Source organism: Solanum dulcamara, chromosome 11 (assembly GCF_947179165.1).
Source record: "Solanum dulcamara chromosome 11, daSolDulc1.2, whole genome shotgun sequence".
In the NCBI taxonomy this organism is placed as follows: domain Eukaryota; kingdom Viridiplantae; phylum Streptophyta; class Magnoliopsida; order Solanales; family Solanaceae; genus Solanum; species Solanum dulcamara.
The window spans coordinates 6730255-6802343 of record NC_077247.1 but is presented as its reverse complement, the minus strand read 5'-3'; positions in this window follow the sequence as shown (position 1 = coordinate 6802343).

The window sequence follows — 72089 nt, the reverse complement described above, 5'->3', positions numbered from 1 at the left end:
ATTGTATTCTATTTTTTACTCTTGTGCAGGTACACTACAGAGCTGAAACACCCAACAACAAGAGCATCCAAAATCCAGCAATAGCCTGCATAGATGTAGCAACTGAGCTACTCTTGGAGTCCAATGCAAACTTTTATTCATAGCCATATGTATATACATTGTTAATAACTTGCACGAACTTGCAATGGAGTAGATCACATCCATTGGAACCCCTTATATCTATTCACATAGATGAATAGATCACTCCTTTTGAGCTTAGCATACCTCCAACAACTACCATTAGAGACTATAGACGATTACGCTTTGGACAAACTTGGTATGACAAGTTTCAAAAGGACAAGGATAAGGAGGATCATAACCTCCAAGCATGGAGCCTAGAAGATCACTCTCAACTCATTTTGTACACTTGTTCTTCTTTAAAGTTAAGTATAACTTACTTGAATAGGGCTAGTGTAGGTCTTTTCTTATATTATTCTTATATGAGGAGAGTCTCCCCTTCTTTCGTTTTCTTAGTCACTTGTATCGAGAGGAGTCCTCTCTTCTAGGTGCATAGTTACTTGGCTTACATTTTCATAGTATTGGGGATAAATTGACTAACCATTATTTGTTAGTTGAGTAATGAACTACCATAGGATTGGAGGTAAGGTATATGCCCCCTCCTTGTACTTTTGTAGTTTATATTATGTTAAGGCTTGGAGGTATTCGGATCAACCCCTAACCACCATGATGGGTCAGATCCTTGGGTTAGGTCAGTTAAAAAAATATAATTAATTCAAAACTCAATATAATGGGATTAAAATAAACTCAAACTTATAGTTACTTACCGAAGATGTATGATATGAGGACATACTCAGTCTTATATTATGAATAACCTTACATAAATAGAAAATTAAAGATCTAAGAGAAATTCAAAAAACATGGTAAAAATGCTTGAACTCTAACTTTTCTCCTCTATCTTCTCTCAAAATATTACAGGTGTTAATGAGGGAATATAATCATTGGTTACTGATGAGGGAATTATTTTAGTCCAAATATTTTAGGGTTTTTATATGGGAAAGGTGGGAAAAGACAATTTTACTCCTAACCTAAAATTTGATCTGCACTATACAGGTTGTTCTATGGTTTGTAGAACTTTCTACGGGTCGTAGAAAGACATTCGTAGAACTGGTGTCCCAAATTTAGACTTAATAGATTTTGTCTTGATTGGTCTATGACTACTCTTTAATGGGTCATAGACACTAAAACAAATCGTGGGAGCTTTTCATAGAATTCCACTAAGGAAAATGGGCTTGGGGTCTACGGACCTCTCTACGGTTCTTAAAACACTCAACGACTCATAAGACCTTGTTGTAGGATAATTGTGCACATTCTAATAGCTACTAGAATGTGAAACTTGGTTCTATGGGTCGACCCTATAGGTCGTAGTCTATTTGACGGTTTGTAGACGTGGCTTGTTCGATCATTTTTGAGCTCTAGGCTTAGCATTCCCTTTATGGATTCTTCCTACAGTTCATAGAATCTTCTATGGAACGTAGGAGACATTCATAGGATGAATCTCTAGAACTCTAATTTTCTCTAAGTGTTTGGGGGACATACAAGTCATCCCTACAACTCGTAGAAATTTCTACGGGTCCGTAGGTAGAACTCACGGTCTACAAAATCAATAAAATGTACTACTTTCTGATGAATCTTTGGGTTCGATCTAAGTTAAAATGGTGAGTGTTACATGCTACTCCTCATTTCTTGAGTAGATCAAAATGTTTTCGATGAACACAATAAAAAAACATGTCCAAATACTATTAAAATACTATGTTCCTAAGGTTTATGTATCACCTCAAAAATCCTAAGATAGATCAAATAAAAAAACCAAGGAAAGAAATTAAGTTCTGTAGAAAATGTCTTCTATGGACATAATCTACAACTTGTATAAGTATCAACAAATCGTATATGGGCTTGTGAAGTTGAGTTCCAGAAAGTTGGAAAAATTCTCTAATTTTCATAGACCATTCTTTTGGCCTGTACAAGCTTTTACAGACCGTAGAATATCCCGTGCAACATAAACCCTCAAAATCCTTCTTCCAGTTTCTATGACCAGCCTTGGACGACCTGTAGAATTGTCTATGTATAAGTTTCCATATACCAAACTTTATAGGAACACCCTCAGTTCATCTTCCACGATTAAAGTCTACGGCCCATAAAAAGGTCCATAGACCATAGAACTTCCATAGACCCAAAGTTCAATAACCACTTTTCTAATAGGTTTTCTACGGTTGACTTCTACGGCCTATAGAAGCTTCTACAGACCATTGATGCCTTCCGTAGATGGCTTCTATCAGATTTAATAAAAGGTATTTTGGTCTTTTCCCACTCTTTGTTAGTCCAGGCCTTGATGTTTTTGTACCTACTAATTCCCTTAATAGTACCATTCCAATCTTTCCTTCTCATAATCACTCTCAAGAATTACAGCAAGGTTCCATGGGAGAAAAGCTTGGATTTCAAGAGCGTTCATCGAACTCTTCATGTTTATTCAAGAACATTGTTTTTCCAAGTATGGAAGGCTACTCATACTATTGGACTATGTTTTTCCTCACACTCGATATTTAAATTCAGTCAATAAGAGTTTAAGTTAGTGTTTTAACCAAATTTGTATTGGGTTTTTTGAATGAGTCATGCTTCTTTTCATTGAGTTTGATATATGTTTTTTGGGATTGCATTAAATCATATAAATTCTAATCCTTGAGTTGTTGTTCATGCTTATTTCATCATGAACCCTTATTAAGTTGTTACTTTGATACATATTATTCATTATTTTCAGATAAAGAAGCTATGAGTATAAGAAGAGTTTTGAGAGAACTTGAGTGATTTTAAATGCATTATTTGTATTGACAATAAACATGTGTATTTTAAAGAATGCATGAAAATTTTGAGAATAAGTTTTCGACTAGTTGAAGTAAAGTCCATTATGATTTCATAGGAGTATTTTGAGTATTCACTCACATAGATTTTATTATATGTACATTATTGCATGTTTTGGGAGTAGTATTATTATTGCATGTTTTGGGAGTAGTATTGCACACTGACTTGGGTAATAATTAAGATAAATCAAACTCCATAAACTACGTAGCCAGTGTAGGATAGGATAGTCTTGTTGGTTTGGGTAAGGAGTCACCCATATTCATTGAGGGCTTTTTAGATGGATCCATAATTCAAGTTGTTTTTCATGCCCCGAATCTACACCTTAGGAGTGATCGGCACTCAAAAAATATTACTGGTCCTTAGAGAATCCTTGGTCTGGCTAACTAGTCAGTGGAAAGCTCACCTCAGATACAATAATTTAACAAAATAGGCATACAAAGTATAAATATATTACTCCTCAAATATGAATCTAAAAACTAATTTTAAATATATGAAATGAATCAAAATTTTAAAACATCAATAATGAAATAATAGATTGACTCTCTACACTGTCTATAAATCCTGTAAGTATTATGGATAGGTACCAGGATAATCCCACGGCTACCCCAAAAGAAATACTAAAATGTAATAGATAAACAAAAAATGAGTTCCTTCGAATGACATGAGGTCTTATCAAAAGCAGAAGAAATATGATTCTAAAATATGTGTCTATTGATGATCTCTTACACTTGTATAAGCAGTATTCAAAGTATTCACGTTGAATTATATCAGTACATGTAATGTATGGGTATGTAAAATGGCTTAAGAGAAATTAATCGAACTGAATACTCATGAAAAAAATACTAAAAGTAACTACACATAAGTAAACCATGCAAGTATTGTAACAGGTCAGTGCTTTACAAAAATATAAGATAATAAATGCAACTCAAAGTAATGGTTATATTATGCTTCTCAAATTGAAAACCATCACAATGAGCCTCGTGTTAATACAACGTACTGCTCATATTGCAAGAGCCATCCATTACCTTATCAGGATAAGGGACACAATCTCAACTCATGGATCCATTTAAAAGTCCAAATCAAGGACTGAAGAGAGAGATCGCCCGAAGAAACGACATGATCCTATCCAACCTTGGCTATGTAGTTTATGGGGTTTGGGCTATCCAAATGCTTAAACAAATCAGTGCTCATTAATACTTAAAAAATATGCATTAATGCTCATATAATATCGTGAGTTACACACAAAAAATATATCACTTTAAGTCTCATTGAACTTAACTTAGTCTAACTCAACTCTTTTTTAAAACTATTATGCTTCTCTTTTAAAAACAACTTACTTTCTCAACATATGTAAATGCATTTAAAAATCACTCATATTTCTCATACTCGTTCTCAAGATAAAGTAATGCATAAATACTTTAGTTTACTCAAATGCTGAAATCCTGCATATTTTACAGCAATGCAAACTATTTTAACTTGTCAACTAATGTAGACTACATGCAAGGGATAATCATGAACTATAATCCAATAAAATGAACTACGCATGAAGATACATATAGTCAATAATAATAATAATAATACTCAACTTTAATAGAATAAATGAAAACTCAATTCAAAAACTCAAGAAACCTGGATTACATCCTTAGGTTAGCCTTTTTTTGACTGAATTTCAATTTAGGGTAGGAGGACAAACTTAGTCCAGCACTCCGAGTAGCCTTACATGCATAAAAGAACGATGTTCTTGACAAAACTCAAAAAATTGATAAAGATGCTTGAAACCAAGATTTTTCTCCTTTTGTGACCTTGTTCTAGGTTTTAGATGTGATTATGAGAGAAAAGGATTGTATGAAACTGATAAGGTACTCAATTTATTCCTGAAATATCAGGGTATTCACTTGGAAAAAGTGGGGAAAAGACTGAATTACCCTTAATTTAATTTGATAGGGGCAGTCTGCGGGTATCACCTAGGATCCATAGAAGTTTCTATGGGATATAGGAGCTATCTAATAGAAATAGGGTGAACTTATTTAGGCATACTAAAATTGCAAGATTTAGGTCTACGGGTCAAACTAAGGAATGGATCTTAGGGATTTAAACTAAGGGCTGGTCTACAATCCGTAGACTTGCCTATGACTTTTCTAATTACTCACTCATACACAAAAAAGGTCTAGTTTTTGAATCTCTCATACGGGTGCAAGCTACGGTTCGTAGAAGCTCCTATAGGCTATAGAAGCCATCCATAGAAGAATTGAAAGGAACTTATGATTTCACTAAGTCATGAAGTCAGCTAGGAGTTCCATCTATGAACCATAGCTCCATCTACAGTCCATAGGTGTTATTGGTGCTTCAATACATAATGTTGAGGTCCTTTCCCACTCTTTCATTTTGGATATGGACTGATCTATGTTAGAATACTTTTTGGTGTTACATGGTTGTCCTATACTCTAGAAAGGTATAGGTTGGATCTGGTAATATGTACAAGAAGTGGTATCATCACAACGCTCATAGTGATGGTTGTGAGTTAGAGAAACTCCCTAAAAGAAGAAAATATTACTTTTATTTGAGTTGCATTTATTGCCTTATTATTCTTACTGTAAAGCCTTGATATTTCATTATACTTGCATGCTTTACTTCAGTAGAGTTATTTCCAATATTTCTTTTTATAGTACCTAGTTTAGCTATTTCTCCATTCAACAATTTTCAAAACTATACATTCCATGTACTGACACCTTTTTATGATGGGATCTTCATTGAATATCACCCTTAATATACTTTTGGTTAGTCCCTATTGCTTCTGGAGGAATCCTTTATAGTGTATTCTTTTTATTATTAGTAAATATTTTGAGGTATTATGGGCCTATCCCAGTACCTATTCATAGTTATTTAGAGGATTCATAGAAAAAATAGAGAGTCAGTTTAGTATTTATGTTTAAACATTGATTTCTTTTTCATATATATTTAGAGTATTTTCTAGACTAGTATTTGAAAGTGGTATTTTATGTCTTATATGGCAATCTTTTTAAACTTTTACATTTGAGTTAGTCTTCCACTATGAAGACAGACATGCTAAGTCTTTTCTTGGGACTAGTAATGGTGTTCGTGTGCCGGCCATGCCTAGTGTGGATACTTGATACATGACAAACATGGTATTAGAGCCAGAGTTCAAGTGTCCGATGATGTCTATGATGTCTTGTCTAGTGGAGTCCTCCTAATTGGTATCAAGTGGACCATATCTATAATAGGGAGACTACAGGACATAAGGAATTATCTCACTTCCTTCACACTATAAATTTTTGCAATAGTGTTTAACTTTATAAAGGTTTCTTGTAACTCGTGTGTTTGCACATTTTCAGATCATGCCTTTTAACCACATTGTCCGTAAGAGGAACATAGCTAGCTCTGAGATCCCACCAAATGCTATGCCTCCTCATTCAAGAATACTGACAAGGATTAAAGCTCATTAGTCAGATGAAGGTAGTAATGTTGGAACTCAAGGGGTTCCACAGACACCAGCAACATAACCTTCCCCCACCTCTAAGAAAGAATTTAGTAGAGCGATACTATGGTTACCTAGTTGATGGCTGCCCTATCACAAATATAGGGCACTATAGTTACTAGCTATAGTCCCTAGGAGTTGTCACCTTTGATGAGGATCTGAGATTTCTTAAGGATGAGTCCGTCAGTGTTTATCGGGTCCAATATGGAGAAGGATCCTGAAAAATATGATTGACAAAATGTTGAAAATATTGAAGGCTATGCATGTTACTAAGGTCGAGGGATTTGAACTTGTCTCTTACCAGATCAAGGATGTAGCTAATGTTTTGTATATTTAGTGGGAGGAGAGTTGTGGTAAGGATGCTTAACCGATTGTTTGGGATGATTTTGAGCATGCATTCTTGGACCACTTCTTTCTCTAAGATATAAGGTGGATGAGTTTGTGAATTTGAAGTAGGAAGGGTTTATTGTGAAGGAGTACAGTCTCAAGTTTGTGTATTTTTCCTGATATGCTCCATAGATGGTTCAAGATTTAAAGTTCAAATTGAGGAAGTTTGTCTCTTATTTTGGCAACCATTTGAAGAAAGAGTGCAAGGCCACATTGTAGATTTCAGACATAGATATCTCTAGGTTTATGTGTCATGCCCCGAGTCTACACCTTAGATGTTTCCAACAATCAGAAACCATTGCTGGTTCCCAAATGAACCCTTTTCTTAGCCAACTACTAAGCGGAATACATACCTCATAGAAAATATAACTCATATAGGCATATGTAAGAATATAAGTTTAACTTTTCAAAATAAGTCTCAATACTCGATTATATGGATAGCAAGATTTTAAAACATGCACTTCAAAAATAAAATTGAAAGAACTCTAAACTCTATCTGCATCTATGAAGCCTCTACAGTGACTATGAATAGGTATGGGGACAAGCATATGGCTATCTCAAAAGACTAGTAAATAAAAGCTGAAATAAATGGCAAGAAAGCTCCTCTAGATGGAACGAGGTCTCACAAAAATTTGGATGGATGGTGATCTTCAATGATGCACCGGTTGAGGATTTCTATCATATATATCTGTATCATAATACGATGCAAGGCTGAGTGGCATCAGTATATGGAAGGAACATTATGTAAAATGGTTTTAAAGAAACATACTCAAGAATATTCAAGGAATACATAATAAAATATCTCAACTTGAAGTAAAGCTTGTAAATATCAAATAAGTAAAAGCTTCATAACATAGAAGTACATTAATGCAACTCATTATGAAAAATTTATTTCTCCTTTCGGTAGTTTCTGTAACTTATAACAATCACTATGAGTCTCGTGATGATACAATAAACTGTTGTCATTTTCATATCTATCCAATACCTTAACAGGGTAAGGGGCACAACATATATCATAGATCCAATAAAAGTCTGTATCAGGGACGTAAGAGAGGAATCGCCCAAACTAATGACATGATCCTATCCTACGCTTGATATGAGTTTATGGGGTTTGAGTTTTACTAAACTCTTACCCAGATCAATTCTCAATACTACTCCTAAAATATATAATTATGCTCATGAACTTAAGTGAGTAAAAAGACTCATGATTTATCTCATTTAGTCTCCATCATACTTTTATTCGGATTTACTCAACTCTTCTCAACTAATAACATCCTCTTTGAAAATATTATACTTCTCAACTCAGTAAAGATGTAAAGTATCATATTTATTTTATCAAATAAGTATTTATCAAATTCTTAGTTAAAGCTTATTTAGACTCAATAAAGGTCATGCTCAAAATTAGTGAATCACAGACTTCTCAAACTCAATATATGTTCAAATTGCTTTCTCAATTAAGACGAAAAATATAGCATTCTTTGAATCAAAATAATACATGAAAGTAAGCAATGTAAATACTCAACTAGATTTTGTATGAATGCAAATCGGAACAACAAATTCAAAAGTTTAAACTCAGAGGAATAATCTCAATATCAACAAATATCCAGGGAATTGTATAAAGAATTATGTAACTAACTTAAAGCTCAATTTAGTGGGATTGAAACTTAAATTGAAAATCATACTAACTAAATGAATATGTAGTTCTTGAGGATAAACTCATTCCGATATTCTGATTAGTCTTAAATACCTGGAAGAACGATGATCTAAGTAAAACTCGAAAAAATTATCTGAAACACTCAAACCCTTGCTTTTCTCCTCACTAATCCTTGCTATCAAAATATTCTAAGTGTTAATGAGAGAATAGGCACATTGGGTAGTGATAATGGACCAAAATTAGTCCAGAAACATCAGGGTTTTGGTTTACTAAAGGTGGGAAAAGATAATTTTACTCATCACTTAAAATTGAACTAGGACGCAACATGTTTTTCTATGGACTGTAGTGTCTTCCATGGAAAGTAAAAGGCCAATCATAGGAACAGGCCATCCAAAATTGGACCTACTTGAACTTGGGGTGTTGGGTCTATATGTCATGACCCAAGTCTAGGGCCTAGACGTGACATGGCAAAAGAAGAACCCGGAAGTACCTCATCCAAGACTCTTAGCATTCATTAAGCTTTTCATCAGTAATAATAACAGGCGGAAATGTAATAGATAATGATACAAAGGGATTCCACATAGAATAAAAGTCAACTCTTTTGACCATCATACATTTTGTCCAACCATACCTTCTACCTTAAAGATTTGACGGGAGCTAAGCCATGCCCCTAGCTCACCCTCAAGATATAACTCAAAAGTACTAAAAGTAGCTCAATATTCTATACATAACACAAGCTAGAAAGATAGGAGTGTTGTTCCTGAAACATGAGAACTCACCAAAATAGTAGTAGCCTTCAATGACCAAACTTAGCCACGGGAAAGAGAGTGTGGAGCAATGTCGGTCCCTAGATGGTGATATCATGTAGGAAAAAGTATATGTTATTACTTTGAATATAATAAGTATGTGAGCATGCTATATAATAAAAACCATTAAGATATTTATAATCAACATGCATAAGTGAGTGCATGCATGATAAATCATCATACAAAATCTTAAAATATTCATTTTTTAGGAAGATGACTGTAACCAATATTTAGGACCATGTGATCTATTACATGGAATCCAACATAATGTCCTACATTGGCATGGGGAGATTACTTGTCGGGTAGAACTCCGTCAATTTTAATCATTTCTTTAACTTTAATGTCAAGGGATCCTATGTTAGCGTATAGTTAATAAAATATGAGACTTTACTTAAGGAGCCTTTAGGTCGAGTCCCCATCTGCATGCTACATTCGGTGCTAGGTCAATTTTACGGAATAACATTTAGATATCGAAATAACATAATCATTTATATAACTTTAGAAATGAACTTATCATTTGGTAGAATAGCTTATTAAACATTTTCATTTGATTCAAATATATGAGAACTTTCCTTTCACATTGAATCCTTTCTTTGGCTAAGAAGCCCTTTCATCATCATTCAATAATTTCATAACTCCCTTAAATATAAACATTTACTTCATAAACTTTCATTTGGAGTCAAGCTTTCAATTCAACTTCATTTCAACATAAGGAAGTTAGGTAGGTTCATTTCATATAACCTTCAAATACATTTAAAACAATACTTGCATGCATGAGAGTGATTGAAATGCATCTATTTAAATTAAGTCAAAATAACCCACCATTTAAACTTTAAAGATACTTTCAAGTCTTCATATAGGAACCTTGAAAAATCATTCATTTCATGAAATTTGAGGTCAATACATATCAATATGGGTAAATAAACTTCAAATAAGCCATAATCTAGGAATTTAGAATCATCACAAAAAAGCCCATAAGAGTTCATCATTTAAAATTTGAAATACTATATTGAGAAAATATTTGGGGTCCATGGGTGGAAGGACCCATGGATGAAACCCACATAACATAGGTAAACAAAATCCCTAATGAAAGCTTGAGAAGGAATGTAGACTAGAAGACGCCTTGAGATGAAATCCTAACTTAGCTTGAAACCCTAAGGGAAATTTGAGAGGAGAGGATTTGTGTTTGAGAAGTTAATGTGAAAGAAATGAGGGCTTTGGAGGGTTTAGGGTGTTTTGATGGGTGAATTCAGCCCTAAAAATGACTTCATTTTGAATTAAAATATAGGAAAAAACCAAAATGTCTCTTTTTAAAATTTGATCGAAACTCGCTTCACAGGGACCGTTCTTGTTCTGTCATACTAACCATGGTCCGTGGTGGGATCCTATGGTAAAAGACTTTGGGAAATATTTTTTAAAAGCCTGCAGGGTAGGTCTCTGAACTTTCTCCACGATGAACCTTCATGATATGTGAAAACTTTCATGGCCCGTGGAACGTGGCCGTGGTACAGGTACTACAGGAGGCCTACAGAGTGACCACCAAGGAAACACACCACGGTCCGTAGAGGGCTTTACAATCTGTGGTGGTCGTCCGTGGCCCTTTCCATTGGAAGTTTCCCAAGGGTCTTAGGGAGGGGTCATCATGGAGGGCTTCACGGTCCGTGGTACTCACTACGGTCTATAGTCCTCCATCGTGGTTCCTTCCCTGCAAGTTTGACTCTCTAAATTTCTACCACGGTTGCTCACCATGGTTCGTGGGGCTTACCACAACCCGTGATGGATTCCGTTGTTAACTTCTAGTGCCAGTTTCTATAACTTTCTAAGATTTCCTCCTTTGTTCCTCAGTTTAGGACCTTTCATATTTTGGGGGTATTACAATATCTCCTACTTGAGAACATTCATCTTTAAATGAAAAGGACATGGCACGAGGACTAGCAACCCGACATGGAAACAATAATACTTGAAATGCAAAAAACATATTGTCTTTAAACTTACCATAAAACATAACTTTAAAATTCAACTTCATGGACATGCATGTATATGAAGACTTAGGAAAACTGAATTATTGGAGTTTTAAGCATTTGGACATGAATAACTTAGTACCTTATTCTTAAGTAGAGTGAAAGAGATGAGGGTAACTTTTCATCATATCTGCTTCCACTTCCCATGTAGCACTTTCAACTTGTTGATTCCTTCAAAGGACTTTAATGGATACAACTTCTTTGTTCCTCAACCTCTTAACTTGCCGGTCCAAAATTTCAACCAGAACTTCTTCCTAGGTCAAGTTTTCTTCAACATTCACTACTTCTAAAGGCACAATGGAATTTGGATCACCCACACATTTTCTCAACATTGATACATGAAATATTGGATGAACCATAGTCTTATCCAACTCGTATGCCACATTTTCCCCACATTTTAAAATTTTATAAGGCCTTCCATACCTAGGACTTAATTTTCCTTTCTTGCCAAACTGAATTACACCCTTCATGGATGCAACCTTCAAACATACCCAATCATCCACATTAAACTAGAGATCCCTTCTTTTAGTTTCAAAATAGGGCTTTTAACGACTTTGAGTCATCTTCAACCTTTCTCTAATGACCCTTGCCTTCTCTAAGCCTCTAGCACCATATTAGGGCCCAACAAGTTCATCTCATTTAGTTTGAACCAACAAACCAGAGACCTATAACATCTTCCATATAAAGCCTCAAATAGTGCTATCTCAATTCTTGAGTGGTTGCTATTATTATAGGCAAAATCGATGAAAGGTAGATGATAATCCCAACTTCCTTTGAACTCCACAACACATGCCCTTAACATATCCTCTAGTGATTGAATTGTCCTTTTGGCTTGCCCATTAGTTTGGGGATGAAATGCAGTGCTTAGCTTTACTTTAATAGCGAGACCCCATTGAAATAATCTCCAAAAATAAAAAGTGAATTGGGTACCACGATCAGCTATAATTGATAATGTCACACCATGCAGCCTCACCATCTCCTTAATGTATAACTTGGTCATTCTATCAATAATTACCCATATCAAATCACGAAGTCTCCGAGTATGAGGCAAACCTACTACAAAATCATATTTACATCTTCTCACTTCCAAGTAGGTATTTCTATATCTTGTGCTAGGACATCAAGCGTTTGATGTTCGGCCACTTGTTGGCAATTCAGACATTTGGACACAAAGTTTGTTATGTCCCTTTTCATGCCACCCCACCAATAAACCTCCTTTAAGTCTCAGTACATTTTCATCGAACCGGGATGAATAGAGTATGACAAATTATGAGCCTTCTTCAAGATTAGATTCCTTATTCCATCCACATTCGTAACACATAACAGACTTTGATAGTTTATTACCCCATCTCCCCATTTTTAAAAACCTATACTTTCCTTTCCTTCACTAACTTCTTTAACTCCACAAATGTCGGGTCAAGGTCTTAATTTGAGTTAACATCGACCACCAAAGAGGATTCAGACCTATTATGAACAACCATACCACCATCATCGGTACCACTCAATTTCACCAGTAATCTAGTCACCATCTGAACCTCCCTTACCAAATCCCTCTTCCCTCCATCAACATTGGCCACACTCCCATAGACACTCTACTAAGTGCATCGACAACCATGTTAGCTTTACTCAGATGATAATGCACACTTATGTCATAGTGTTTGAGGAGTTATAGAAACCTCATTTGCCTTAGATTGATGTCCTTTTGGGTGAATACATATTAGACACTTTTATAATCAGTATAGACATCCACACACACCCAATAGAGGTAATGCCGCCAAATCTTCAAAGAAAAAACAACGGCCGCCAATTCAAGATCATGGGTGGCGTAGGTGCATTCGTGCACCTTTAATTGCCTAGAAGCATAAACTATGTCCTTGACATTTTGCATTAAAACACAACTCAAACTAATCTTTGAAGCATCATGATATACCACAAACCCTTCTAATCCTTCTGATAGGGTCAAAATAGGAGCGGAGGTAAATCGATCTTTATAAGTTTGGAAACTCTTTTCACACTCATCCGTCTATATGAACTTTGCTTTCTTTTGATTCAACTTTTTGATAAGAGATGAGATAGAAGAGAACCTTTCAAAGAACCTTTTTTAATACTCGGCTAGACCCAACAAGCTTCTAATGTCTGAAGGAGGCAATGGACTAGGCCACTTCTTGACCACCTTCATTTTCTCAAGATTAAACGTAATCCCATCACCAGACACTATGTGAGCAAGAAATGCCATCTATTTAAACAAAAATACATATTTACTAAATTTGGCAAGCAATTGCCTATCCCTCAAGGTTTGAAATATGATTCACAAGTGATTCTTATGTTTTCCTTACGTTGAGAAAATATCAAGATGTCATAAATGAAAACTACCATAAAAATATCAAGGTAGGATTTGGACACTCCATTCATTAGATCCATAAACACTGTTGGTGCATTAGTCAACCTAAATAACATTACCACAGATTAAAAATGACCATACATTGTTCGAAATTCCATCTTTGGAATGTCACACTCTCTCACCCTTAGTTTGTGATAGCAAGACCGAAGATCGATCTTGGTGAAGTGACTTACCCCTTGCAATTGATCAAACAAATCATATATTTTAGGGATTGGGTACTTGTTCTTAATGGTCATCTTATTCAATTGTCGGTAGTCTATGCACATTCAAAGAGACCCATCATTCATCCTTACAAGCAATATGGGAGAATCCCATGGTGAAATACGTGGACATAGAGATAGGTTGGGTATCGAGGAGGAGATAGATACCAAAATCAACTTTCCTTTTAAGAGGATATCGGGAAGGTCCTGGAGAAAGACATTAGTAAATTCATTAACTATGGGAACCATTTCAATGGAAGGACTTTTGAATTCGACTTTCCTAGCAACAACAGAATCACCCACGGGGACATACACCAAGTAAGGCTCTACTAACATTTTGGGTAACATGTCAAACCTATTACCTAAGAATGGAGTAACAAATGATAAATTTACAACCAGATCTAATAATGCATACAAATCAAAAGCAAAGACCTTTAATAAACCGATAAAAACATTGGGTGCTTCCTCAACCTCTTGTTTTCCATACAAAGCATAAAGGAGGTCGGTGCGTTGGCCACCTCTTTGAACTTGTTGACCATGAACAACTTGGCCTTGAGGCCTACCACCACCACCACCTCTATAATCTCTAGCATGGTGGCCGGTTTACCATATTTGAAGCATGCATTGAAGCCAATTAAAAACTCTCCTTTGTGTGTCCTTCAACATTTCTTGCAAGCGGGAAAAGTTTGAGTGCCGACATTCTCCTTTGGAACCATTAGGTTAGCACCCTTGTCCTTGTTGAACCTTGGAGGAGGAGTATTGGTGGAACCTTATCTCATAAATCGTTGCCTACCTTTGTCCTTGCCATTACTATCATAACTGGACTGTTGAGGATTGAATCCTCCACTATCCGTTCTATCCTTCTCAAACCCTCTTGCTCTCTCTCTCAACTTCTCATCTTCAATTTTTTCCACATATTTCATCAATCGGGAGATGTCCATCTCTTTGACCAACATGACAGTTTTGCATTCTTTAGACACCAGCTAGAGATGCCATAAATGAACTTACTCATCCTTGCCCTTGGATCGGAGACTATAAAGGGAGCATACTTAGACAATTTTGTAAATTTGAGGGAATACTCCCTTACACTTATACTCCCTTGACGAAGGTTAATGAACTCTTTGATCTTTATCTCCCTTAGCTCCAATAGAAATAAATGGTCTAGGAAGGCACTTTTGAATCTTCCCATTGTATCAGCCCCATATCCTCACCTCTCTCAATGACCCACTGATCATAGCAATGTCTTGCCACACCATTGAGTTGATAGGTCACTAGCTCATTCTTTTCATTTGAAGGCACAACCATTATGACCACAATCCAATAAACCTCATCAATGAAACCCATATGGTCCTCATCTATTTTAGAACCATCAAACTCAGGTGAGTTTATCCTTTTTAAATCCCGCACCCTAAAAGATGGGTTTTATGCTTAAGGAGGAGAAAAAATGCCTTGATTCTCGTGGTTTCTATGGCTTAAGCTAATAACGTGATGATATTGTGAAATTCGGTATGGATTTCCCCTTCCTCATGATCTGGATCATCCAGGACCAGAGGAGCTTGGTCCTCATCATTAACCCTTTCTCTTGAAGGTTCTCTTCCTCGATGCATTATCTAGAGAACACAAAAAGGGTCGTTAGTTAGAGGAAGTCTAGGACAGTTTAGGGTAAGAGAAGAATTTAAAAGAAGTGAAATCTTTCATAAACATCCCATATTCTCCTATTCTAGTTGTGGCGCTTTTCAAAATCTTGAGCTCTGATACCACTTTTGTATCGAATTAAGTCTAGGCCCTAGACGTGATGTGGTAGAAGAATTACCCCGAGGTACCTCATCCATGCCTCTTAGAATTTATTAAGCTTTTCATCGATAGTGATAATTAAAAATAGGTGGAAATTTAAGGGATAACAGGACTAAAGGATTCCACATAGAATAAGAGTCAAGTCATTTGAACATCATACATTTTGTCCAACTTACCTTCTACTTTTAAGATTTGGCGGGGGCTAAGACATTTCCCTAGTTCACCCTCAAAATATAAGTCAAAAGTACCAAAAGTAACTTAATAGTCTATTTATAACACAAGCTATAATGATAGGAGTGTTGTTTCCAAAACATGCGAACTCACCAAAAAAGTAGTAGCCTTCAACTACCAAACTTAGCCATAGGAAGGAAAGTGTAGAGCAATGCCGGTTCCTACATGTGAGCATGCTATACAATGAAGAGAATTAAGATATTTATAAGCAATATGCATAAGTGAATGCATGAACTAGAAATCATCATATGATTTGTGGTGCTTACCACGGCCTGTGATGGCTTTCGCGATAAATTCTTGGCGCCAGTTTCTGCAACTTTCTAAATTTTCCTCCTTTGTTCGTCAATTTAGGAGCTTCTACATTTTCTAGGTCTTACACTACGAGCCCTACCAATGTGTCATAGACCCATAAATAAGTCATACAAGGGGATTGTAGGATCTTACCGAGGGATGAGGTCTTTAGGTCTATGGACCCCTCTATAAATCATAGAAACCCATACAGGTTGTAGGACCCAATCATGAAACATAGTGCAAATTTTGGTAGTTATAGGTTTGTTTTATTGGATCTACAAGCTTCGCTTATGATTCATAGTATGTTAGAGGAATCATATTACGGTTCATGGGAATGGTTCCTCAGACTAAGCTTGGGGACCTCTTCTAGGGATGCTCCTACGGTTCGTAGAAATTTCTATAGGTCGTAGAATCCACTTGTAGAAGATTCTCAACTCTTGCAAATTTCATTAACTCCTGTGGGACCTTACGAGTCTGAAATACGACTCGTAGAACCTTCTACGTATTGTAGGTTTCCACTCACGGGCCACAGGATAGTGCATTGTACTCACTTTCTCTAGGTCTTCGAGACTGATATAATTTAGAATAGCACAAGGTGTTATAATATCTCCCCTTTGGGATCATTCATCCAAAATGATGAACAAGCTAAGAATTTACTCAAGGCATGAATGGAATGCAATATTTCGAAGACTCAAACTTATAAATGACTACTTTAAATATTCAAGAAGTAACTAAATCTGAGTTATGGAAAAAAATGTTATCTTTTTCATCGACACTAGGAGGAATAAATAAATGTGGGTATTTTGAATTCATATCCTCATTGGCTTCCCCATATAGCCTCTTCAACAAAATAATTTCTACACAAAACTTTGACTGAAGTGACCTTGTTAGTCTTCAACTTGCAAACTTGACGATCGATAACCTGGACAGGAATCTTCTCATAGGAAGACATAGCTTTCACACAAATGTTTTCTATAGAAACAATGAGTGAGTGATCTCCTAACAACTTCTTAAGTGTCAAAATATGAAACAATGGAAGAACCGCCACCAACTCTGATGGTAGGTCTAACTCATAAGCTACGTTACCCACTCTCTTAATAATATGGTAACGAACAATGTAACGGGGACTAAGCTTCCACTTCTTACAAAATCTTATATCACCCTTCATGGATGAAACTTTCAAATAGACCCAATCATTTACCTCAAAGTTTAGGTCTGTTCTCCTAACCTCAGTAGGACTTTTGATAACTCTGTGCCATTTTCAACATTTCTTGAATAATCTTCACCTTCTTCATAGCTTTATGAACCAAGTTTGGCCCTATCAGGTGAGCTTCACCAACTTCCAACTAAAAAATTAGTGATCTATCTCTCCTCTTATAAAGAGCTTCAGAAGGAGCCATCTAAAAACTTGAGTCAAGATAGTTATTATACGCAAACTGAATAAGATGAAAGTGATCACCCCAACTATATTTGAAGTAAATGACACAAGATCAGAAGCTCTCAACATGTACTTATAAGTATGAATTGTACGCTCTACTTGACCATCTATCTTAGGATGGAAAGTTGTACTAAGATTTATCTTTAATCATAAACCTTTATGAAATAACCTCAAAATAGGAGGAGAGAATTGAGCACCTCTATATGAGATGATAGACAAAGGAATTTCATTAATTCAGACTATCTCACGAATGGACAATCTGGCATAATCTTTTATTGAATTTGTAATCCAAATGGGCAAGAAGTGGGTTGATTTGGTCCACAATCACCCAAATAGAGCCATGCTATCTGCGAGATCGTGGTAAACTTATAGTGAAGTCCATATTGGTCATTTTCTACTTCCACATTGGAAACTCTATATTCTGAGCTACACCACAAGGCCATTGAATCTCAACTTTTACTTGTTGAAAATTTGGGCACTTAGAAACAAAGTCTTCTATATCTCTTTTCATATCATTCAACTAATAGACTTGTCTCAAGTAATGATAAATTTATGTGGATCCTGGATGAATCAACTATCTGGATCTATAAGCCTCTGCCATGATTCTATCCCGAAGACCAATAATGTTTAGAACATAAAGTCTACTTTGATACCTCAGTACTTTATCTCCCCTTTTTAGTAAAAGCCATCACTTTTTGATTGTGAACATCTTCCTTCAACTGAAGTAGAATAGGGTCTTGGTCTTTCTTTTTTCACACTTCCACAAATAGTGAAGACTCAGCCCCATTCAAAACTATGACACCACCGTAATCTGATTCCATAAGACGAACTCCCAAATGTGTAAGTTTGTGTACTTCATTAGCCAATTCCTTTTTCTCATCCTCCACATGAGCAATACGTCCATGGAAAATTGACTAAGAGCATCAAGAAAAACATTATCTTTACTTGGATGGTAGAGATGCTTATGTCATAATCCTTAAGAAACTCAAACCATATTCTCTACCTCATGTTCAACTTTCTAGCTAAAAACATATTATAGGATCTTGTGATGAGTGAACACGTCCACATGCACGTCAAAAGATAGTGACACCATATTTTCAAAGTAAATACTATGGATGCAACCTCTACATCATAAGTCGTATAATTCCTCTCATTGATCTTAAGCTTTCTGGAAGCATAAGTTATTAATTTACCTATATGCATCAAGACACAACCTAGTCCAAATGTGGAAACATCACAATAGATAACAAAACCACTTGTTCCCTCAAGTAGTGAACAAATTTGAGCAATAGTTAATCTAGTTTTAAACTTTTGAAAACATTTATCATAAGAATCTGACCATTGGAGCTTTTTCTACCTTTGAGTCAACTTAATATGAAATGGATGAGAAACCATCTAGAAACCTCTTATAGTAACTAGCCAAACCCAAGAAACTCCTTATATCTATCGAGAAAGTGGTTCTGGGCCAATTCTTTACAACCTCTATGTTTTGTGTATCCACTCAAAGATAGTCATCATAAATAATGTGGTCCAGGAATGCCACATATACAAGTCAAAATTCATAGTTAGAAAATTTAGTAAACAGTTCTCGGTCCTTAAGAGTTTGAACGACAATTCCTAGATGATTAACATGTTTTTCCTTATTTCTAGAGTAGATCACAATGTCGTCGATGAACACGATAACAAATATGTCTAGAAACTACTTGAATACTCTATTCACGAGGTCCATAAATACTGTCAGATCATTAGTCAAACAAAAGGACATGACAAGAAACTCATAATGACCATATCTAGTTCTGAAAGCTATCTTCAAAATATCATTTTCTCTTACTTTCAACTAATGGTAGCCTGATCTAATGTCTATATTAGAGAAACTGGCAGCACCCTTAAGTTTGTCGAACAAGTCATCAATTCTAAGACGAGAATAGTTATATTTTATGGGGACCTTATTTAACTAACAGTAGTCAATGCACATTCTAAGGGAACCGTCTTTCATTTACACAAAGACGACGGGAACACCCTAAGGTTAGACATTTGGCTTGATGAAATCCTTATCAAGAAGATATTTCAATTGCTTTTTTAACTTTTAACTTAGCCAAAGACATTATGTATGATAAAATAGAGATGGATTGAGTATCGGGAAGAATATCTATTTTGAAGTATATCTCCTTATCGAGAGGGAATTCAGGTAATCCTCATGAAAGACTTCAAGAAACTCATTTACGATTGGAACTGACTGAAGGGATTGTGTCTCCACGCTATCATCTCTTACTCGAAAATTATGATAGATACACCCCTTAGAGTCTAACTTTTTGGCCTTAAGGTATGAAATAAATAGACCCTCGGTAACTGTTGACTACCCTTCTACTCTATGCTGGCTCATTGCGAAACTAAAATTTAAATACTGGAGTTCTACAATCGATTGAGGCATAAAAAGCATGAAGTTATTCAATGCAAAGGATGACATCAAAATCCACCATATCTAACTCAAATAATTATGTTGAAGTATCTTTATGACAAATAGAAATTGTACAATCTCTATAGACTCTTTTTGCTAGAATTGACTCACCTATAGGAGTAGAAACACTGAATGGCTCAAAAAGGTTTTCGAGAAGGATCCAAAACTTAATGGCTTCATAAGAAGTCAAAAAAGACAGGTTTTCACCCATATAGAGTAAAGCCTAAACATCATAAGAAAGGATTCAAAGCATACAAGTGACACTATCTGATGAGTTCTATTAATCTTAGAGATTAGCCATAAAAACAGATGGTTTGAACCTCCATCTTCCTCAAAAGTAGAACATCTCTGATTAACTCTACCTAATAGTGCTCCTAAAGAAGATTGGGGCTTGATGCCCCTATTACCATACTTTTCTAATGGGTATTTTCTCATAATATGACCCATCTGACGATAATTATAGCTAACACTAGTGCCATCACGACACTCTCCCAAGTATAGTCAAGCATAGTTACCACATGGCATCTTGTGTGAATACTCTTAGGCCACAATACCTTAAGACTGTGAACCTTTGGCTCTAAAGTTCTAATTACTCTAAGATCTCTAGTCATTTATGTAATTTACTACTAGTGCACTAGATGATGATGGTGCACAACTAGGAGATCTCCTCTAATAGAAAGAGCATTTTTCATTGCCAGTATTTTGGTGGTTAGTATCATTACTTGCAGACATCGCTTTCTTAAGTTGTTGTTCCTGCCTATACTTCTTATTATGTCTCTTCAACCTATTTTTCATTCGCCATGAGTCTGGAAGTGTCCATGTCTGAAATCAATAATACAGCCTGATACTTCTTAACATGTTTGTAGAAGAAACAGAAAAACATCCTTATCTTTGTTCCCATATCAGGAATCACCTCTAGGGCATACCAGGATAGTTGGATGAACATGAGGTTGTACTCTTTCACAGTCAAACCCTCTAGTTTCAAGTTCATGAACTTCTCAAATTTTGCTTCCCTAAGACTTTAGGGAAAGAAGTGTTCTAGGAATGCACTCTCAATCTCATACCAAATAGTAGGCTTAACATCCTCACCATAAATCTCCTCCCAATAATTATACCTGACATTTGTAACATCTTTGAGCTAATAACAAATAATCTCAACTCCCTCAATCTAAGCCGCATGCATAATTTTGATGATCTTCCAAATCTCATTTATGATGTTTTGGGGATCTTCTTCAACATTGAATCTAGTGGAGAAAAGACATAAAGTCGCCATTGAAATTGTCCCAGTTTTCAAGAAGACACCTTAACTTTGCGAGCATCCTATTACCCCCCTAAACAATCTTGAACTATTAATATTTGTAAGATATCGGAAGTTAGAAAGTTGGAACCAAGGATAAAATTCTCTAATATTCGTACTTACTCATGTTTATGAGTCACTCTATGAATCGTAGAGCTTTCTACAACTCATAAGAGTAGGTCGTAGAGTGAGTCCTAAGGGTTCATCTGGAACAAACCTCAGATGACACCCTATGACTCAATAGGATGAGTCGTAGGAGTATCTATGATTCATAATACCCAGTTGTAACCCAAACTTTAGAGGCTAAGTTTTAAAAGTCCCTCAAGGTCAAGTCTACGACTTGATAGAATGGTTCATAGAGGTTTTTATGAGTCGTAAAAAGGACTCATAATTAAACTTTAGAGACCTACATATTAGCAGGTTTTGGGACCTTCTGGACTGGTCAAGTCTACGACTCGTAGACAAGCTGAAGAGTCGTAGAGATGATTCATTTGCAAACTTTAGAGGTTTGATTTTTTTCCCATTTCTTCAACTTGTAGGATGAATCATCTTGTCAATTCATCATACCTTCTACGACTTGTAGAGTCGATCCATAGGGTTAAAATTTTAGTTTTAATAAAGGACAATTATGTCATTTCCTAAGTTTGGTTCAATAAACCTAGACACAATTATGGCTAAGTTCAAGCCTATATCCACCCAATTCTTTCAAAATTCTCTAATTCTAAATCATTCACCCAAAAAAATCTCTAAGGTAAGGAACTCAATTCTCTCAAGGATTCTTCTTCAAGCTTCAAGCTAGAGTTTCAGATTTCACAAAAGTTTATGCTTCAATTTTGAGTAATTTCAATCAAGGTATGTGAAGATTAATTCATGGGTTTCTTTCACCCATTGATTTTCAAAGTTTTTTCAAAGTTACCTTCAATTTTCAATGGTTTATGAGCTCTAGTTTTTATTAGTTTCATTGGACTATTTCAATTTTGTTTTGAATAATTATCAATGATTATCATAAGCATATATTAACATGAATTTCATGATTTTAAGGTGCATTAGGAATGACCATGAAATAAGCTATTTCAAGTTATTATTATGAATTTAAAGATGATTTCCATGAGTTGATTATGAGTTCAATGATTTTCAAGCAAAGTTTTCATGATTTAAAGTTAAGATTATAATTTTAATTGATGAAGTTATGATGATGATCAAGTTATGATCAAAGAAAGTTATTATGGTGTGATAATTCAAATTCTCACACATTTATGTTAAATATGGTGATAAATAAAATTCTCACCGAAGTTATAGATTCTTATGAATCACTAAAGTTAAAGAGCTACTCTTAATATGTTTTATAAAGATGGATTGATAGGTAGTTACTATATTTCTCTATTTTTTTATTATCTTGTTTTAACATGAGTTTTCATTGGAATGTTATCTAATCACCGAGAGGGCTTTTATGTGGGGTTCGGTCCAGTAATGTAGTTAGTTACCCAAATAAATTCTAGTAGAAACCTAAAATCCCAAACTACATTGCTCACGTAGGTTGCCTTCATGGCCTAGATAGTAGATCCACATATAGCATAGTTGATTTGAGATAAGTACCATGATAGAGTATACCCTGGCAAGGTAGCCTCCCCCTTCTCAATGAGGGTTCCATCGGATTTTATGTTATAGCTCACATAGTATTAGATATCGGTTCACCGTCTTATCGCACACAAGTTAAATGTCATGTTATGAGTTATATGATGAATTTTTATGATATGCATTGAACATGAGTTTCATATGTTTTCAAATGTTTTAAGCCTTACTCATGTTCACTATGATTGGTCATGTATCTTATGGTATGTTGTTCATGTTCCTTCGCTTATTCATGCATACCTCAAATACTTAATACCTTCTATGTAGTAAGGCATATTTTTGCTAGACAGTCTCTTAATGTAGGGTTGGACGACACTCACGACCATCCTCTTCATTGCTAGAGTTGCTTTAGATTTTAAGGACTTAGTGAGTCCTCATTCTATCGAGGACATGAATTTCATTCTCATTGTTTACTTGAATTTTATTTACTTATTTTGGGTGAGATAGAAGATTTTCCTAAGCCTCCATCAAATACCAAACTAGAGGCATGTCTAGACGACATTATAATATAGTACATTTGGATATTGGTTTGATTGATTCTATCTCTTAGTCCTATTTTCTTGAGTTGTTACTTCCGCTCATATACTATGTTTCTTTACCTTAACTGTGAAATATATGCTAAGATGTCTTAGTTGTAGTCCCACGCAACCCAATCTCTGTATCGCAGCTTGGCCCTAGTTTTGGTAATGACAAATTTCATACCAAAGCACAAGGTTTTGAAGAGTCTTTGGGATTCTAACTTGCCGTATTTAGTAAAGTCATATTCGTTAATGTGAAGCACTTCACACCCATGATAGGAGGCTATGCAACATCTGAGGAAGTCTCACTTCTTTCATGATCAATATCGTGTAGTAGAGTGGTTAAGCCTTTCCTTCTAACGCTTGTTGTTTGTGATTTTCAAAATATGCATCTACGAAAATACCTTGATAGAAGGAATATGGTTGAAGAGGAGAGAAACAAGCTCCGAATGATACTTTGAAAGATCTAGTCTCCAATGCCGAGTTTTGATCGGCTATTTAAGTACTTTTACAAGACGTTACCGCTCAATTCATTCATGATGTGGTTTCTCCCATAAATCCAAATGTGGCTACCATGGTGAGAAGAGTTTGTGATTTTATGAGGATGAATCCTCCGGAGTTTTGTGGTTCTAAAGTTGAATAGGATCCATAAAGGTTTGTTGATAGTATCCACAAAATTGTGGACATCATGGGGGTTAGCTTGGTTAAGAGGGAAAAGGTGGCCACGTATTAATTAATGGATGTTGTTTAAATTTGGTTTGATCAATGGAAGAGTAAGAGCCCGAGGCAGATCTCGTGACTTGGGATGAATTCAATAGGGTATTTCTAGATCGCTTCTTTCCATTAGAGTTGACTGAGGCTAAAGTACAAGAGTTTATCAATGTTAATCAAGGTGGTATGAGTGTGAGGGAGTATGCCCTCAAGTTTAGTTAATTTTCAAATATGCTCCAGTTATGGTTGCTGACTCAAGAGCTTTTATGAGCAAGTTTGTATCGGGTATATCGGATATGCTCTCAAAGGAGTGTAAGAAGGCCATGTTAATTTAAGAAATGGACATCTCTAGACTCATGACCTATGAAGAGAAAATAGAGAGAGAAAGATGCTAAAGGAGAAGAATAGAGAGTCCAAGAGGACAAGGATCGATGGTGGTGATTTCTCTCATGGTATGTCCGGAGGTGGTGAACGTCCTCATTTTTGCCAAAGGTACTCCGGCCAAGGGTCTTGAAATTCCACTACTCCAAGGTTTGACAAGGATAAAGTTCCCAACCCTAATCCTCAAAGAGGTGATCCTATTGGCCAAGTGACCCCCACATGCAAGAAGTATGGTAACAACCACAAGGGTGAGTTTTTAGCGGGTTTAAATATGTGATATCGATGTGGTACGTTGGGACATCATGCTAATGAAGGCAAGGTAAACAATGGTCCTTGTTGAGGCCTAGTTGCTCAAGATGCTAAATTGTTACCAAAAAGTGGTCAACACAATAATTGGTTTTATGCTCTTTATGATAGGCAATCGGTGAAGGAGAATCTTGATGTTGTTACCGGTATATTGTGGGTCTTTCACTATGATGTTTATGCCTTACTTGATCCGGGTTTAAATTAGTCTTTTGTTTCTCCTTATATGGCCGTGAGATTTGATGTTATCCCCGAAATACTGTTAGAGCCTTTTTCCATTTGTACTCCTATAGGTGTGTCGGTTGTGGCTAAAAGAGTCTATAGAAGTTGTCCAGTTTTGGTCTTCCATAGAGTTACTCTATGTGATCTAGTTGAGCTTGAGATGATCGATTTTGATGTTATCCTTGGTATGGATTAACCATATGAATGTTATGCTTCTATTGATTGTAGAACCCAAGTGGTTAAGTTCCAAGTCCCAAATAAGTCGGTCCTAAAATAGAAGCATAGTAATTCCGTGTTCAAGGGTCAATTCATCTCATGCCTTAAAGCTTGAAAAAATGATTTCCAAGGGTTGTATCTACCATCTTGTAAGGGTTTTTGGATGAAAATATTGAAGCCCCTACTGTAGAGTCGGTTCCCATTATTAATGAATTTCCCCATATGTTTTTCGACGATCTACCCGGTGTCCCTCCTAAAAGGAAAATTGACTTTAGCATAGATCTCCTTCTGGGTACTCAACCCATTTCTATTCCTCCTTTCCAAATGGCCCCAACAAAATTAATGGAGTTAAAGGACCAATTGAAAGATTTGTTAGACAAAGATTTCAGTAGACCTAGTATATCCCTATGGGGTGCTCCCATTTTATTTGTTAGAAAGAAGAATGGTTCACTACATATGCGCATTGACTATCGTTAATTATATAAGGTAACAATCTAGAATAAATATAAAATTCTAAGGATAGATGATTTGTTTGACAAATTGACCTCCATTTCGATTATCACCAACTAAGGGTGAGGGACTGTGATGTTCCCAAGACAGCATTTCAAACAAGGTATCGTCACTATGAGTTCTTTGTTATGTCATTTGGTTTGACCAATGCCTCCACAACATTCATGGATTTGATGAGTAGGGTGTTCAAAGAATATTTGGACATATTTATAATTATGTTCATTCATGACATTTTGGTTTACTCTCAGAGTGTAGAAGAGCATGCTAATCACTTGAGGATTGTGTTGCAAACTCTAAAGGATAAGAAAATATTTTCCAAGTTCTATAAATGTGAGTTTTGTCTAAGGAAGGTGGCTTGTCTTGGTCACATTATGTCCGGTGAAGGGATTATAGTTGATCCTAAAAAGACCAAAGCGGTTAAGAATTCACATAGATCGTTGTCCTTTTTGGATATTAGAAGTTTCATGGGCCTAGCCGGATATTATAGGAGATTTTTGGAATGGTTTTCATCTATCTCGTCACTTTTGACTAAGTTGACTGAAAAGAGATGAAGTTTTAATGGTCGGAAGCTTATGAGAACAATTTCCAAGAGTTGAATGATCATCTCACTACCGCTCCTATTTTGACTCTACCAGAAGGATCCGATGGTTTCGTGGTGTATTGTGATGCTTCAAGGGTTGGTCTTGGTTGTGTATTATGCAATATGGTAAGGTGATAGCCTATGTGATCTTGGGCGCATTTATAAGCCCATGCACTATGTTTGGCCATTGTTGTGTGGCATTCTGAGAAGATATTGAAGCCAAATGACTTATTTTGGATGGAATATCAAGCAAGTGTGCAATAAGGTATGAGTTCCAACATATGCAGGAATTTTGCAAAGCAAAAAGCATGAAAAATGGTCATGGCGCTATAGTGGCGCGATGCGCCACTGCAGTGCCAAACCCTACATAGATTCTAGTGGCGCAACGCGCCAGGATGCAAACTACTGAGGCATGTTTTGGGCGAATAGTGGCGCGATGCCCCACTGCAGTGCCAATCAAAAAACTAAAGGCATACTCTAGGCGCGATAGTGGCGCGATGCCCCACTACAGTGCCATCAACTTTTCAATTATTTATTATTCTGCCCATCAATAATTGAAAGGAAAAAGCACTTTAAATAGTTTCTTGTACTAGGGCAAAAGGGAGAGACTTTTTTGGAGGCAGGAAAAGAAGAGAAGAAAGAAGAAAGAAGAAGAGAAGCACAAAAACATCTTAGGTTCCTTTCTTCCTTTGTTATATTTTAATTTTTATGGAATTGATTCTTTGGTGTTGTTATTTAACTATGAGTAGCTAAAGACCCAAATTCTGGGGCTATATCTACGAAACATGGTTTAATAGCATTTAAACTTGGTGGAAGATGGGTTATTAATTCTAATTACTCTTCCATTCTTATGATTATGATTTTGATGTTTGGCCAGCATTAACATATATGTGTTGTCTATCTTTAAATCGGAAGAGGACAGGTAGATAGAACAAAGAATGGAAGGAATGTGTTCATACTAATATATTTTAGCGTGATTAGTAGATAGGATGCTTATGACACATACCTCTTTACCACATTTGGTTATGATAAAGGATGATAGTTAAATGCATTTTTATTGTTTCATACCTAGCACCGCCTAACGATGTAATTAGGTTGGCAATGAAGATAGGCAATTATAGGTCAGGAAACCATAATTGGATTATTAACCCTTTTTATCAGTAATTAAATAGCCCATCGGAAACTAAGATTGAATAATAGTAATCTTGATTTCACGTTATGCTATAGCCCTGGAATCTCTTAAAGCCTGATTAATATATATAACTATTGCATTGTTTTCACTTCGAGAAAGTTTTTATACTTCCAAAAATCAGTAACAAACAATCTTAAACTCATTGCATAACTATAATTAGTGTAGTCATTTGAAAGAAACTGTTTGCCTTATCAAGGTCCCTGTGGGTTTAATATCTCGCTTGAAAGAGCCGTTTTACTACTAGAGAGACTACGTACACTTGCATGTGCAATTGTAGCCACAACAAGTTTTTGACGCCGTTGCCGGGGACCTTAGAAATTAGGCAAATTGACTTTCTATGTTGATTGTGCTAGTGTTAACAACTTGGTCTTAGCTGTGAATTTTCGCAAGTAACTTAAACATTACACTGGACAGAGACAAAGAGATTGTAGATCCATTATCCGAGCCTAAACGATTCTTTCAGCAGAAAAAACAAACAACGGCTTCGCAAAACTTAATACATAAACTAAATCTGGAAGAAAATCACGATTTAGAAGGAGAGGTCTTGCCAGAGGAGCTCCCTACAGCCATGGCAGCCAGGATAGTACGTGATGTGGCAGTCTCACTTACTGCAAATATCACCTCCAGCATTCAAAAACCGCCAATTGGAGGGAGATTTGAGTTAAAACAGAACATGGTGCAATTGTTGCACTCTAATAGATAGTTCACGGGATTGCCTCATGAAGATCCTCAAGTTCACATCCAAAATTTTTTGGAGATCAGCGACACTTACACGCCAATTAGGATATCTCCTGATTATCTGAGACTAACATTGTTTCCTTTTTCTTTGATAGGAGAAGCCAAGAGGTGGTTGAAGTCGGAACCACCAAATTCAATCACTTCATGGAATGATTTGGCCCGTAAGTTTCTGAGAAGGTTCTTTCCTTCGGGGAAGACGATTAAGTTGAGGGATGAAATTTTGAGATTCAAGCAAAAGTTAAGAGAAAATTTGTATCAATCGTGGGACAAATTTAAATCATTACTCATTAGTTGCCCTCATCATTGTCAAGCTAACGAAGTGTTGGTCCATTCCTTCATAGAAGGGTTGGAACCCAACACCAAAATTCTTCTTGATTCAGCTGCAGGTGGGCAAGCCTTGGAGAAAATATATGATGAGTTATACACATTGTTAAATCGCATATCCCAAGGAAATTCGGAGTGAAATAGAGGAAATGCTAGACCTGGCACCCAAAAACAAGCAGGCATGTTAGAGGTTGATGCAGTAACTGCATTGACAGCACAAATTGTAGCAATGCAAATTATGATGACAACATATTTCAACACTCTAGCAAAAGGACAGCAGCAGGCTTTAGTGAGCATAGTTCAACAATAACATATATGGTGCAAAGTATGTGGAAGCAGTGAGCATGTGGCCGAATATTGTGGAGCAAATATAGAATCAATAAATTTTGTAGGTAATGCACCTAAGGGTGTTGGAAACCAAAACTATGGAAATACATACAACCCAAATTGGAGAAACTATCCTAACTTCTCATGGGGTGGAAATCAACAAAATCATCATCAAGGGCAAACTCAATACAGATCATAAGGAGGTGGACCCCAATACAATAATCCTAGTCAAGGACACAATGCTCAAAGTCAAGGTGATCAAGGATCAAGAAAATCAAGAAGCATGAGTGTTGAGGACATATTGAAACAAAACATGACCGATCAAGCCAAGCTAGCTTCCGATGTCCGACAAAATCAACTGGCTACCCAAAATTTAGAGAAATAGCTTGGGCAATTGGCAAGTGCACATAGTTCTCGCCAACAAGAGGGCTTACCAGGTAACACTGATCCCAATCCCAAATAGGTGAATGTTGTGAGTACTCGCAGTGGTCGCCCACTTACTGAATTGGCTCCCAAAGCACAATCGGTAGAGAAAAAAGGCAAAGAGCAAGCCGGGCAAGAAGGTGAACCTAGGGGTTCAAAAACAATAGAGGAACCAAAGATAAAACCTCCTCTTCCATTTCCTCAAAAATTTAAAAAGAAGAAAGAAGAGAAGTGTTTTGCAAAGTTTATAGATTTGTTGAAACAGGTGCAAATTAATTTGCCTTTGATTGATGTTTTATAGGGAATCCCAAAGTATGCTAAATTCACCAAGGATATTGTGGCCAATAAAAGCAAGTTAGCTGAATTTGCAACTGTGGCACTCACTGAAGAGTGTAGTTCAAGAATCTTGAACAAAAGCAAGTTTCCAGCTAAACTAAAAGATCCAGGTAGTTTTACGGTGTAGGTAACCATCGGTAAATATAGTAATGCAAGAGGTCTTTGTGATTTGGGTGCTAGTATCAACTTAATACCTAGATCCATGCTTAAGAAATTAGGCCTGGGAGAACTTAAAGTAATAACTATTTTGCTACAATTAGCAGATCGTTCTGTAGCTAGACCTGATGGTATCATTGAAGATGTTTTGCTACAAGTAGGATCCCTCATCTTTCTTGTTGATTTTGTCGTTTTAGATTTTGAGCCAGACCCCGATGTTCCTTTGATCTTAGGATGCCCATTCTTAGCAACAGGCGGGACACTAATTGATGTGGCTGCAGGTAGATCGACTATGAGAGAACATGATAAAGTGGAAGTGTTTGATGTATATCATGCACTGAAATTGCCTGCAATTTATGAGTTATCTGTTGTAACCATCATTGATGAGGAAATATCATCTCAATGTACTACCTCAAATGATCTATTGGCGAAAGTCATAATGGGTCAAGATATTGAAGAGGACATGGAAGCTAAGGAGCTAGTAAGTGTGCTTGATATGCCAAATATTAGCATGTGGAAGAAGAATGTAGAATCTTTGAACAGAGAATTGGGTCCTTCACCCAAGCCTTCTCTCAAGAAAGCCCCTAAATTGGAGTTAAAAACACTGCCATCACATCTCAGGTATGTTTTTCTTGGAATAAATAATACTTTACCTATAATCCTTTCATCTTCTTTGTCTGAGGCACAGGTCATTACAGCGCTGGAGGTACTGAAGAGGCACAAAAAGGCAATTAGGTGGCGAATGGCTGATCTTCATGGCATCAACCCCGATTTATGCATGCACAGAACTTTCATGGAAGAAAGACATAAGGCTAGTGCACAACCACAACGCCAGTTGAACCCTATCATGAAAGAGGTTGTGAAGAAAGAGATAATTAAGTGGCTAGATGAAGGCATAATATACCCAATTTCTGACAGTAAGTGGGTAAGCCCAGTTCAATGTGTACCAAAGAAAGGGGGAATGACTGTGATAACCAATAAAAAAAATAAGTTAATCCCTACAAGAATAGTGACTGGGTGGCGCATATGCATGGACTACAGAAAGTTGAATGATGCAACAAGAAAAGATAGTGTGCCGTTCATTGACCAAATGCTTGATAGGCTAGCAGGACAAGAATACTACTATTTCTTAGATGGATATTCAGGTTACAATCAAATCACCATTGCACTAGAGGATCAAGAAAAGACAACATTCACATGCCCTTATGGGACTTACGTATTCAAGCGTATGCCATTTGGCCTTTGCAATGCTCCTGCCACTTTTCAGAGGTGTATGATTGCAATATTTCATGATATGGTGAAAGAGTTTGTAGAGGTTTTCATGGATGACTTTTCAGTTTTCGGAGAGTCTTTTGATCTTTGCTTGAAAAATCTAGAGAAAGTACTTGCAAGGTGTGAAGAAACAAACCTTGTCTTAAACTGGGAGAAGTGTCATTTCTTGGTAAAAGAGGGTATTGTGTTGGGACATAAAGTGTCAAAAGATGGGTTGGATGTGGACAAAGCAAAAATTGAAGTGATTGAGAAACTTCCGCCACCAATCTCAGTAAAAGGAGTTTGCAGTTTTTTAGGCCATGCCGAATTCTACCAGCGTTTCATCAAAGATTTTTCAAAGATAGCCAAACCAATGTGTGGGTTGCTCGAAAAATAGGTAAAATTTGTTTTTGATGATGAATGTTTGTAGGCATTTGAACTCTTGAAGAAAAAGTTGATTGAAGCCCCTATCCTGCTAGCTCCTAACTGGGAGTTACCTTTTGTGATGATGTGTGACGCAAACGACACAGCAGTGGGTGCAGTCTTGGGACAAAAGAAGGAGAAAATTTTTCATTCCATTTATTATGCAAGCAAAACTCTTGACTCTGCTTAGGCCAATTACACAGTCACAGAGAAGGAAATGCTGGCGTTGGTCTATGCATTTGATAAATTCTGCTCTCACTTGGTAGGTACAAAAGTGATTATTTTTATTGATCATGCAGCTCTTAGGTACCTATTCAACAAGAAAGATGCCAAGCCAAGGCTTATCAGATGGATTTTGTTGTTACAAGAATTCGATATTGAAATCAAAGATAGGAGGGGATGCAAAAATCAAATAGCAGACCATCTATCAAGATTAGAGGGTTCGTCCCATGTGGTGAATAGAAGCCGATAAAGGAGGAATTTCCGAATGAGCAACTGCTGGAAATAGAGGTACAAGATCTCCCATGGTACGCAGATATTGTGAACTACCTTGTTAGTGGAGTGTTCTCTTCAGATGCTACCTCACAACAAAAGAATAAGCTTATGCATGATGTTCATCTCTACATATAGGACGAGCCTTATTTATTCAAGCGAGGTGTTGATCGAATGGTCAGGAGATATGTGCCAGAAGCAGAGGTACACCAAGTATTGGATGCATGCCACTCATCACCATATGGCGGCCATCATGGAGGAGAGCGCACTGCATATAAGGTACTTCAATTGGGTTTCTTTTGGCCTACGTTGTTTAAGGATGCTGTAGGTTATGTGAAGAACTGTGACCAATGTCAAAGAACGGGTACCATATCACGAAGACATGAAATGCCTTTGAACAACATTTTAGAGGTTAAAATCTTTGATGTATAGGGAATGGACTTCATGGGTCCTTTTCCATCCTCATGTGGAAATCAATATATATTAGTGGTAGTGGATTACGTGTCCAAATGGGTTGAAGCCGTGGCCCTTCCCACAAATGATTCGAAAGTGTGAGCAAGTTTTTAAAAAAGCACATTTTCACTCGATTTGGCATTCCCAGGGCAATTATCAGTGATGGAGGGTCACACTTCATAAATCAAACAGTAAAGAATCTTTTGGCTAAGTATGGGGTGAGGCATAAAGTTGCTACGGCATATCATCCTCAAACCAGTGGGCAAGTTGAGGTATCCAACAGAGAGGTAAAACAGATATTACAAAAAACTGTGAATGCTTAAAGGAAAGATTGGTCAGAAAAATTAGATGAAGCTTTTTGGGCATACCGAACAACGTACAAAACACCCATTGGAACCTCCCCATACCAAATGGTATTCGGTAAAGCGTGTCACCTACCAGTGGAGTTAGAACATCAAGCTTACTGGGCAATCAAGAAGTTTAATTTAAATCCAGAGCTAGCAGGCCGGAAGAGGTTGAATCAATTGCACTAGTTGGAAGAGTTTAGGCTCCATGCTTATGAAAATGCCAAGCTCTACAAGGAGAAAACAAAGCGATGGCATGACAAGCACATCATCACTCGCACTTTCGAACCAGGACAAAAGGTGCTCCTTTTCAATTCTAGACTCAAGCTCTTCCCTGGAAAATTGCGATCCAAATAGAGTGGACCTTTTGAGGTAGTGCGTACAACGTCACATGGAGCTGTGGAATTGTGGAATACAATGAAAATATCTACATTCTTGGTAAATGGACAAAGAGTAAAAAATTACTTTGGTGAAGATGTTAACCAGGAAGAGGAAGCTATTGAAATGGAAAATGAGTGAGGCAATAACTGGGTCGTGCCATGATGGAAAATAAGGCACTGCACGGGACGCAACCTGTGATATGTATCGTAACTTAGGACTTATAGTTTGTAATTTTATTTTTCTATAAAAATAGAGTTTGATGTTGCGATTATATATATATATATATATATATATATTTTGCGTCGAGCCACGACCAAAAATAAGGCGCTAGGTGGGAGGCAACCCATCTAGTTGTTTATATAATTGTGAAAATTTCATGTGTAGAACAGCAGGTTGCAGTATAGAACAAGCTGGAGTTTGGAGAAGCATAGGCAGAAAAACAGCTCTTGGCGCTACACTGGTGCGATGCGCTACTGCAGCGCCATAATGGAATTCTGCAAAAATTCATTGTGGAGCTACACTGGCACGATGCGCCACTACAGCTCTAAAACCTGCAAGTAGTTTAGTGGCGCGCCACGCCAGGAGCAAAATTACTGAGGCATGTTTTGGGCGCTATAGTGGCACGACACCCCATTGTAGCGCCATAATAAAATCATGCAAGATTTCATTGTAGAGCTATACTGGCGCGATGTGCCACTATAGCGCCACCAGCGGGTTCGGGCCAAAAGCCTGAATATCAGGTTTAAAATAGACCAAATCCCTCCATTATCTCCATTTTTCCTCCTCCACGAGCCGACCCTAAAACTCCGACAACCTTTCCCTTTCAACTTCCCACTTTAATTTCTAAAACTCCCAAAACTTTTCCCCTTCAACTTCCACTCTAATTTCTACTATAAATTACCTTCCTCCACACACATATTATCCCACAAAACATTTACCTCACCAAACCATCACTAAATCTTCCTTCTCTCCTCTTTGAACTTTTCCAAATAACTACATTGCCAAGGATCCGATTTCTTTTTTCCAAATTACCTTTCTCATCTCTAATGGCATCCAAAGAGAAACAAGTGGCCCAAGGAGTTGGCAGCAAGAGGTCCCGAAAAACTGGACTTCTTCAACCACTAGACAAACAAGCTCAGGGATACCACCGCATCGATTTGGTAGGCAAGCAGTGGAGCAGTATGGACTAGATTAGTTTGACTCCCAGAAAGAAGCTAAATACATGGGAGATGAATATGTGAATGAAGGAAAGCTACAGATGGAGTTTTCCTAAATTCATGAGATGATCTACAATCTGGGTCTTCAATTTATTTTTAAAGACCAAGGTGAGTGCAATCTAACTCTTGTCTGTGAATTTTATGCAAATTGGAACACTGATCAGTCAAGTACCAATAAGGTAGAGGTTCGGGGTAAAGTTATACATTTTTAACTAGAAGTTTGAATGAATTTTTGGGGACACCACATTGTGATTTTAATGAATTTATAGATATAAAAGAATAGCCACCATACAGAGATATTCATCATACTCTTTGTGGTACTAAATCCGTTGTAAGATGGGAGAGGGCCAAAGACACCGGTAGGCATAGTACGCTGCATTATTCATATTTGAATAGTGAAGCCAAGGTGTGGTTGAAAATTGTGTGCAGTGTCTTGTTGCCATGTAAGCATGTGTCAGAAGTGACTAGGGAAAGGGTTGTCCTAGTTTACCATTTGATGAAGGAGTTGCAGGTAAATGCAGGATCGGTGATCCATCGCAATATGCTAAAATTCAGAAATAATAAGAGGTGGCGTTTCTGTTATGGAAGCATAATAACCCGAATGTTGAGGGCTCAAGGAGTTGAGAAAGAAAGTCATGATCTAAGTGCACCAAGGGTACCGTATTTGATTTGTAAGGTAGTTAACATGACAAAAACAAGGAGTCATGACACAGCACAGAGACAAATATTATCAGCCGTAGAATGACAAGCTCTCGATGAAAGTTGGATGGGTCACATGTTTGGAATGGCAAAATTGCAATTGCGTATTGGTGGTCATCCGGCAATGGACGACAAGATGACAAAATTGGCAGAGCGCTATCCTTTTACGGATAGTGCTATGCATATGTACAGGGTGGGATCAGCTTTTCAAGAGCCTCTAGATGATGATGAACCCACCATGGAAGAGGTTGGAGAAGACGAGAAAGATGAAGAACCAGAGGATACGGCTACCACTACTATTATGGTGGTAGATAACACAACCACCATAACTGGAGGAGATGATGACTGAGCTATGCAGGGAGTTCTTTCTTTCACTCTTAAAACTATGCATTGTTATAGAGCACTGGGGACAGTTCTTTGTTTAAGTGTGGGGTGGGAGTTGGAATTGATCATTGTACCTTTGTAGAAACTTTATTTAGTGCATTTTTCATTTTGGGTTTCTTGGTAGTTATTTTTGGTTCTTTAGCCAAGGATAGTCCCTACTGAACTGTAAAAAAAAATGTTTCAGTCTATTTGTATGGAAAATATCTGACTAGGCTATGCATGTGAGGGAAGGCATGTTATGAAATAACTAGTTTAAGACACTTAAATTCTTGTATTTGACTCAGGTGATGTATGCTTAATTTTAATTCATATGATTATGTAGTTGGCATTCAATAGTTATCATCCTTTAATTGTACATGTGCTATGTGTGAGTGAGGATTGTATATATTCAGTGCAGACATATCAAGAGCTAGAACTTGCCCGGGGTGTATGCGAAACAAAATAAAGATTGTATAGTTTAGGAAAGAAACTAGGCATTTCTTAGATAGCCTTGGTTATTTTCCCTAGTTTTGTACTAAATCCAAGCTTTCAATCCTCTCTTATCCTTATTAAGCCTCATTTTGCAGTTCAATTAATCCGACCCAAAGTCCTAAATGCTCGGAGAAATAGATAATGATCGAACAAAAGGGATAAGCAAAAAGGAGGAGTGTATATATATATAGTTTGTCTATATGTATAGAAAAGGTACCAAAGAATTATTCTTACCTTACCATCATTTTACATCACAACCGATGAAGACTTAGTAATCTTAATACTATTGCATTCTTGTACTAGTAGAGCAAAACACTAAGGGCAAGCCTATGGAAATCTTTGTGTCGCACTTGAAATCGTTTGAGAGAGTGAGTGATTTTGTTGCAATATACCCACAACACTAATTTAGCGCTTGGGGGAATTTCGATGTGGTGAGATGCACATGTTAAATTGTAAGAATTTGATAATCTGTAGAATGTCTAATTAAATTATGCATATGGATTTGTTGTGTTACAGAGTCAGTTCTTGAGTTTAAGAGGTGTTGAACTAGTTATGATAATGTGAACATGTGTAGCCAGGTTCTCAATATATATCTGAGATAGATTGCCTTATGTTCATGCTAGGATCAACGTCTACGCTCAATTCAGGTGTTTATTCGAGGACGAACAAAAGTCTAAGTGGGGGGATGGTGATCTTGGGCGCATTTATAAGCCCATGCACTATGTTTGGCCATTGTTGTGTGGCATTCTGAGAAGATATTGAAGCCAAATGACTTATTTTGGATGGAATATCAAGCAAGTGTGCAATAAGGTATGAGTTCCAACATATGCAGGAATTTTGCAAAGCAAAAAGCATGAAAAATGGTCATGGCGCTATAGTGGCGCGATGCGCCACTGCAGTGCCAAACCCTACATAGATTCTAGTGGCGCAACGTGCCAGGATGCAAACTACTGAGGCATGTTTTGGGCGGATAGTGGCGCGATGCCCCACTGCAGTGCCAATCAAAAAACTAAAGGCATACTCTAGGCGCGATAGTGGCGCGATGCCCCACTACAGTGCCATCAACTTTTCAATTATTTATTATTCTGCCCATCAATAATTGAAAGGAAAAAGCACTTTAAATAGTTTCTTGTACTAGGGCAAAAGGGAGAGACGTTTTTGGAGGCAGGAAAAGAAGAGAAGAAAGAAGAAAGAAGAAAAGAAGTACAAAAACGTCTTAGGTTCCTTTCTTCCTTTGTTGTATTTTAATTTGTATGGAATTGATTCCTTGGTGTTGTTATTTAACTATGAGTAGCTAAACACCCAAATTCTAGGGCTATATCTACGAAACATGGTTTAATAGCATTTAAACTTGGTGGAAGATGGGTTATTAATTCTAATTACTCTTCCATTCTTGTGGTTATGATTTTGATGTTTGGCCAGGATTAACATATATGTGTTGTCTATCTTGAAATCGAAAAAGACAGGTAGATAGAAAAAATAATGGAAGGAATGTGTTCATACTAATATATTTTAGCATGATTAGTAGATAGGATGCTTGTAAAACATACCTATTTACCACATTTGGTTATGATAAAGGATGATAGTTAAATGCATTTTTATTGTTTCATACCTAGCACCGCTCAACGATGTAGTTAGGTTGGCAATGAAGATAGGCAATTATAGGTCGGGAAACCATAATTGGATTATTAACCCTTTTATCAGTAATTAAATAGCCCATCGGAAACTAAGATTGAATAATAGTAAACTTGATTTCACGTTATGCTATAGCCCTGGAATCTCTTAAAGCCTGATTAATATACATAACTATTGCATTGTTTTCACTTCGAGAAAGTTTTTATACTTCCAAAAATTAGTAACAAACAATCTTAAACTCATTGCATAACTATAATTAGTGTAGTCATTTGAAAGAAACTGTTTGCCTTATCAAGGTCCCTGTGGGTTTGATATCTGGCTTGAAAAAGCCGCTTTACTACTTGAGAGACTATGTACACTTGCGTATGCAATTGTAGCCACAACACTATGCTTCTCGACAACTTAAGGTGAATGAACGAAATTATCCAACCCATGTACTTGAGCTAGGAGCAGCGGTGTTTACTTTGAAGATTTGGAGCAACTATCTTTATGGTGTCCATATGAATGTATTCATGGACCATAAAAGTCTACAATATATGTTTAAGCAAAAGGACTTGAACCTTCAACAAAAAAGTTGATTTGAATTATTGAAGGACTATGACATAAGTGTGTTGTACCATCCAGATAAAGCTAATGTGGTTGCCGTTGCACTAAGTAGATTTTCCATGAGTAGTGTGGCACATGTTGAAGAAGATAAGAAAGAATTGAGTAAAGATGTTCATCGAATGACTAAGTTGGCTTATTTTCTATCGATTAATACTTCTTATAGTGCTGGAGACAATGCTAAGTAGTATGTTCGTGAGTTGTCAAGACTTCATGGTGTTCTCTTGTCCATTATATCGAAAAGCGGTACTCAATTCACTTCACACTTTTGCAAGTCATTCAAAAAAGGTCTCGGTACAAAGGTTAAGTTAACTACCACTTTCTATCCTCAAATCGATGGTCAAGCGGAAAGAACATTTAAAACTCTAGAGGATATGTTGAAGGCATGTGTGATTGATTTTAAATAAAGTTGGGATGAACATTTTGACATTAATTTAGTTTTCCTGTAATAATAGTAATCATTCTAGTATTGAAATAGCTCCTTTCAAAGCATTGTGTAGAAGAAGATGTAAGTCACTAGTGGGATGGTTTGAAGTAGGTGAGATGGTCTTGATTAGTCTAGATTTGTTAATTGATTCTAGAGAGAAACTGAGACTCATAAGGGAGAGATTGAGACCGACTCAAAGTCGTTAAAAGTCTTATTCGGATGTTAGGAAGAGAGAGCTTAAATTTGAAGTGGATGATTGGTTCTATTTGAAGATTTTACCCATAAAGGTTTTAATGCGTTTTTGCAAGAAAGGGAAATTGAGCCCTAGGTACGTTAAGTATGTACTCGGTGCCTAAAGGAGCAACTGTGGGATGAGTTAACACGTTTTGACTCAGGAGTCACTATCAGCTGCACAGTATGAGGCCCAATTTTATGAGTTGTCTAGACATATGACTATGTTTATGCCGACAGAGCTTGAGACAATGCGTAGGTTTATCAGAGGGCTCTCAAACAAATTATGGTTTACTATAGAGAAGATGGTGACATTGGGCCAATCCTTTATAAAGATAGTCTATTATGCATACACTATAAAGGGGATCCATCGTGAGGCCTATGGGGGAAGCTATATGAGGCTCTACCATCAGGGTGGTTCTAGTAGGTCTTAATCCTATGGTAGCGCTTTTTTGGGTAGAGGTTACCCACTATAGTTTTAGCCTACTAGGCTGGCTCATGCAGCCCTTCAACTTACAGATAGTGGCACTACTGCAGTTGCTAATGGTCTTATTATTCCAATGCTAATTCAGACTCCTCAGGGTTCACACTCAGGGTATTCAGGCTATGTTGTCCAGTCAAGTTCAGCCAAGTCATCTCAAGGGGTCAGTTCTGGAAGAGGTTGTTATGAATGTGGAGAGCTTGGCCACTTTACTAGAGATAGCAGGGCTAGTAGGGTCATCTAGGTCAGTAGGTTAAGACCCCTAGGGCTCTACTTAAGTCTAACAAAAGTGGTGCCCAGGGTGGAAAAGGTGGTCCCTAAGATGCTCGAGGTGGTCCTCAGTCAGGCATATCGGGTGGCCGTAATGGATATCATATGTATGCTTTTCTGAAGAGACCAGAGGTGGAGGGTTTGGATGCCATTATTATAGGTACGATCTCTATCTATCATCAGCCTACATATGCTTTATTTAATTTGGGGTTGACCTACTCATATGTGTCTGCCTATTATGCTATGTATCTGGATGTGTTGTGTAAGCCCTTGCTTGTGCAGATATATGTAGCTACCCTCGTAGGTGATTTTTTAGTAGTAGATCGAGTGTATCAATCCTGTGTGGTATCTATTTTAGGGTATGATACTAAGGCAGACTTTGTTATACTGGATATGGTGGACTTTGACTTGATTCTAGGCATGGATTGGTTATCACCTTATCATGCAGTCTTGTATTGCTTCGCTTTTACACATGCCCGATATTCCTCCAATTATATAGATGGGTATGATTGGCCATATACCTAGGGTTGTGATATCTTATCTGAGGATGCATTAGTTGGTAGGGAAGGGGTGTCTTTCTTATCTTGTTTATGTTTATGATACTAGTGCCAGCACTCCATCACTTGAGTTAGTTCTAGTGGTTAGAGAGTACCCTGATGTGTTTCCTACCGATCTACCCGATCTCCCGCCCGATAGTAATATTGATATGATGCAGATTGATGACTTATTTGACCAGCTTTAGGGTGCAACAGTGTTCTCTAAGATAGACTTGATATTAGGCTACCACCTATTGAGGATTAGGCCAGCGGACATCCCTAAGACTTCCTTTAAGACTTAATATGGCCATTATGAGTTCTTAGTCATGTCTTTTAGGTTGACCAATTCTAGTGACATTTATGGAGTTGATGAACCGTATGTTTAGGCCCTATTTAAATTCTTTCATGATGGTGTTCATTAATGATATTCTAGTCTACTCCAGGAGTAGGCAGCAGTATGAGCATAGTTTGAGGGTTGTATTCTAGACCTTGCGGGACCAGTAATTATATGCCAAATTTACTAAGTGTGAATTTTGGCTTAACTCTGTGACATTCTTGGGGAACATAGTTTCCAAGGATGGGATTATGGTGGATCCAGTGAAGATCATTGTAGTTCGTGATTGGGCTAGGCCTCCTTCTCCCACTGAGGTTCACAGTTTTGTCGGCTTAGCAGGATACTATAGGCAGTTTGTGGAGAGATTTTCTTTGATAGCAGCACCATTGACTAGATTGACTTAAGAGAATGTTCCCTTCCACTGGTCTAACAAGTGTAAGGCAAGCTTTTTGAGGCTCAAGGCCTAGTTAAGTGCAACGCCGATTCTGACTCTCCCAATGGAGGGCCATGGGTTTATAGTCTACTATAATGCTTTCGGTGTTGGCCTGAGATGTGCGTTCATGGTTAGGGTTATTGCTTATGCTTCTAGGAAGCTGAAGTGTCATAAGAAAGAACTATCCCACTCATGACTTGAAGTTGGCGGCGGTAGTCTTCACGTTGAAGATTTGGCGGTACTATCTATATGGAGTTCATTGCAAGGTGTTTATTGACCATCGTACTCTTCAATATATGTTCAGCTAGTGGGATCTTAATATGAGGCAGCGCATGTGATTGGACTTGCTGAAGGACTATGATATGTTGATTCTTTATCATCTGGGTAAGGCTAATGTGGTAGTAGATGGCTTGAGCCGAAAGGCAGTGAGTATAGGGATTTTGGCTTTCTTAGCTGCAGAGGAGTGACCTATGGATGCAGACATCTAGTCTTTAGCCAATTGGTTGGTTAGGCTTAATATTTCAGAGTCGGGCAGGGTACTTACTTATGTAAAGGCTAGATCTTCTTTGATGGAGTAGATTCAAGCATAACCGTTTGATGATCTGCATTAAGGGTGATTCGAGATAAAGTGCTTAGCGGAGAGGCTAGGAAGTCAATCTTTGATCCAGAGAGTGTTCTAAGGTTTGAGGGTTGTATCTGTGTTCCTAGAGTTGGAGACTTGGTTAGATTGATTCTGGAAGAGTCTATTGTTCTATATATTCCATTCATCGAAGTGCGGCGAAGATGTATCATGATCTAAGGCAGCAGTATTGGTGGTGTGGGATGAAGAGAAACATTTCAACTTTTGTGTCTAGGTGCTTGAATCATCCGATGAAGTATGATCATCAAAGGCCAGTTGGTTTGACTCTGCAACTACCTATTCCATAATGAAAGTGGGAGCAAATAGATATGGACTTTATGGTAGGTTTTCTATGTACTTTTTGAGGGTTTGATTCTATTTGGGTCATCGTAGATCGATTGACCAAGTCTGCTCACTTTTTGCCGGTTCATACTTCCCATAGTTCAGATAGGTTAGCTCAGATCTACATTCGGGAGGTTATTCGTTTTCATGGTGTTTTAGTGTCAATTATCTTAGATCATGGTACTTAGTTCATTTCATACTTTTGGATGTCTATTCAGAGAGAACTCGATACTAAGGTTGAGCTTAGCATAACTTTCCACCCTCAAATTGACAGTCAGTCCAAGAAGACCATTCAGGTCTTGAAGGATATGCATCGAGCTTGTGTTACTGATTTTGGAGGGCAGTGCGATCAGTTCTTGGCTTTAGCAGAGTTCATAATAACATCTACCATTACAGTATTTAGATGGCTCCATTTGAGGTATTGTATGGTAGGAGGTGTCATTCTCCTGTAGGATGTTTGATGCTTTTGAGGTTAGGACGTAGGGAACTGACTTGTTGCATGATTCTATGGATAGTGTTCTTGTGATCCAGGAGTGACTCTATACTACACAGAGTAGGTAGAAGAGCTATGCTGACTGGAAGTTGTGGCTTTGGAGTTCATGGTTAGTGACTGAGTATTTCTAGAGGTATCACTCATAAAGAGAGTGATGAGATTCGAGAGAATAGGCAAGCTTAGCCGCAGGTTCATCGATCTATTTGAGATTCTGAGGCTGGTAAAAGAGGTAGCCTATGAGATAGCATTATCTCCAACTCTTTCTAGCGTTCACCCTATTTTTTAGGTTTTTATGTTGAGATGGTATGTTCCAGATAAGTCTCACATGCTTTAGTTGGATGAGTCCTTGGCATTTGAGGAGTAGCCAGTAGCTATTCTAGACAGGCAGGTTAGGACGTTGAGAACTAAGGAGATTCCATCAGTAAAAGTCCAATAGAGACATCATCAGGAGTGATGAGATTTGGGAGAATAGGCAAGCTTAGCCCCAGGTTTATTGGTCCATTTGAGATTTTGAGGCTGGTAGAAGAGGTGGCCTATGAGATAATATTACCTCCAGCTCTTTCTAGTGTTCACCCTATTTTCTAGGTTTTTATGTTGAGATGGTATATTTCAGATGAGTCTTATGTGCTTCAGTTGGATGAGTCCTTGGCATTTAAGGAGTAGCCTGTATCCATTCTAGACAGGCAGGTTAGGAAGTTTAGAACTAAGGAGATTCCATCAGTGAAAGTCTAATAGAGAAATCATCTAATCAAGGAGGTGACTTAGGAGATCGAGCTTGATATGTGGACCCGATATCCTTACCTTTTTGAGTCTCATATACCTTTCTTTATTTTACTTTTGAGAATAAAAGTTCTTTTAGTAGTGGATGTTGTAATGACCCTTGGGGTTATTTCTGCAGTTTTGCAAGTTTTACCATTTTGCCCTTTCTCATAGCTTCCTTGTAGTATTAATATGGTGTTGGGATGGGTGGAATACTTCCTAAGGTTTTCGGTTGAATTTTGAGGTGTTATTGGCCATTTTTTAGGCTTAAGGCTTAAAAGAGTTGATTTTAGTCAACATTTGAAGATTTTAATTTCAGATGACCATTCTGCCAGTTCCATCAGCTCTAGAAAGGTCATTTTGGTCTGGAATGAGTGTTGTTTCAGGTTTTGGAGCTTTCATTTTTGAGTTTGTGCAATTAGGCATTTTAACTTCAGAGTTTTGGCCAAAGTTTGACTTCAGTAAAAATTCTTAGAAAATGTGCCCGAATAGAAATTCTGACCATGTGGTTAGCTCGACAACACTAAGTTTGGTCTAGAATGACCTTTGTTTTGGTTCTTGAGGCCTTCAAAATCAATTTTTGGCCATTTGTATATTTTATGTATTTTCTTGAATTAGTGTTGACTTTGGTCGACATTAGGATGAGATGACGTCCATTGAGTTTTTGTGAATTCCATTGAGTATGGAATGCCATTTACAAGTGGTTTGCACTATTGCTCGCATCGTTTGGACTCCGAAAGATTTTCGAGGATTTGTTTGAAGTTATGAGCCTTGGGCTCAAAAATTACAGTGTAGGCCTCTAGTGCAGTCACTTCTGTGACCTTGGTCGCTTAAGGGATGACCACTTTTTCGACCAAGGGGGTCGTTTTAGTGAAGGCCATCCCTGGGGCGGGGGTCGCTTAAGCGACCAACCCATCGCTTAAGTGTCGGTCGCTTAAGCGACCAACCCATCGCTTAAGCGTCTGTCGTTTTTGTGACCGGTTGGCGCATTAGCGATAAGCGTTCTTGGACGGGGGTCGCGTTTGTGACCCGGATGTCGCTTTAGCGATGACTGCACAGGGATTTAGTCCTTGTTTTTTCTTTATTCATCAAAGACAAAGACCTACATTAGAAGAGCTTGGACTAAGGCTTTCTCCCTTATTTCTTGACCAATTTAAGTGGTTCAAAGGTAATTCTCTTCCATTTTCTTTTCCTAACTTGATCCTAGCTTCAATTTCGTGTTTTATTTCCATGCTTGACCTCAAATCCCTCAAATTCTATTCTTCAAAGAATGGTATTTAGACTATTTGAGGTCTGAATTGAATCCTGTTTCTGCCCAACCTTTGGGCATGTGATCCTCACCTCAAGGAGAACATTATGATGGTTTTTGTTTAGTAATTCTATAATGTTGATTAGAGGGTCAATTTCTTTACCCGTTTTCAATCCAAATTTTGTAATTATAATATAGATATCATTAGATTTGTTTTGACTTGCTCGTTCCATTCTCGATATCTTGGTAGCAAGCTGAGGTTCTTTGGAAAGGAAAAGCACTTGAATAAAGGTTCGAGTGTGGTTTTGACCTTAGGGTAGGTTATGGTTTCCCCTTTTTAGACTTGGCGTAGTTTGATCATCTATATATTTGAGTAGTTTGATAGCTAGGTTGGTGTTAGGACTAGGTGATAGATATGCTTGATCCTTAGTGAGATTCATTGGTCATTCTGGGTTATTTAGCTTAGCATTTTATCATTGAACCTTAGTTTAGGTTGATTCTTGGTTTGGTTGTCACTTAGATCCTTAGACTGCCGTTAGGTGATGTGGAACTTAGCTTGTATATGTTTTGTTTGCTCAGTTGAGTTGTGTGCCAATTTTTGTGTTGTAATTAAGTTTACTTCTCTATTTTGATTGAAATGTTGGAATTAGGCCGTGAGCTTGGACTAGCAGAGTTCTAGGTTAGTACCTTTGAGTTGAGATGGGTTTTTTACCCAATTATATGCATAAGCATGTTCATGGCATATTTGCATCTAATTTCTGGTAGTAATGAGATTTTTGAGCTATTTTGGGCTATACTACACTTTTCTATGGATTTGAGCTCCAAGGGAGAGGAATATCGATTTTTGACTGATTTTACCGATTGAAACTTGGTTTTGCTGGAAATGCACCATTTCACCTGATTAGCATATGTTGATAAGTTTCGGTGGCTTGTAGACTAAATTCCATATTTTACTTTTCTAATAAGATGAGGCGGGGTTCCGAAGTTGTCTCAAGGGTCCACAGGACAGACGGTGGGACAACTACGTAACTTTTTGCATTCATTCTTCATTGGCCACATATGCATTGCACTTGTATTTGTGTGAGTTATGGAATGAGTTCTTGTTGAGGTGGTAGTTCGTATTCTGGATTATGCCTGTTGATTAGTTCAGACTGCCTTTAGCCTTTATTAGACTCTATTATTTCTATCATGTTACTTATTTATATAAATGATCTTTTCGAACTCGATCGACCTATGATGCCTACTGAGTACCTCGTGGTTTGGTACTCATACTACATTTATGCATATTTTCTAATGCAACTCCCAGTAAAAACCACCCTCTCTGAGCATTGGATGTTCCTTGGTTGTCACCGACTTGGATCGTGGTGAGCTCCTGGCGTCCAGAGACTTGGTGCCTTCTTTTTTGGTACTGACTTATCTTTTGTATATTTTTAGTCAGTTCTCTTGTGTATATATGGTCTTTTTGTACTTAGTAGCTCCTATATATGTCACACCAGGTCCGGGTATTTGGTTTTATGTTAGTTTGTCTTCCTGGTCACTTCGGGCATCTTTTGTATATTTTGTATTAAATTACAGGTTTATGATATGGCCCGTTTCTTATATATTATTCTTGGCATCCTTTATTATTATCATTATACTATTTTTTTCTGTAAATTTGTGTCCTTGGGTTTAGGCTTGCCTACTTGGTAGGTTGTAGTAGGCGCCATCATGGCCCAATTTTGGGTTCTGACAGATTAATTCATGAATTTGCAGAATATTTGATATGCCTTTTGAAGGGAATATAATACCCTTTATATAGGTATGAATTAGAGTTTAGGGTAGAGTAACCTCCAAGATACGTTAACTGAAATAGGACTTGTCTTAGCTTGTAGAGTCCTATAAAATTTTGATGTCTAAAAATATCCGCTACTTCATGGCTTGTCGTAGTGTATATTTTATGAAGCTCAAAGACGAGGCTTGAAGTACTCATTCTTCCAACTTTGCAATTTTGTGGCTTCAAATTTGCATATTTCATTTATGAGAGAAGAGATGAAGAGAAGAATTGGTCCCACTGGCGTGCCAATTTATTTGCAACAAAATTTTCCCAAATGTGAAAATATAACGCATTCACAAACTAAATAACTACCATATGGAGAAAAACAATTGTATTGCTAAAATATGTGGGTACAAATCTGTTTGTTCCCTTATTTCTTCTCTCTAGATTTTTTCATTGATTTGAGAGCTGTTAGTGTCGTATTTTCTCAAACTAGGATGATTTTTGATTTGATCTCCATGATGGTTCAACGGACGTTAGTGGCATATTTCTCGAATTAACTAGGATAATTTGTTAATCTCCATGAAAGGATTTGTGGATGTTCTTGAAGAATTTGATTTTCATGAAGAGTTTAACATATTTTAATATTTTTATGAATATTCCATGAATTTGTGAAATTTTCAAAATGCTTTTTCAAGGGAATATAATACTCTTTATATAGGCATGAATTAGGGTTTAAGGTAGAGTAGCATCCAAAAAATCCCAGCTGAAATAGGACTCGTCTTGTAGAGTCCTACAAATTTTCGATGTTTAATAATGTTTGCAACAACTTTTAATGTGATGAAATATAAATTGCAATCACAAATAAAATATGAAAAAACATTATTTAATTGATAAAAATTGTGGATACAAATCTGTTTATCCCTTAATTATTCTCTGTAGATTTTCTCCTTAATTAATTCGAGGACAGTTAGTGGCATATTTCTCGAATTAGGATGATTTAAATTTGATCTCCATGAAAGAATTTGTGGATCTTCATGAAGTATTTGATTATCTAGAAAAGTTTGACATATTTTGATCTTTTTATAAATATTTCATGAATTTGTGGAATTTTGGAGATCTTGATCTTTATGAAATACCCAAGAGCTTATGGGATATTCGAGATTTATTAGAGAAAGACAATATTTGATGTCTTCATGATCTCTCTTTGGGAATATCTAAGAATTAATAGGATATTCGAGATGCCTTTTCAAGAGAATATAATACCCTTTATATAGGCATGAATTTGGGTTTAGCGTAGAGTAGGGAAACCATAATTTAAATAAGACTCATCTTGTGGAGTCCTACAAAAATTTTCAATGTCTACAAATGCCCCCTACTTCATGGTTTGTCGGACTGTAGACTTGATGAAGCTCACATACGCACTACAAGAAAGCAGAGATACAACGACATTTATTTGGTGACATTTGAAATAAATTTTGAAAATAAAGAATTTATTGAAAGTTATGAACAAATGTCATAAAAATAATGACATTTGATGCAAAATGTCATTAAAATAATAACATTTGGTGCAAAATATCATTCTTTTATGACATTTGACGCCAAATGTCGAATATATTATGACATTTTGCAACAGATGTTGTTATTTTTAGCAACATTTTGTGAAAATGTTGTTAATATAATGAAATTTTATATAAATGTCCAATATGATATGACATTTGTTGACAAATGTTATATCCCGTACTTTTATACATTGGAACTTTTTTAAGATCCTCTAAAGTTGCCATGTGATCCATATTATCCATGACGTTATCAAATGATCCTAAGGAGGGGAGGATGTAACCCCCCATATTTTGCATAGACTAGTTCTATGTGAATAGTGATGGTTTAAAATAGGGTTGGAAGGATTTGAAAAGGGTTCAAGGACAAATAATTTGTCATAATAATTTACCTACTTGCTTAAGCTACTGGTTCAGATATCTTACATAATTAAGCTACTTGATTACACATCTAGCTTAAGTAGCAAGTATCACACAGCTTCTTAAGGTAAGACTAATTTCTAACCTCCTAAAAACAAGTAGGTGATGCACCTACTTAGAATATGTGGACTGTATTTTAAATTAAAAGGGCAAGTAGGTGATGCAACTACTTACAAACTTATGGCAGGAATTAAGGAGGTGATGCACCTACTTTCTTAAAATAATGGACAAGATCATTCCGGGATGTGAGATAGAGATTTTTTATTGACGATTTTAATTAATACACAAATTGGTTATAAATTTTATTTGGTCTAGAAATATTAGTGGAAATTAGGAATTAATTAATCATGGTTAGACCCCTAAGTGGGCTCCACTAAGACATGTGGCAGAAGCCGATTGGTGTATGGATGATAGTAGGACACATGTCAACTATGGACATATGTCATAAGGGTGGACACGTGTCCAACCCTAAGAAAGCATATATAAGCCTAGTAATGACTAATTAGCTAGTCATTTATCTCCTTCTTCTTCAACCTAACCTAGAGAGAAAGAAAGAGAGTTCAAGCTATAGCAACTCACGATCATGGCTAAAGAAAATCAAGGTCCCAAATTTTGATCCATAAATTAATTCTCTAAGGTATTTTCAACAAATCGAAGGTGAGTAACAACGTGAATTAATCATTGGAGCACCAAAAAGTCCTAGCGTGTAATCCAAGAGTTTTAGCCAACTTAAGGAACCAATTTGTTAAGGTAAGAGTTAATCATTTTTTATATATTTTCGGATGAATTTGGACGTGTGGTGAATGTGAAAATGTAAATTGGATGTATGAAATTATGTATGTTGGTGTCACGACCCGACTTAGGGCCTAGTCGTAACATGATGATCGAAACCCCGAAGGGCTCCAACCAAGCCTCTTGTACATATTGTAAGCATACATAAGCTAACGTATAAAAGCGGAAATATCATAAAAGAGTCTAAATTATGGATAGAAATCTGAAAATGTCTTATGACAACATAGACTCAAACATATGTCCAACGACATGCCTCTAAACATGAGTAAGGGCGGGGGCTAAGACATGTGCCTAACTCAACCTCAATATACAACATAAGCTAAAGTCTTTTGAAGAGAGAATAGTAACCAACTTGAAACTAGTCCCCGGTCAATGAGGACTCACCACAACACCTTCGAATAGAGAATGCCTACTAGTTAATTATAGAAGAATGAATTGAATTAGAGGTTTAGTTTAATTTATAGAGTTGAATTAGGTCTTAAAAACGTCTAGGTTCATTAACTAATAATTTAGAAAAAGTCTAAAACGCCCTTGAAAAAACTTAATTTTGGCCAAAACTACTTCCCAGGTCCGCAACGCGGACCTGTCGTGGTCTACTCGACCATAAGCTATCCCCAGGTCCGCAACGCGGTCCTATCGCGGACCACACTGTTTTGTGGTTTCTTCGAAAATCTTTCTTCCGTTCTACGAGTCCTAAAAATCCACCGAGATCATTTTTCTACAGGTTTTGACCCCTTGTTCGATATTCCGAAATCGGATTTTTCAAAAAGATTAAGGATAATACGTTACATGAGCGGCCTATTTCCAAGGCATTCTTAAGGTATATATATATATATATATATATATATATATATTATTTTTTAAGTCTGAGGGATGTTACAATATCTCCCCCTTAGGAACATTCCTCTTCGAATAAGATTCAACTAATATAGGAAAGACATGGACATGAGGACAACTTAAAAAATGCATAGAACGTGTAAACTTCGTACTTAAAATAAAATATAGTCCTTGAGAGAAATCATTTTCATGAATCATGCATGCATATGAATGACATATGGAACTGAACTGTAGAAGTTTAATTGATTTGATTATGAGCAACTTAGTACCTTTAGGCTTGAGTGAAAGGAAAGAGACAAGGATATCTCTTCATCACGTCTGATTCTGCTTCCCACGTAGCACTCTCTACTTGTTGATTCCTCCATAACACCTTGACGGATACGTCTTTATTTCTTAACCTCTTCACTTTGCCGGTCTAAAATCTCAATCGGGATCTCCTCATAATTCAAACTTTTTTCAATACTCACATTCTCTATTGGCACAATAGAATTCAGATCACCCACAGACCTCCTCAACATTGACACACATACCTTAGTCTACTACACCACAATAGGAAAATAGAGTACTACTCCTTACTACATGTATTCATCAAACCTTAAAACCTAATAAAGAAACACACAATGCATCGTGCATTCACCCATATGCCATTAACACTATATTCAAGCCTAGTTCTATAACGACTCTAATACACTCACTTGAAGCCCTTAACAAGAACTCATCAATAGACTACTACAATAATTCACATATTTACAACCACATATTCAAGCCTACCATTTAAACCACTTTATGACTCCCTTAAAGTCAACATCACTTAATAATTTTTGTGTCTACCCTAGCATCTCTAAATCTGCATTTGAATTAATTCCTACTAACAAACACACCAATATACTCTTACCTATATATTATACATAACAAGATATATCTAGCTCTTCCTCCAAGTATATAACCTCAAATGGGCCAAGCATACCACAATTATCAAAATATGGAACACCCACTCTTCCCTCAATCTTCCCTAACTCATCCATCAAGAGCTATGAACTTTACTCAATATCATTTCTCTTAGGCTATTAACATTGGGACACACAACCAACCTTGGTAATGAAATACTCCATTTCTCCCTTGTGAGAGAACCTCTATCTTCTCATCAAACATTAATTTCTCATGCACTACCCATCATTAGCATACTTACCCGTAAATATCATTTCACCTAAGGGTATTAACCAAAAAAGGCTCTAGAAAAATTTTAGGACATACATCAAATCTTACGGAAAGGTAAGGAGTAATAAAAATTAATGTGGCACCTAGATCAACTAAAACATAAATATCAAGGTCAAACACCCGCTTCGATCAAACACTTACCCCAAACTAGGGCCTTAAGACAAGAACTAAAGCTACCCTTCACTACTGAATCATCACCCTTCCATTATGGAATAGAATCATTTGGGAATTGAAACTTGGCTTAATGAGTGCTACAATCTATAGAAGTACAAAATATATGCAACCAATCTATACTAATCATTACCATTTCAAAAAGGGAATTCACACTTACCGGATGAAGCACCACGTAAATTTTGGGGACCCATAAGGGAATAGGAATGAGATCACCGCCGACTATCCTTATCGTTCTTTTCAACCGATGGACAATGCCTCAACTTATGATCTTCGCACCACAAACAAAACATACACCTAAACTGGCTAAACAATCTCCCGGATGGTACCTTCTATACTTTTGGCATGCGAGAAAAGCTTGACCACTATAATTGTCACCTTGATATCTAGGGTTAGGGACCCTATACTTGTGATACTTAGGCACTAAAGGGTTATCAAAATATGATCCATTCTCAATCTGGGCCTTTTTAGTCAATCTAGGAACTCCCTTAAGTGTTTTGTCTTCAATTTGCTCTGCATTAGTCATGAGTCTAGAGATATCCATTTCCTTCATTAACATGGCTGTCTTACATTCTTCAACAACCAAATCTGAAACCCCTGATATAAACTTACTCATTCGGGCTCGAGGGTCGGACATCAAAGTCAAAACATATTTGGATAACTTTATGAAATTGAGGGCATAATCCCTCACACTCATACTCCCTTCCTTCAAGTTGATGAATTCCATCACCTTTGCATCCCTTAACTCTAAGGGAAAGAAATGGTCAAAAAAGCAACTTTGAAATCCTTCTAACCTATAGGGCCTCTTTCAACCCTTTCGACCTTCCATTGGTCAAACCACACTCAAGCGACACCCCTAAGTTGGTAGGCCGTCATCTCCACCTTCTTTTTCGAAGACATCCCTATAATATCCGTAATCTTATATATATCATAAACAAAGTCTTAGGGATCCTTATCTTCTTTTGAACCATAGAACTTGGGAAGGTTCATCCTTATGAATTCTATAACTCTTGAAGCTGGTGTGATCATATTTGGAGGAACCATTACTCCTTGGTTGGCCACTATACGAGCTAGCCTAGTGATAATGGTCCAAAACTCCTCATTAGTTACTTGCTCAAGAAGAGGACAATTAGCTTGAGAGATTTGTCTTCTCAGAGGCATGTTCTGAAAAAAAATCATAAAGAACAATCGTTGGAAGGGAAGGTCTTAGAGTACCACTCTATCGCATGACATGGATCATGAAAGAAGTGAGAATTTCCTAAGATACCTCATAGCCTCCTACTCATAAGTATGGCGCGCTTCACACCCATGAATAAGACTCTACTTGACGCGGCATGTTGGACACCCTAGGACACTTAGAAAACCTTATACTCTGATACTAAGTTTGTCACGACCTGACCTAGGGTCTAGTCGTAATACGACGATCAAAACCCCGAAGAGTTCTAACTAAGCCTCTTGTACATATCGTAAACATACATAAGGTAAAGTATAAAAGCGAAAACATCATAAAAGAGTCTAAATCATGGATAGAAATCTGAAAATGTCTTATGAAAACATCGACTCAATCATATATACAACGAGATGCCTCTAAACATTAGTAAGGGTGGGGGCTAAGACATGTCCCTAGCTCACCCTCAATATACAATATAAGAAAAAAAAATTATATAGAGAATAGTAACCAACTTGAAACTAGTTCCCGATCAATGAGGACTCACCACAACACCTTTGAATAGGGAATGCCTACTAGTTACGTGGATGATAAGGATCTTCAATCTCAACCCTTACATTATGAGATAATGTAGGCAAAAATTATGCATTAGTACATTAGAATATACTAAGTATGGGGGCGTGACATGAAATATAAATCATGGAATGCAAAGGTCAAGTAAATAACATGATAAGATGGAATATGTAAAGTCATGTGAAGATCATATTGACCAAAGCATTTAAAACATAAGTTCAAGTCATAACATACTTAAGAAATCATACATATGTGGGATAGGAACCATAACCGACAATAAGACCATGTGAACTATAACATGGAATCTGATGATACCCACATCGAGAAAGAGGAGGATACTTTGCCAAGGTAGACTCCTAATGATGAACATGTGCTATTTGTGGATGCACTAGCTAGGCCATAAAGGCAAATCTTATGGTGGCACGTAGTTTATGAGATATGAGGCTGCTACTAATGCTTTTGGTAGGGCTCCCACCTCAAGTCCACTAGATGCTAAGTAAAATACCACGGAATACATACATAACATAAGATCATAATATCATATACCACAGTCATGTTCATAGGCTTAAAATCATAGAGTATCTCATTTTCATAACATACTTGTAATGTGAGAATTTTCCCTTTCATCATCACAATCATATTTGCATAATTCATATTGTTAGGCCTTAGGTCGCCTTACTTCATAACTTGCATAAAAAATCATAATTTGAAACATACTTATAATTCATGACCATAGCTTGAACTTGAATTTTGGGTATGACATGAATGCATGATCAATTGACTTAAAAATTATGAAATTAACTTGAAAACATGCATGATCATAAACTTTATATTAGCTCATACATAATTCATATAGATAATATCCTTTAGAAGTATAATTGAAAATATTCATATTTTACATCACGAACCCTAGAAATCAAAATAAGAGAATTCATGGAAAAACTCTTCAATTTAATTCAATAACCATCAAATTATATCTAAATAGACTCATGATCATGCTTTAAATCAAAATTCATGCAATTGGAATAGAGATCACAAAACCCATAAAATACCATACTTTAATTTGATAGAAAATTTGAGAAATTAATTCGGCTTCATGGAAGAAAGGATTCATGAATCAATACCCACATACCTTGAGTGAGAACACAAATTAATTTGGAATAACTTGAGAGTTTTGATGGAGAATTGAGTGAATTTGCTTGAAGTCTTCAATGGAAACCCTTGGGAGCCTTTTTGTAGAGAGAGAAATATTTGATAGATGAATTGTAGAAGAATGAATTGAATTATAGGTTTAGGTTAATTTATAGAGTTGAATTAGGTCCTAAAAACGTCTAGTTTTATTAACTAATAACTTGACAAAAGTCTAAAACGACCTTAAAAAAATTAATTTTGGCCAAAACTGCTTCCCAGGTCCACGACGCGGACCTCTTGTGGTCTACTCGGCCATAAGTTATCCCTAGGTACGTAACGTGGTCCTTTCGTGGACTACACTATTTTGTGGTTTCTTCAAAAATCTTTCTTCCGTTCTACGGGTCCTAAAAATCCACCGAGACCATTTTTCCGTAGGGTTTGATCTCCTGATCGATATTTTGAAATTAGACTTTCCAAAAAGATTAAGGATAATATGTTATATGAGCGGCCTATATATATATATATATATATATACACATATATATATATTATATTATTTTTTTTGTTTTTTTAATTCTGAGGGATGTTACAGTTGGTGTTAGAGTATTGTTGAAGCCATAGGTGTTGTTTTAATTGAAGTTGGTGAGCTAATTTTATTTAGTATTTTAGTTTTTGTTGTCATGAATTATGTGATGAGGATGAAGGAATTAAATGGCTAAAGTTGATGTTGTAATGGTTTGAGGGCTAGAACTTAGTGTAATGTTAACAAAGTTATCTTGCATTTGAATAAGTGATGTTGCTATCGTGTGGCTGTTGTTATATGCTATTAAATTAGATAAAAATCTTGTATGAAATAACGTATAAGAATCGTAGATGGGTTGCTTGGATGTTCGTAGGTGTTCATAATATTTTTGAGCATTTTTATGTTGCTAGTTAGGGGCTGTTTTGTTATGTCATTGTTGTTCTTATTGAGCTTGAAAGATTAAGCATGACTACAGTTATTGTATTGGTTGGACTGTTAGAAGATCATTCGATGAAATGTTAAGACTATGGATCATTAAAGATAACTTGAATATGTGGTAGTCGTATGTGAATTGTTATCGAATGTTGTGAATATCGGGTTGTTTAAAATATTATGTGGCCTGTTTAGAGTATTCTTGAATCTTGTCTTGGCTAGCCTTAACATGGAATTTGAACGTGTGATTGTTGATGCTACTTGATGGTTGTATAGATGGCTGGGATGTGAGAGGAGTGAGCTGTATAGGGAAGGTGCTGTCCAATTATCTAGAAATAACCTACTAACGATAAAGTACGTTTAATGCCTTTCCATAGCTTAACCACAGTGCTTAATGTCTTAATATAGGTTGAGATAGTACGGGTAGAATATACGTATTATGGTGAATAGGCGCTAAAGGTATGTAAAGCTATCCCTTCTTTCTTTTAACATGTCTTAGATATAAGTGATTTATGATATGAGCTTTGGGATAATTCCATTCATAGGTTCCAAGTATGATCCATGATTCTTATTCACTTCTTGATGTTAAAACTCTTAAAGTAGTTGAGCTACTGCCCTTGAGTCTTATATACATTGGAAAGTAGTTGGTATATAAAAGTTCCTAATCTCAAGGACCCTATAATGATTAATGTCCTTAACTTTCATAAGCTGTCTCACGTTATTTTGATATGTGTCTATGATCCCTGAGGCTTTATCTAATATAGTTCATAATGACATTGTACTGATCATGCTATCGCCCTGATACTCAAGTATTGATTAGTCTACTTATCTATTGAGTCTCAAATGATGATCTAAATGCATATGGTTACTCACTACTTTGCTCGTGCATACTGTTGTTATATCTTTCACCGAGTCCCGGGATGGTATGTTATCATACATATTTTCCTACATTATCCGTCGAGTCCCTCACTAGGGGTTCAGGTATTCTATATGATGATATAATGATGCAATGATATGGTTATGGAACTAACTCCCACAATAGGTCGGGTACGGTATACGACGAGCGCATGACTTTGTTCATCCAGTCCCTTAATAGAGGGCCGAGTACAGTATATGATGATATGATAATATAATGATACGATTATGGCATCGAGTCCCATAATGGGCTAGGTATGGTATATGATAATGATATGCATGATTTGTTTCGTAAGGCACAGGTACAGTGAGCTCTTCATTATCATACTTATCTCTTCGACTCTCTATTTCAATTACGATCTTTCTTATTGTATCTCATGCTTTATATACTCAGTACATATCTTGTACTGACCCTTTTTCTCCTAGGGGGCTGAGTTTCATGCTCGTAGGTACAGATACTCACTTCGGTGATCTGCCAGCCTAGGATTCCTACTTAGCCATCTTGGAGTGCTCCTTTGTCCCAGAGCCTAGACTTTTGGTACAAACCCTTTTTGATGTATATATATATATATATATATTTATTTAGGGGTATGGCGGGGCCTTGTCCCACCATATGATACTGTTGATACTCCTAGAGATCTGTAGACATATGTGTGGGTTGTATGTATATATGTTTGGTTATGCCTATATAACTTGTATTTTGGGACGTTCCCATTCGTATAGGTAGCCTTATCGACTGGCGTATGTACATATTTGGGGATGTTGTATATAGTGACAGCCTTGTTGACTTGTGTATTATGATATTTTAATTGATTATGAATCCTCAAGAGACAGGTTACCTTGATACATGTATGTAATGCTTAAGATAATGTCCAGTTTTCACAAAGTCTTCATATTGTGTTTGGTTTCCGTTTGATGATGTCTAACAGATACGTATATGAGTGCCCAGCTTGGGCACTAGTCACGGCCTACAGAGTTGGGTCGTAACAACAAATGTCATTACTTTTAATGATATTTGTTAAACATATCGTTAACATAATGATATTTGCCAAGAAATATCATATAAATTATGACAATTGTTTCACATGTCATACTATTAATCGCTAATTACCGATATTTACACCTACTATTGGAAATCTAAATCTTTTAAAAATTATTCATCATTCTTTATATATAAAGATTCAAATTTACCTGCATATTATATGATTTAGAGAAAATTTACCTTCTATTTAAAAAGTGCTCATTTTTACCCTCCCTTTTATATATCAAAATGACTCAATTTCCCTTATGGGCAACAACAATGTATATAAAGGGAAATTTGACCATTCATTAAGTTCAAGGACCATGCGATTTTAATAATTCATAAAGTTTGAAGGAAAATTCATTCAAATCCTACACCCTAAATAGCTTTTAAAAAATTAAAAATAATAGAAAGTTTAGAATAGGTAATTAAGAAATCACAAATTATGAATTAATAACCTTTTAAAGAAGATAAATACATGGTAGAATGTAACAATTTAATTAATTAAAGGGTCACTTAGTAGCTAATTATAGTTATGCAAGTATTGGTGATGCAGGGATGAGTTATGTGTGAAATTATATATTATTTTATGTAGGTATAAATTATTAATGTATTAGTTATTCCACCTTTTATCCTTGTTATACTCCAAAAAAATTTAAGCAAAAACCTGAGCCATAAATTTTAGAATATTAAGAGTTAGGTGACTCATGACCTATCAAACTAAAAGTCTTTCAGTCTTTTTTTAACACCACCAAGTTTTCCTTATTCTGAGTAAGGAGTAAAAACTTATGACCATTTTATGAAAGATTAGTGCTGCAATAGTTTAGGGTCTGGCGCGGCAAGCCACCTGTGTGCCCGAAACATGCTGCAATAGTTTTGGGCCTAGTGTTGTGCACCAGTAGCGCGCCTGACCCCATTTTTTAGATATTTTCTTAATAAGGTCATTGTGGACCTTTCCCCACCCTCTTAAACCTAACTCATGTCCTTTTGGGACTAAAATCCGCCTCATATCAGTTCCTAATGCTAGTTTTCTCTCATTAACGCTTAATTTTTTTTGAGAAAAGAGATTATAAAGAAGGACAAGAGCTAGGGTTCAAGTTTTTCAAGGGAGGGCTTTGATTTTCGCTGAGATATTCTTCGTTCTGGGTATGTAAGGCCAAATAAAATATGAATTATGTTCTTCTATGTGCCCCATAGACGTATTTGATGGAATTGTGAAAGACTTAAACTTTTCATGAATATTTTCTTTAATTTTTCCTAAACTCTAGAATATTTTTACACACTATTAATTGATTGATGATTTCACAACTTGAATTCTTGAACAAATAAGTTAACATATTTTAGTTCATAAAACCCTAGTTATATTCTATTCCCGAATAAGAGAAACTCTCAGATAGGTCTTGATAGTACTATAATGATTGAATTGGATTGCTTATGGTTGGTCTTTGTCTAAACCTTATTCTTACTTTAGAGTTATGACGTCTTGATTGAGTTTTTATCTTTCTGATATGAGGTATCTGAACTGATATTATTCTACCTTGATGCATGTTTCATTCTTCCATATTACATATTCGTACATTTCATGTACTGACGTTCATTTAGACCTGCATCATTTCATGATATAGAGACAGGTTCTAGAGATCATCAACAGGCACATCGTTAAGGATCTATTCACATTCAGCTGATTGGTGAGTCCTTCCCTATATTCGGAGAATACCACTTATATTATTCTTGATTTGAGTTTAATCTTTTCATTTTTATTTGAGGTATCCATGAACATGTCATTGGCACCACTTAGAGAGTAATGATAAAGGCTTTATAGACTAGATAGAGATGGGTTGATTGAGTATTTATATTCTTTGAATTATTCTTGTCAGACTATTCTCATGACATAGATTGGAGTTGGATTTATTGGCCTATGGCCTTAATTCCTTGAGTTGGATTGTTGATTGAATTTACCCAGTTATTTATCCCTTTATTTAAAGTCTTCCGCTAATAGAAATAACGAACAAATGTGTAATCAAGCCAAGTGATTTTCTCGGGAGCCACTGATGGTTTCTATATTCTGGCCACGTCTAGGGTACCCTCTTAGGGCATGAAAAACATGGTAGCAGAGCATAAAATTTAAGAGTTCTAGGGAGTTTATGAAGTCGTGTCTAGTAGATTCTTGCTTATGGGTGTGTTGTGCACCACACTTATAACCAAAAGGCTATAGAACATTAGGAATTGTTTCACTTCTTTTATATTTTGAGTTCGTTCTATAGAGTTTAACTCTATAAAAGTTCCCTTCTAATTTGTGTGTTGCTCAAATCAATTCGACTACCCCTCATACTCAACGTGGTTGGAACAGTAAAGCTCGGATCCTTATTGATAAGTTACTTTCGAATAAAGTATTCAGAGGTTAAAGACACTGTGCCATGCTTGAGAGAAACCGATTAGTGTGCATAAGTCTATTGATTTAAAAGAATGCACCCTCATTCATATGAATCTTGCATTGAGCTAGAGAAAGATGTAATTCTATACTCTCTTATCTAAAACCTTACTTCACATATTACCCTCAAGAATAAAGTTATGTCTCTAAATGATTAGTGTCACCATCTGATGGTAATGTGATTTGAGGGATGGCAAGCTATGATTCATAGAATGATCCTAGATCTAGAAAGATAGAGTTAGAGGAGTAGAAACCAAATAATGACAATAGTGGTTGATTGAGGCAAGCACCTAGAGTTAGGTATCTATAAGGTAAGCAATAGGGTTAGAAGTTAAATCCCTTTGACTTTGACTAAAGATGTAGTAAGTATCGTCTAGCTTTCATGACATGAGGTAGAGGAAGAGTTGTTAGTTAAGATGAGTTAGAGTACACTCAAACGAAGATAGTAGTTTTATGTTGAGGCATCTTTGTATTAGTAAAGACCTAGTATAAGTGTTGAATGGAAAAGAGGAGGAGTCATGAGATGATAGATATAAGCTACGCTTATAATTTAGAAGAGAGAGCCCCATGTTATTTAGAAAGATATGAATATAACTAGGCAATGAGTTGCAATGAATAGGTAAATAGTACTTAGGTTAAGAAAGGAGATGAGGTGATAAATTGTAATTAGACAGACAATAAGACGAGGATTGATTACTTTTCTGAGGTCTTAGTACGAGAGTGTTTCTTAATTTCACCTTGTAGTTGTAAGTTGGTATAGTATGTAAGCAATATGTGATGTGTGTGTTAGTACTAGACCCTAAGCTTGAATTTGAGATGTGTAGTATGAAGAAAGAGGGGATATCATTATGCATGTGATAGTGCTAGCTTTAATATTTGATTTAGCAGTCTTGATATGAGTATGCGAGAGATTAAGATATTAACTTGCGAGGAGTGTATGTTATGAATGGGGGGTATGTGACCCTCAGATGTAAATATTGAATTGAGGCTAAGTCATTTCATAAGAAGAGGCTTAAGATGTGTATCTGAGTAGTATAGAAATGTATGAGGCTCTAATTTTATGAGTTGCTTTGGGTGACTAGTTAGTAACCTTTAGCTGCTAATATGGTGAAGGTTGGATGTGACTTTGTCTTTCTAATTAGTTTCCATAAGAATTATGTCGAAGGGAGTTGTATATAGATAATAATGAGTCTCCTGTTATAGTTCAAGTTTCCTTCAACTAAGTTAGGAATATGTGAACCTAGAAGATGAGTATTAGCAATCTAAAGAGAAGAGGTTAGATCATAAGAGTTAGAGAAAGTGGATGCGTACGCCAATAAAAGCAGAAAGTATAGAAGGATGCCTAAAATATAGAAGGAAGTTAAGGGAAATATCTTAGAATGAGGCCCAGTAGTAGTTTGGTATCTTCCGGTATAGTATAACCATAGAGTTTAAATGTTCTTGTGAATAGTGATACTTTATCGTGTGGAGTAATGTCCTAATTTTTTCTCATGAATCTAAGAGTTTTCAGCCCTATGTTACACGAGACATTACTTGAGTTTCACAATATGTATAGTTCCATGAACTTATGATAGGCCCTAAAGGACTATAGAGATCATTTTAGTTATAGATGTTCCTAGATCAGACTTTCTTGAGTGAATTGTGCTTATGAATTTTTTTTCTAAGATTTTTAAGTGATTCTTCCTTTCCAGTCTTGATAGCGATGTTGATGATAGTAGACTATGTTGAGCGAGAGTAAATGGGGGAGAGTGAGTGTTTCCTGATTGTCATAGTTGTATTATAGTTGTCTATTTAAGGATAGAGGTGTGGAAGAAGAGCGAGATGAGACCCTGTGATGTGCAATAGATAGGTAAGAGTATGTTAGTGTGTCTCTATGTAAGAGCTCATGCAACAATGGAGGTAGAAGTGTTAAGGTAGGCTTGACAATTCTTAGATGTGGTTGAGGTGGTTAGAGTGATAGGCTTGAGTGTGTCGTTGTCACTATGAGAGTGATGGTAGTAGGTTATTAATGACTTTTAGGCGATGATTGTGAGTGTTTGTATGAAGTGGTAAGGAGGAGTAGTATTCTATAAGTAAAAGGTCCCTATGGAGGTATAAAGTATGAATTCGAGGGTTAGATTTGTATAAGTATGATCATCTTAAGAATAACACCTTGGGACTTAGAGATAGGCTTGAACTTGGTAAGAAGAATTTTGAGGGGAGAATTCAAGATTGTAGCTCTTTTCTCATCCTGGTATGATGTCTTTTAGCGAGTGAGTTCCCTATCTTTGAGTGGGTTGGACCAGACTTAGTTCACCAAGTAATGGAGAAAGTGAAAACCATTCTAGAGAGTGTAAAAATTTAGGTGAGGGGAAAAGACTTAGAGTTTGAGGTGAATGATTGGATGCACGTGAGGGGTGTATGAGGCTAGGAAAGAAGGAAAAGCTTGGGCACAGATATAATATCCTTACCAAAGTGTGAATAGGATTGAAGATGTCACTTATGAATTAGAGTTACTTTCTGAGTTAGTCATTTTTCATCCGGTGCTTCATGTCTCGATGATTGAACGAGTGCTTGGGAGATCCGTTGTTAGTATTTCCCTATGAGGATGATATAAATACCAAATATATTTGTGCCTTCACCGATAATATTAAAAGTAATATCCTATTCTTGATTCGAGTTGATGTTTTTTTTCTTCAGTTCGATGGTTGATGATCAAGATGTGTGAATGATTCGAATGATTGATTTTCAATGTTCAATTCATTCCTAATGATGAGAATGTTAAAGGTAAAGTCCCTACTCTTGACTTGAACGGATTTGTCTATTCTTGAGTTTGAATAGTTGATTATTTAGACCATTTGATTGGTTGAATGATTGATTCTTCATTGTTATTCGTGCCTTGAGACCATCCTTTGTTTACTCATCATTCGAAGACGAATGATCCCAAGGGGGAGATATTATTATACCCCAAAAAATTTTAAGCTAAGACCCGAGCCATTATTCTTATGCATATAGGCCCGAGCCTGATGAATTCTAATTGTATATATATTTTAGGATCAATTCCTAAGTATTTAAAGTGTATTAGAGGTTAATTAGGGTCATAAGGAACCTCTAGTACTAAGTCGAGTTCAAAGATCCTTTACCAATTGAGTTTTCGTATAAGATTATATAAGGGTCAACTTGAAATGACCATAACTTTCAGAATTTTAAGTGTTAGGTGGTCCATGGCCTATCAAATTAAAGGTCTTTGAGCCCTCTTCCCAACGCCACCAAGTTTTCCTTATTCTGATATCGAAATAAAAACATCTGATCATTTTATCAAAGACTACTGTTGTAGTAATTTAGGGTCTGGCGCGGCGAGCCACCAGTGTGCCCTAAACATGCTGCAATAGTTTTGGGCCTAGGGCGGTGCATCCGCAGTGCGCCTGACCCTATTTTTTATATGTTTTCTTAATAAGGGCATTTTGAACTTTTCTCCACCCCTCCTATACCTAAACCACATCCTTTTAGGACTAAAATCCATCCCATATCAGTTCCTAATTCTAGTTTTCTCTCATTAACACTTAAAAACTTTTGAGAAAAGAGATTAAAAAGAAGGAGAAGAGCTAGGGTTCAAGGTTTTCAAGTGAGGTCTTTGATTTTTGACAAGATATTCTTCATTCCAGCTATGTAAGGCCAACTAAAACATGGATTGTGTTCTTCCATGTGCCCCATAGACGTGTTTGACGGAATTGTGAAAGACTTAAACCTTCCATGAATGTTTTCTTGAATTTTCCCTATACTCTAGAATACTTTGACATACTATTAATTGATTGATTATTTCACGACTTGAATTCTTGAGCAAATAAGTTACATATTTTAGTTCATAAAACCCTAGTTATATTTTGACCATAATTGTATGTCTATATATAATGATTTAAGCTAGTGCCTTGAATTGTGAGTGCTTGAATGTGAATGAGCTATGATTATGATGATAGTCTTAACAAATTTGAAGGTCCTTTCCTTTTCATGTTCATAACTTGAACCCAAATAATTGAACCTGACTGAATGTGGTTATAAATATGAGACTTACTACTCTTGAACATGTGATTAGGATTGCGTGGATAGATTAAATTCATGAAAGGTTGATTTGATAGAACTAATGAATTGATAAGAGTCCTTATGAGACTTGTTGATTGGATTGAGTGGGATTGATTAGATAGAGTCTTATGAGCATTATATCTTGGGAGCAGTATCGAGCACCGAATTGAGTGAGAGTATATAACAACTTGAACTCAATAACTACGTAGCTAAACATAGGAGAGAATTGAACCGTTAAAGTCGGATGTTTTCCTTCTTTATTATCCTGAAAAGATAGGACTTGATTGATTGATTGGATCCATGATTGGATGATTCTTCCATTATCCTAACAAAGTATTGGACGATTGTGGTAACAACAATGAGCTTGTTGTACGATCACTGGCTCATAAGTGATTGTTGTCGGATAAGAGAAACTCCTAGATAGGTATTGATAGTACTATAGTGATTGGATTGGATTGCTTATGGTTGATCTCTATCTAAACCTTATTTTTACTCTAGACTTATTACGTCTTGATTGAGTTCCTATCTTTCTGATTTGAGGTATCTAAACAGATATGATTCTACCTTGATGCATTTTTCATTCCACCATATTATATTCTCATACATTCCATGTACTTAAGTACATTTGGACCTGCATTGTTTCATGATGCAGAGACAAGTTCTAGAGATCATCAACAGGCGCACCGTTGAAGATCTGTTCACATTCAACTGATTGGTGGGTCCTCTCCTGCATTCGAAGGATAGCACTTATGTTATTCTTGCTTTGAATTTAGTCTTTTTATTTTGATTTGAGGTAGCCATAAGCATGTCATTGACATCACTTAGACAGTAATGATAGAGGCTTCATAGAATAGATAGAGATGGGTTGATTGAGTATTTCCATTCTTTGAATTGTTCTTGTCAGACTATTCTAATGACATAGATTGAAGTTTGATTTGTTGTCCTATGACCTTTATTCTTTGAGTTAGATTGTTGATTGAATTTGCCACTTATTTATCCCTTTATTTTAAGTCTTTCGCTGATTGAAAGAATGAACGGATGTGTGATCAGGCCAAGTGGTTCTCTCAAGAGTCAGTGATAGTTTTTGAGTGTCGGCCAGAAACCATAGATCCTGCATAAAATAATTAGGATAAGGCATAAGTACCCCCCCCCCCTCCTGGAACTATGATCGAATCCCAATGACACACCCTAACTTTACTCCCATAAACTCATTTTTTTATTTTTGTGCACCTTTTGTGCCGACGTGGTACCTTCAACAAGGTAAGTTGGCTGCGTTTGAATCCAACGCACCTCCACGTGTGTAAAATATTTTTTTAAAACTAGTTTTCTAAAAAAATAAATGAATTTCGGATGGATATCAAAATAAGTGAAGAAAATTAAATAAAACATAAAAGATAAAATGTAAAAATTAAAGGACACTTTTAATTTATTTTTTAAAAAATACCTGTAACTTTTTAAAAGTTATTAAAAGTGAAAATATAAGAAATTAATGAAAGAGAAAAAAAATAAAAAGTTTAAAGTTAGGAAGGAGATAAATATCTTACAAAGAAAGAAATGGAAATAATATATATATATATATATATATATATATATATATATATATATTATATTTATATAAGTTTTAATATCAATAATTACGTGTACTAAATGATTGTAAAATGACGAATTAAAAAGTACATTTGTCTACACTTTTTGCTCATCACTTGCCTTCAAGAGTGTGTGCACACTCTCTATGTCATGTCAGCATTTAAGGTGTATTTATTTCATTTTTAAATAGTTTTTTTTTGGGGGGAAGGGGGGTAATAAGACCCTATTTAAGTTAAAGTGTGTAGCTGAAATTTCAATTAGAGTTCAGAGGGATACTTATGCCTTATCCCAAATAATTATACATAAATCTCCTCATAACTTATACATGTACTAGTTAATGTGAGTTTCTAAATTCTCAACCAAACATCATAATAATATTATACGTGAATAACTTATTTTCTATATCTACTTATCAAACGTCCTATAAGTTATATGAAAGGTGATACAAGAATAAGTTATTTTTTATCCAGCTACCAAACGACCCCTAAATGTGTGACTCTTTTTTTATTACTAACATAATTATGACTTTTAATTAATTTTCGAAGTGCATTACTTGATTATCATCGAATTTGGAATAATTCGTATGTCAATTTGTAGGAAATTAATCTTAGGTATTATGCATAAGTACCCCTTGAGCTATGACTGAAATCCAGCGACACACCTTGACTTAACTAGGGTCGTATTATCCCCCTAAACTATTTTAAAATGAAATAAATACATCCTAAAATCTGACGTTGCACAAAAAGTGTGCACACTCTCTTGAAGGCAAGTGATGAGTGAAACAATTAGACACATGTCCTTTTTTAATTGATAACTTTTATAATTATCTAGTGCACATAACTATTGATATATTAAAAATTATATATATTTAATTATTTTCACTTCTTTCTATGTAAAATATTTATTTTAATTTCTTCCTCACTTTAAACTTTTTTTTTCTTTCATTAATTTCTTTTTTTTTAATTTTAATTATTTTTAAAAACTTATGTGGATTTTTTTAAATAAATAATTAAAAAGTGTCCTTTAATTTTAACGTTTTAATTTTTTTATGTTTTATTTGATTTTTTCACTTAGTTTGATATTCATTCAAAATTAACTTATTTTAAATATAAGGAATTTGAAATTAAATTTGAGTCAAATCAAAATGAAAGACAAAGAAAATAAAAACAGTAAATAAAATCAATGAAAAAATAAAAAGAGAAACATTACAAGGTAAAAAAATTTAAATACAAGGAAATCTTTTGTTTAGAAAACTTATATGTATTAACTTAATTTAAATACAAGATAAAGAAAATAAAAAGATTTTAAAAAATTTAAAAAACGTATATTTGTTGACGTGGCAGCGCGTATGTACAAATACAACCAACTTACTTTGTTGAAGGTGTTACGTCAGCAAAAAAGGTGTGCAAAATGCAAAAAATTGAGTTCGGGGTGGGGGGATATGACCCTAGCTAAGTTAAGTTGTTAAGGTGTGTTGCCGATATTTGAGCCATAGTTCAGATGGGTACTTATGCACTATCCCTTAATCTTTTATTCAAAACAACTAAATACTTTTTGTTCATAGTAAATTAGGAGAGAAGTATTATGCATAAGTAACCATTGAACTATGACCGAAATCTAGTGACACACTTTGACTTAACTAGAGTTGTATTACCCCTCTAAACTATTTAAAATTGAAATAAATATGCCCTAAAAGCTGACATTGCAAAGAGAGTGTGCACACTCTTTTGAAGGCAAGTGATGAGTAAAACAATTAGACACAACTTTTTTAATTGACTTTATAATTAGTTAGTACAAATAACTATTGAAATATTAAAACTTATATATATTTAATTATTTTCATTTCTTTCTATGTAAAATATTTATTTTAATTTCTTCCTCACTTTAAACTTTTTATTTTTTTCTTTCATTAATTTCTTATTTTTTCAATTTTAATTATTTTTAAAAAAATATGTGGATTTTTTAAAAATTAATTAAAAATTGTCCTTTAATTTTAATGTTTTATTTTTTAAAATTTTTTATTTGATTTTTCACTTATTTTGATATTCATTCAAAATTAACTTATTTTAAATACAATGCATTTGAAATTAAATTTAAGTCAAATCAAAAGGAAAGAAAAAGAAAACAAAAGGAGTAAATAAAATCAATAGAAAAATAAAAAGAGAAAAATTACAAGGTAAGTAAAGGTGAAAAAAAAATTAAAAATTTTAAATACAAGGAAATCTTTTGTTTAGAAAAATGACATGTATTAACTTAATTTAAATACAAAATAAATAAAAATAAAAAGATTTTAAAAAAAATTAAAAATATATATTTGCTGACGTGGCAGCGCGTATGTACAAACACATCCAACTTACTTGGTTGAAAGTGTCATGTCAGCACAAAAGGTGCGCGAAAATGTGAAAAAATAAGTTCGGAGAGGGGGGAGGGATAGGATCATAGTTAATATCACGACCTGATTTTTCAGATCATGATAGCATCTACCATAACCCCCCGGTAGGTAAGCCAAACTCGTAACCCAAAACTGTAAGTAATGGGTATAAGGGGAAAATGCTAAGCAGAATCAAGAGAGCTGAACATATACCGAAATAAGGAGAAACTAGCCTCGGATTAACCCCCATAAGCCCGCCGGATACAAAAAATAACTACAACACCAAAGGCTATGAATTAAGAATCTGCGATGCCAAGAACTAAAGAACCAAAACATCCCCGACCAAGACTCTTCAAGAATCAACTAACTAAGATTGCTCTAGGGGCTGAGGCTGGGACTGGCACCCGGATGCTTGCCTAAATTCTCAATATGGTCAAGGCTGGAACTAGGACCCAGATGATCGCCATAATGCTCCGGTACGATCGAGGCCGGGACTGGGACCTAGATGCTCACCATAGTAACAAGTCGATAGAGGCCCAAACTAGGACCTGGATGTTCTTCGATGGAACTTCAGAATGGAGGTCGAGACTGGGACCCGGATGCTCACATATGATTTAATTGATGGTACCGAATATTCTCTTTTTCAACTGAACATTACTAACTATTGAGGATCTCTTCCATAATGAATCAACCGATATATTGCAATGTCTTCAACCAGAACCGACAAGTCGAACAAGAAGTCTAGTATCACCGACACGTCCCAAAAATCATACTCATAGGAAATTATGGATAAGTTTGTTCATAAGAGTAAATTTACCGCCTAGCTAAGACCCAACTACTAGACACTACCTGCTACGTCATTTTATAAGGATCTAATCCCACCGGAGCAATGCCAAGGCATCTAAAGCAAGTTCCACAACCTATACTAAGGCCAACATGCTCCACAGTACCAAAATATGTAATCGCAACCTCTTACAATATTAACAATTAATGAAAAGGATCACATGCTTTCAATTACCCGAATTACCCATATAAAACGCCTAGAACATGATTTCTATCACCTATGACATATAAATAAGCTACTCAACCCAAATTCTATCTATCTCAACATGATTTCACACATTCCAGCACAATCTAAAGAAAGAAAATCTGTAGACTACCTGTAGGTTGAGCACGTGCGCTTTAAGTCGCTTTGTCAGAGCTTTTCCTTTTCTTACGGAGTTCCGAAATCACTTTGCGAGCTTACCAACGTGTTCCTCTGCAAAACCCCTTTAATTTGGACCATTGAATCACTGAAATAGAGCTCAAAATGGTGGAGAAATTGTTTGTCAAAGTTGGGACTTAAATATGAGAAATTCATAATGAATAGTAACTGCAATGAATAGTGACAACACAATCCAAAATTTGATTTTTTTGATGCTCTAGACTCATCCAAAGTCCCATGAATGTAAAACATATATGAATTTTGATTGTAAATGACATTCTGGACTCAATGGTGTAGTCAAAATTTCCAAATGAAGTTGTTTCTATGAAAAGAGGGTCCGACACACAAGCACCAATTTAAACAAAAAAAACAAAAAGGCTCAGAATGATATCGAAAGCCTCAGGACACGTATGAAAGATCGTTGTAGACTAAAATTAACATTTTGGATCTAGTCACATTGGCAAAATTTCAATCTAAGAACATTTACCAAGAATATTGACCAAAGTCAATCTTAGGCCAAGTTTCAAAGGCTAAAGCATCAAATGGCCCCAAACTCATACTGATTGCCTCGATACTCATGCCGACCATGCTACTAGTCTATTTGGTCATTCCAGAGATGATGGAACTGTTAGAATTCCGTTCTGAGGTCCTTTTTCCTGAAGTTACGATCGAAGTCAACTTTTCAAGTTATAAAAGCTCCAATAAAGATATAATTCTAAAATCCAAACGAACAATCAGGCGACCGAGCTACCGGCGCCAGCAAGTTATGAATGACCTGGGGTCATTACAGGAACGCTCTAAATGAAAAAATGAAAGCACTATAAGGAAAATGACCTGGAGGGTCATTACAATTAAGTTAAGCTATTAAGGTGTGTCATTGAGATTTTGGTCATAGTTCAGAGGGGAACGTATGCATTATCCCTTAATCTTATAGTTAAAACAACTAAATATTATTGGTTTATAGTTAATTAGGAGAGAAGTAAAATAATTTGTCTTTAACTATTGATAGAATCCACGATAGCATACCTCAATTAACATTGACGGTTTTCAACGGAAAATCAAGAAAAAAATTATTATGGAAGTGTTCAAATGCAAGCCCAAAGGAAGAAGATTGGGGCCACATAAAGCCCAAAATAGAGCCAGCCCAAAATGCAGAATGTTCAATGTCAAAGTTTCCTTACTTAAAATTCCCTAATTTAAAAGTTTTTGTAGTTTTCAAGTTTCCTTGTTTAAAGTTTCCTAGTTAATATTTTCATAAAAGTATGATTTAAATCCCATTCAATTTGGGAAGGGTTTTCCTATATAAAGGGTGAATTTTGTTATTTTTTAAAAGACATATTAATATTATTTGAGAGGTTTCTCTTCTTTACACCTTTGTGTGTGGTGACCATGAATTTATTTTTACAACCTATAACAATGATTCTTTAAGAAGTAAGATTAATTCTTAGCTTGATATCTTTGATTTTTATTAAAGTAAATTTAAACATTGATTAATCTTACACTGCTTGTTATCTCTCTCCTAAATATATAATCTTATCCATCAATATATAAACTTAATTTTTTGTTGGAGGACAAATGAATTTCTTTAAATGAATTTATTTCATTCCCAAGCATTATACTAAACAATCTCATAATTTCTTTATTGAGTTTTTTCAAGTCCAATGTTCTAAGTTCCTTTTTTTGGTGAAGTTGCCAACCAATCACAATACCTTAGCTTAGAGAAATTAAATTTTACATCTTAATTCACATTGCACAATTGCTCATTTGTTAGGTATTCCCTTTGTCCTAATTTATATGACACAATAAAAATATTAATTGTCAATCAACTCTTTCTTTAATTAGAATTTTTTATATGTCTAAATTATAAATTATTATGATTAATATTATAATTTTTACGCTTTTTTTAAATAGATAAATGTTATTTAAAAAAACACACTTAAAGCTTTTATACACGAATTCATTATCAATTTGAATTTCAATTCTTCAAACGTGCCACGAAAATTGAGATGAGACAAAGAAAATACCTATTTCATTTTATAATTTCAACTAATTAGCATTTCATTATGTGAAAAAAATTGAGATGAGACAAAGACTTGTTTAAATTTCAAAATTCAAAAAATGTCACACAAATTAGTACGGAGGGAGTATTTGTCAAAAATAATTCCCTTGGAGGCAGGAGAAGCCCACATTTACAAGTGGCCACATGTTGTTCATAGGTGGTGTCCAGTTTTGGTCGGAGAAAATTAGAATATATCATGGATTTTTTCATTGACCCATAATTTTCCCTAGTTAGGACCTTAGTTAAGTTAAAGTGTGTAGCTGAGATTTTGGTCATAGTTCAAAGGGTACTTATGCATTATCCCTTAAAACAATCTATTTAAGTTATTTAAAAAATAAATTTATAAATAAATACTGAGCATGTGAACATATGAATTTTTCATAATTTAGTGTGTATATATTGAAGAAAGTGACTCCGACTAAATGAAAATTATTGGCCTAGATAGTTAGGCCATTATAAGACTTATGAATGGCTAAAAAGTAATAAATAAAATAAAAACTGAAATTAATTTATTAGAATGTGAAAGGCCAAGTAAATATCCAAAATCCTCCTTTTAATTAAAAAAAATAGACCAAAGTCAGATAGAACCCCAAACTCCTTTCTCTTCTTCCTTTCTTCAAACCTAGTCAAATCGTGCTGAAATTGACCAAACCAGTTGCTCTCCATCAATTAAAGTTTCCAACAAATATGGAGTATTGTAGATTTGGAGTGAAAAATATGAAGTACTACATATACGGAGGAAAAATAATTTGGCGGTGAAATATTTGGGCTTCCCTCCTTTAGTTCCTTTTATGCTTCAAATCTTTTAGGGCTTCCGTCCTTTCAGTTTCTTTTGGATGCTCTAGAGGCAAGTCTATTCCTCTAATTTAGGTCTTACTAATTGAATATATAGAATCAATTTACTTACAATAAGTTAAAGATTGTTACAGAAATTTGTATGTTAGAACTAGATTTATTGTTCTTAAAATACTTGTTATATGGTGTTCATTTTAACTTTTGGGAGTCTAGTAGCTTGATATTGCTTATCCATTACAAGATATTTAAAAAAATCAGGCAGTAAGGAAAAATAGTTTACCGAAGTAGTACGAAAGTGTCACGATCCAAAATCGGGTGTGATGTCCCTTGCCTAATCCACCAAAGTCGAGTTAGCCTATGCGTCTAAACAAGTCAATACACATAAATAAAAGTGGAAGAGTAAAGTATAATACAAAATAAACAAGGATAAGCAGAAAAATAGATTCTAAACCACTTAAGACTTGGTGTCATATGTACAAGCCACTATCTCAACAGAAATAAAAATATACACATCCAAATGAATCTCCTCAAGTAGAACAAAACATAAGATAAATGGGCGACGAGAGTCTGCTGAAGAAGACAAG